The sequence below is a fragment of the Salmo trutta genome, chromosome 3, assembly GCF_901001165.1.
Source record: "Salmo trutta chromosome 3, fSalTru1.1, whole genome shotgun sequence".
Lineage (NCBI taxonomy): Eukaryota > Metazoa > Chordata > Actinopteri > Salmoniformes > Salmonidae > Salmo > Salmo trutta.
This window is the reverse complement of record NC_042959.1, coordinates 21432684-21502226: the sequence shown is the minus strand read 5'-3', so window position 1 is coordinate 21502226 and position 69543 is coordinate 21432684. Positions and strand designations below refer to the sequence as shown.

The window sequence follows — 69543 nt, the reverse complement described above, 5'->3', positions numbered from 1 at the left end:
AAGTCGGAGGTTTACATACACCTTAGCCAAATACATTTAAACTCAGTTTTTCACAATTCCTGACATTTAATCCTAGTAAAAAATCCCTGTCTTAGGTCAGTTAGGATCACCAGGTTATTTTAAGAATGTGAAATGTCCGAATAATAGTAGAGAGAATGATTTATTTCTGCTATAATTTCTTTCACATTCCCAGTGGGTCAGAAGCTTACATACACACAATTAGTATTTGGTAGCATTGCCTTTAAATTGTTTAACTTGGGTCAAGCATTTCGGGTCGCCTCCCACAAGCTTCCCACAATAAATTGGTTGAATTTTGTCCCATTTCTCCTGACAAAGCTGGTGTAACTGAGTCAGGTTTGTAGGCCTCCTTGCTCGCACACGCTTTTTCAGTTCTGCCCACAGATTTTCTATGGGATCGAGGTCAGGGCTTTGTGATGGCCACTCCAATAGCTTCACTTTGTTGTCCTTAAGCCATTTTGCCACAACTTTGGAAGTATGCTTGGGGTCATTGTCCATTTGCGACCAAGCTTTAACTTCCTGACTGATATCTTGAGATGTTGCTTCAATATATCCACATCATTTTCCTGCCTCATGATGCCATCAATTTTGTGAAGTGCACCAGTCCCTTCTGCAGCAAAGCACCCCCACAACATGGTGCTGCCACCCCTGTGCTTCACGGTTGGGATGATGTTCTTCGGCTTGCAAGCATCCCCCTTTTTCCTCCAAATATAACAATGGTCATTATGGCCAAACAGTTCTGTTTTTGTTTCATCAGACCAGAGGGCAATTCTCCAAAAAGTACGATCTTTGTCCCCATGTGCAGACGCAAACTGTAGTCAAGCTTTGTTATGGCAGTTTTGGAGCTGTGGCTTCTTCCTTGCTGAGCGGCCTTTCCGGTTACGTCGATATAGGACTCGTTTTACTGTGGATATAGATACTTTTGTACCGGTTTTCTCCAGCATCTTCACAAAGTCCTTTGCTGTTGTTCTGGGATTGATTTTCACTTTTCGCACCAAAGTACGTTCATCTCTAGGAGACAGAACGCGTCTTCTTCCTGAGCGGTATGACGGCTGCGTGGTCCCATGGTGTTTATACTTGCGTACTATTGCTTGTACATATGAATGTGGTACCTTCAGGAGTTTGGAAATTGCTCACAAGGATGAATCAGACTTGTGGAGGTCTATAATTTTTCTTCTGAGGTCTTGGCTGATTTCTTTGGATTTTCCCATGATGTCAAGCAAAGAGGCACTGAGTTTGAAGGTAGTCCTTGAAATACATCCACAGGTACACCTCCAATTGACTCAAATGATGTCAATTAGCCTATCAGAAGCTTCTAAAGCCATGACATCATTTTCTGGAATTTTCCAAGCTGTTTAAAGGCACAGTCAATTTAGTGTATGTAAACATCTGACCCACTTCAATTGTGATACAGTGAATTGGTGAAATAATCTGTCTGTAAACAATTGTTGGAAAAATTACTTGTGTCATGCACAAAGTAGATTTCCTAACCGACTTGCCAAAACTATAGTTTGTTAACAAGAAATTTGTGGAGTGGTTGAAAAACGAGTTTTAATGACTCCAACCTAAGTGTATGTAAACTTCCGACTTCAACTGTATATTCATATTGTAGTAAAGTAAATGCTCACTATATAGGACTGCAAATAACACACCTGCTCCTCCTCCCTGTACAGTCTCTCACGCTCTTTTTTCATTTGACACTTGACAACAACCATAACTGGCTCTTACAGTATGTAAGTTGAGCTGCTGTTTGTAATGCAATACTTGAGGCAGCGTTTCAGTAAATTTACATGTGCCAATAGGTTTCAGCATCACTTGTTCTAATTGGAAAAGGAGATTATATACAAAATATTTAAGCAAGAGACATACTCCAAGACACACAGTACTAAATAAACTGCCACATTACAATGCAGGGTGATCCATTCTGGTTGAATGTATACATGCTTTAATAATATTGAGGCATATTGGATATGATATAATATTGAGGTACAGTAAGAGGACTAGGGCAACATCCACTTTAAGCTCTCTTCCCAGGAATGATGGGTCCGTTCTTGAAGTCCTCACTTTCGAGGTAATAATGCAGATTGGGTCAGGCACACAACCTCCTCATGTACTTCTGGAAGGAGGGGAAGGCATGAAGGCAGGGGGGGGCTGAGGACTTGGTGGTGGATCAGCAGGAGCATGAGGGCGTAGTCGGCTAAGGACATCCTCAAGAAAGAGGAAGAGACCATGAGAACATGAGAAGTCCCAGTCCAAAACAACCCCTAGTCCCTCCCTACCCCCTACCACCATGTACAGTCGATGCCAGTTGACGTCTTTGATGATCATTTGATAACAGAAATACATGTATTTTGTTGTCAACCAGAAAGCTTCCTTTATTTCTGGACAGGGTTTTCTCAAAGGGCATGAGATCTGTTGGCAGTGTCTTAAGGTACCCCTCTTTACCGGAGTCCTAGGGAACCAAATATCATTTTAAATCATTTTGGGGCTCAATTCAATCAAATTTGCATTGTGATTACAGTAGGGAAGTAGCTATGTTTCCTATAGTCAATACTTTAGTCCTACTCTACTACTTCTGTACTACTACTTTAATTCACTATACGATGATACAGATATTGAGCAAGACATATTACACATAATGGGTGACTCAATAGGAATCTCATTATGTTGCAAGCAGGCTTTTATGTTATTCCTCCACCTACCAAGTTTCCGTGCGAGATGTCTCCTTACCACATTGATCTGGTACAGAGTGAGGCCACAGTGTTCAAATTTAGGGAGCTGACCAAAGAACTGTGAATGAAAATCAAACATAATTAAAGGTCCAGTGCAGTCAAAATTCTGTTTTCCTGTGTTTTGTATCATATTATACAACAGCTGATGAAACTAACACTTAAAGTGTGATAATTGTTTATATTGATGCTGGTTGAAAATGCAATCTACAACGGACTTTCTAATCAGCCTGTTTGCATGGGCGGGAGTTTCAGTTTGCCTGGTGACAACACCAGGTGGTAAATTGGTTATTAGACTAATAACAAAGAGAGTTCCAAACCTCTCTGCCAATAACAGATAGTTTTAAGTTTTCCCCTCCCCACACAGACCAGTCCCAGACAGTCCCAGCAAAATTCTCACTTGAGAAAGAGTTTTTTGCTATAAAGCTATTGATGGAAAACTATTACAGTAAGGTACTTTAAATGTTTCCCAGAAATGATTTGATATAAAAACAAAACGGCTGCATTGGGCACTTCTAATCCTAATTCAAAAATCTAAATTGTAATTAGTCACTTCCTCAATCACCTAGCATCTAAATGTCCTGATTCAAATTCATGATTCTGAGAACACCTTCTATGAATACATAAGTGCATTCACAACGCCTTATGTGCATGAGCTATGAGACAGTATTTATTGTAGCTGTATTTTGTATTGATATGTTTGTCAGGATCCGTTTGGCTGATCTTGCATCCATCATCTTCCCCCTATGGAGCTTGTTAAGGGCTCTCTCTGTCTCAGTAAGGCCCACATGGGTGTTGTTGCTTAGAAGCCCGGGATGCCAGTGTCATGTTTGCTAAGTTGCTATCTAAACTGCCTTGTTAGAAGAACATTGTCAAGGATGTTTCAGTAAACATTCAGCCAATGCCCGGATCAGGGCAAGTTGAACAAGCCCTCGGGGTATTGCAGCATTTTTGCAAGTAGCTTTGCATAATTCTGACAGTGAGTAGTGAACCCATAGTGCAAATAAAACTCACTGTCAAAATTACTGTTTCCCCCCCCCAAAAAAAATGTTTTATTATAAGCTGGTCCTAGAGACCTTGTGTAAACAGCAACATTAATTTCAATTGATTGATATTAAGAGCACACATCATCAGGATACACATTTATAAAATGCTTGAAGGTTAATCATTTTCGACAGTTACTCCCTTCCCAGATAAAACTGCATTAATGAAGACATTTTTGTTTGCATGTACTGTAAAAGTGAGGTGAAATGCAATAACATGACTTGACTAGGGTACACTTGTTACCTTGGTAGTAGTCAGAGACTCACACAGCTGGCTTTGAGAGTGCCCTCCATTCACATCTCCATAGTGACAATGTTCTTGTCAAACTCTGCCCCTTGGACTTTGAGCATCACTCGGATGACCTCAGCACAACCTGTTATAGCGCAGATCAACAATCTCTACCAAATGAAAACATAGTAGGGCCTACTTCCAGCACACCAGCATGTCTAGTTCTTACAACAAGGTTACAAACAGAGTTTAGGGCAAAATAAAATGTTCTGTTTACGCACATCAATAATTGTTTCTGTGTTGTTTCAAAGAAAAGGTTAAAAAGTTACTTCATTAGCCAAGTTTGACATGACACTTCCATAAGGAGTTGGCAAGAGAGCAGAAACAGACTGGCAACCAGGTTAAAGGTTGACTACAGTATTTTGGACTTCAATAGCTGTCCATTCTCAAAACTGAAAAGTTCATTCAATTATAGTGGAACGTTGATCAGGTCAACATACCTCGAACCGGAAAATATGTGAGCGTGAAAGACACTAAAAAGAAAACAAAACCCCCCAGTAATTATGAGGAAGAGAGAAAAGATTTTAAAAAGTCTCACCACACTGCATATTGTGGTCCACAGTGCAAAGTCTATTTTCTTTATTGTCAGTTGCCTACAGCATATCCAGCAGCAACTGCAGAAATCTATAGAATGTGTATGTTTTTTACCCTTTTTATACAAATCAACAATAATCCATAACTAAACAGTCAAGACCAGTAGATTAAGTGTTTCTGTGCATTCACTTACTCTCTGTTATCGGTTGTGGTTTGTAGAGTCAAGTATAGTTAGGGCGAGATTTTTAACTTGTTGGTTTGTCATTTTGACTTGCACGTTCAAATTGTAAAAATGCTGGAGAGTTGGTTATGTATTACAATAGACGGTGTAATTTTCCACAGTGCTATGTTCGCTTCATTTCATGGAGTGCTTTGCTTAGTGCCAGATCTGTTTGTGCTGTCTTGCCAAACTGGTTTGACAATGACCATAGGAGTTGGCTTTACAGCACAAACAGATCTGGGACCAGGCAAGGGAGTCATAATGACTCATGCTTTGCTGTCTGGGGAGTTGCACAAGCAAAAACATGACTGGTCCATGCATTGGATGCGCGTGCTGTTGAACTGGATCCTCTGGCCTACGCCTGCCAGAAAGCAACTGCAGTAATAGTAGTCAACTGTATTACTATTTTGGCTGAGTCATTCACAGGTCGGCTAGGGATATCTTGTATCTGATGATATACAGTACCAGTCAAAAGTTTGGACACACCTACTCATTCAAGGGTTTTTCTTTATTTTTACTATTTTCTATGTTGTATAATAATAGTGAAGACATCAAAACTATGAAATAACACATTTGGAATCATGTAGTAATCAAAAAAGTGTTAAACAAATCAAAATGTATTTTATATTTGAGATTCTTCAAAGTAGCCACTCTTTTCCTTGATGACAGCTTTGCTCACTCTTGGCATTCTCTCAACCAGCTTCACCTGGAATGCTTTTCTTACAGTCTTGAAGGAGTTTCCACATATGCTGAGAACTTGTTGGCTGCTTTTCCTTCACTCTGCGGTCCAACTTATCCCAAACCATCTCAATTTGGCTGAGGTTGGGTGAATGTGGAGGCCAGGTCATCTGATGCAGGACTCCATCACTCTCCTTCTTGGTCAAATAGCCCTTCCACATTCTGGAGGTGTGTTGGGTCACTGTCCTGTTGAAAAACAAATGATAGTCCCACTAAGCGCAATCCAGATGGGATGGCATCTTGCTGCATAATGCTGTGGTAGCCATGCTGGTTAAGTGTGCCTTGAATTCTAAATAAATCACACCCACACCATCACACCTCCTCCTCCATGCTTCACGATGGGAACCATACATGCGAAGATCCTCCGTTCACCTACTCTGCGTCTCACAGACACGGCAGTTGGAAGCAAACATCTCAAATTTGGACATCAGACAAAAGGACAGATTTCCACCTGTGTAATGCTCATTTTTCTTGGCCCAAGTATGTCTCTTCTTCTTATTGGTGTCCTTTAATAGTGGTTTCTTTGCATCAATTGACCATGAAGGCCTGATTCACGCAACCTCCTCTGAACAGTTGATGTTGAGATGTGTCTGTTACTTGAACTCTGTGAAGCATCTATTTGGGTTGCAATTTCTGAGGCTGCTATCTCTAATGAACTTATCTTCTGCGTCAGAGGTAACTCTGGGCCTTCCTTTCCTGTGGCAGTCCTCATGAGAGCCAGTTTCATCATAGCACTTGATGATTTTTGCGACTGCACTTGAAGAAACTTGAAAAGTTGTTGACATTTTATGGATTGACTGACCTTCATGTCTTAAAGTAATGATGGACTGTCGTTTGTCTTTGCTTATTTTAATTGTTCTTGCCATAATATGGACTTGGTCTTTTACCAAATAGGGCTATCTTCTGTCTACCACCCCTACCTTGTCACAGCACAACTGATTGGCTCAAACGCATTAAGAAGGAAAGAAATTCCACAAATGTACTTTTAACAAGGCACACCTGCTAATTGAAATGCATTAATTGAACGGCTACCTCATGAAGCTGGTTGAGTGAATGCCAAGAGTGTGCAAAGCTGTCATCAAGGCAAAGGGTGGCTACTTTGAAAAATCTCAAATATAAAATACATTTTGATTTGTTTAACACTTTTTTGCTTACTACATGATTCCATATTATGTGTTGTTTCACAGTTTATGTCTTCACTATTATTCTACAATGTAGAAAATAGTAAAAATAAAGACAAACCCTGGAATAAGTAGGTGTCCAAACTTTTGACTGGTACTGTATGTACAGGTATCTGATGATATTCTTGAATGCAAGTGACATTTACTGACATACAGCTTTTTCAATTACTTTGGTGAAAGGTCAGTAATACTTTGGTGAAAGGTCACAGTAATACTTTGAGTGAGCAATTATGTCAATTACATACAATAAGCGAGTGTTAGGCCACAATTCAATCAATTGCAAAAACTGCACTGATGTTTCATTCAAAATGTCTACACTTTAATTTCAGGAAAGGTGTGTTTTAGAGCTATCATCTTGCAGAATATGTATGCTGTATTGGACGTGTTAACCAAGTTAAACTCATGAAACTGTTTCACTTCTTCCTCTTCTTCCCTTGCAAACATTGTCTTTGGATATTGATGTGAAACTACAACCACAGAGTTTTTAAATCTTCACCACGTGTCTGCACCACGTACTCCCACTACTGGTGTCCCCCAGGGCTCGGTTCTAGGCCCTCTCCTCTTCTTTCTATACACCAAATCACTTGGCTCTGTCATATCCTCACATGGTCTCCCAGGTGGCGACATGCATCTCTGCATGCCTGGCAGATATCTCAGCTTGGATGTGGGCCCACCACCTCAAACTCATTCGACAAGACGGAGCTGCTCTTCCTCCCGGGGGAAGGCCTCCCTTTTCACAGACCTCTCCATCACAGTTGACAACTCCACGGTGTCCCCCTCCCAGAGTGCAAAGAACCTTGGCGTGACCCTTGACAATGCCCTGTCATTCTCTGCAAACATCAAAGCAGTGACTCGCTCCTGCAAATTCATGCTCTACAACATCTGTAGAGTACGACGCTACCTCACACAGGAAGCGGCGCAGTTCCTAATCCAGTCTGGACTACTGAAACTCGCTGTTAGCTGGGCTCCCCACCAAACCCCTGCAACTTATCCAGAACGCTTCAGCCCGCCTGGTTTTCAACCTTCCCAAGTTCTCCCATGTCACCCTGCCCCTCCACACACTCCATTGGCTTCGAGTCGAACCTCGCATCCACTACAAGACCATGGTGCTTACCTACGGAGCATCAAGAGAAACTGTCCTGCTCAAACAATACACACCACCCGAGCACTCCGTTCTGCCACCTCTGGTCTCTTGGCCCTTCCACCCCTATGGGAGGGCAACTCCCGGTCAGCCCAGTCCAAACGCTTCTCTGTCCTGGCACCCCAATGGTGGAACCAGATTCCCCCTGAAGCTAGGACAGCAGAGTCCCTGCAAATCTTCCGAAAACATCTGAAACCCTACCTCTTAAAAGACTATCTTAAATAATCCCAAAACGTCCCCCTTGCACTCCCTCCTCACCCCGATCAATTTATTTTGTTTCAAGATTTTGGTGAACAAATAATGTTTTGTAGTTGCATTTAACTGCTGAAAATGCTGTTATCGGGGTCATTTCCTAGGTGATGTCAGAGGTCAGCATGTGGGAGAAGTGGGTGCTCAGGATGAGGACAAGTTTCCCACTAGTAATTACCAATTGGAGGGCCGTTCAACTGGATTTTTCCCAGTCTTATGTGGTAATTTCCTACTTCCCACTTGCAGACAAATGCAGCGTAAGTGTCAGAAATCCTCATCTTCTATAGCGCACTACTGCCCTCTAGCTGAGAAAAACCAGCTGCTACTGGATCCGACTGGTTGCCAGGAACATACCATATGTACAGTAAGTGTCTTTACTTTTCCCCTCATGGTGATGCTGTACTACCAGGGATATACTCTATATAATGGCTTTGCTGCCTAATATCTTAGTATTACATTTACTCATGACAAAACATGATTGTAATACAACATGTATTATGTTGGATTTATATTACACAATGTTTATTTTCTCATAATAACTTGCATTATGTGCCCAAAGAAGGGGAGAGTGTATTTTCACTCCTAAGGTTGTCATTTTATATAGTGCTAATGTTCACGAGACTCTCTATGGATTACTTGTCTGGTCCCAAATCTGGGGTTTGCTACTTAATACCTTGGTCTTACATTTACTCAAAACATGATTGTTATACAACAAAATCAATCCAACTCTGCATTTTTCCAAAGGCATTTTATATAGAAAACAGGTTAAAAATATGCATCACCATATAGTTTCTAGATCATCTCATTGTACAATTATGTAATTATAGCCATCAAAATAAAATCATATATATGGGTATATGAAAATACATAGCTTAAATGTGAAGAATATCCTACTGTAACAAAAAATCATGATGTAAGCTTGTCCCCAAGAAATAGTTGGTGCATCTATCCAAAATTAGTGGCCAGGTCTCTGATAATATTACATATTGTGTTATGAGATATATTGTATGAGGTTTTCCATTGCTTATCTCAAGCCTTTTTTTATAACACAGCAGCTATCAATTTTTCATATGCATACAAACATTCGCTTTCAAATATTTCTGTTCTACTCAAAAATAGATAATTAAAAAGAGAAAATTCCACCATGACTGAAATATTACAGTTATTGAGCTAGAATACATTTTATTTACAGTGTCTAAGAACATCCTATGGAAAGACTTCCTATGAAATACAATATATAATCAAATGCATGTTTCTGTTCCCTAGTATAATTACAATATAGATATCAGACGAAAGGAATGGTATATCCTGCATAGATCATTAAGGAAATCTAAAGCTGTTTATTATACCAATAAATGCTTAAGTGTAAACCAAATCTGGTCCCGAAGAGGCAATTTTCCACTTTCTATCCACAATTTCACATCAGGGCTACACAGAGAAAATAGGTTTACCCACACAAGCACCTCTATCAATGAGTTGGCAATGTATTGGACATAGCCTTGTATGGTGCATTTGGCATAAACACAGTATGAGTCATTTAAAAGGAATGATGAGACCCACATAAAAGTATGTGTTATATCATAGAATATAAGAATGTGTTATATAGAATTCATCACATTTGACCTGAGAGGAATGCTCAACCAAGTCCCATCTAGGATGGAAAGACAACTACTGTATATCATAACTCTTTGATAACGTTACATGGCTGTTACATGATCTTTGATCATGCCAGATGGCTGTTACATGATCTTTGATAATGTTAGATTTACTTAGTTCTTAACAATCTATTACAAATGCTTACATTGAGTTCAGGTACATTGTTATACTTTTTTGAAAGGGTATGCTCTAATTACACACCTAAAACAGTACCTAGTAGGGATAGTACGCAATGGCAATACTGTGGTTGTTGCCATAAGCATTTCTGAATCTTAATGTACTGCTTATGATAGTGTTGCAGGCTTTATGTAATGTCCAATGCCTCCATCTTGGCACTCCCCCACCATTGTAACAAATATTTTGGAAGGTATAGAAATGCATTTATTAATGTCTACATTTTGTTTTTGCCACGTTTATTCTTAATGCATGCATTCAAATTATAATATGTGAGCTAAACATAAATATACAAATAAATATAATTTTTTGAAAGTTTTAAATGTTACTGTCCCCACTACAACAAAAAAATTATTAAATGTATGTAATTTTGTCCTTGAAACACTTATTTGAAATACTGTAGCATTCCATTCATTTCTATGGAGGACTGCTTCTACTGGGGAGTACCAATATGGCTGAACGGTGGCTTCAAAGTCTCTTATCATCAGCAATCCAGAGTTTATATACTGTGTATTCGGAAAGTTTTCAGACCTCTTGACTTTTTCCTAATTTTGTTACGTTACAGCCTTATTCTAAAATGGATGAAACTGTTTTTTTCCCCTCATCAATCTACACACAATAAGGACAAAGCAAAAACATGTTTTTAGAAATTTTTGCCAAAAAATATGAAATATAACATTTACATAAGTATTCAGATCCTTTACTCAGTACTATGTTGAAGCACCATCTCCAGAGATGTTCGATCGGGTTCAAGTCCGGGCTCTGGCTGGGCCACTCAAGGACATTCAGAGATCTGTCCCAAAGCTACTCCTGCGTTGTCTTGGCTGTGTGCTTAAGGTCATTGTCCTGTTGGAAGGTGTACCTTCGCCTCACTCTGAGATCCTGAGCACTCTGGAGCAGGTTTTCATCAAGGATCTCTCTGTACTTTGCTCCATTCATCTTTCCCTCGATCTTGACTGGTCTCCCAGTCCCTGCCGCTGAAAAACATCCCCACAGCATGATGCTGCCACCACCATGCTTCATCGTAGGGATGGTGCCAGGATTCCTCCAGACGTGACACTTGGCAGTCAGGCCAAAGTGCTCAATCTTGGTTTCATCAGGCCAGAGAATCTTGTTTCTCATGGTCTGAGAGTCTTTAGGTGCCTTTTGGCAAACACCAAGCAGGCTGTCATGTGCCTTTTACTGAGGAGTGGCTTCCGTCTGGCCACTCTACCATAAAGGCCTGATTGGTGGAGTGCTGCAGAAATGGCTGTCCTTCTGGAAGGTTCTCCCATCTCCACAGAGGAACCCATCGGGTTCTTGGTCACGTCCCTCACCAAGGCCCTTCTGATTACTCAGTTTGGCCCGGGAGCCAGCTCTAGGAAGAGCCTTAGTGGTTCCAAACTTCTTTACAGACTATTCCTTCTAACTTCAACCTTTTTGCTCTGATATGCACTGTCAACTGTGGGACCTTATATAGACAGGTGTGTGCCTTTCCAGATCATAACCAATCAATTGAATTTACCACAGGTGGACTCCAATCAAGTTGTAGAAACATACCATGAATGCTCAATGGAAACAGGATGCACCTGAGCTCAATGTCGAGTCTCATAGCAAAGGGTGTGAATACTTACAGTACCAGTCAAAAGTTTGGACACACCTACTCATTCCAGCGTTTTTATTTATTGTTACTATTTTCTACATTGTAGAATAATGGTGAAGACATCAAAACTATGAAATAACACATATGCAATCATGTAGGTACCAAGCAATTGTTAAACACATCTTTTATTCTTCAAAGTAGCCACCCTTTGCCTTGATGACAGCTTTGCACACTCTTGACATTCTCTCAACCAGCTTCATGATGTAGTCACCTGGAATGCATTTCAATTAACAGATGTACCTTGTAAAAAGTTAATTTGTGGAATTTCTTTGTTAATGCATTTGAGCCAATCAGTTGTGCTGTGACAAGATAGGGGTGGTATACAGAAGATAGCCCTATTTGGTAAAAGACCAAGTCCATATTATAGCAAGGACAACTTAAATAAGCAAAGAGAAATGACAGTCCATCATTACTTTAAGACATGAAGGTAAGTCAATGCGGAAACTTTAAAGAACTTTGAAAGTTTCTTCAAGTGCAGTCACAAAAACCATCAAGCACTATGATGAAACTGGCTCTCACGAGGATCGCCAGGAAAAGAAGACCCAGAGTTACCTCTGCTGCAGAGTACAGATTAATTAGAGTTAACTGCACCTCCGATTGCAGCCCAAATAAATGCTTCACAGAGTTCAAGTAACAGACACATCTCAACAGCTGGTTTGCGCTTAGTGGGACTATCATTTGTTTTTCAGCAGGACAATGACCCAACACACCTCCAGGCTGTGTAAGGGCTATTTGACCTACAAGGAGAGTGATGGAGTCCTGCATCAGATGACCTGGCCTCCACATTCAGCCGACCTCAACCCATTTGAGATGGTTTGGGATGAGTTGGACTGCAGAGTGAAGGAAAAGCAGCCAACAAGTGCTCAGCATATATGGGAACTCCTTCAAGACTGTTGGAAAAGCATTCCAGGTGAAGCTGGTTGAGAGAATGCCAAGAGTGTGCAAAACTGTCATCAAGGCAAAGGGTGGCTACTTTGAAGAATCTCAAATATAAAATATTTTGGTTACTACATGATTCCATATGTGTTATTTCATAGTTTTGATGTCTTCACGATTATTCTACAATGTAGAACATAGTCAAAATGAAGAAAAACCCTTGAATGAGCAGGTTTGTCCATACTTTTGACTGGTACTGTTTTTACTTTGTCATTGTGTGGTATTGTTTGTAGATTGATGAGGGGTTTTGTCTGAAAGCAATTGTCTGAAACGATTTCATCAATTTTAGAATAAGGCTGTAACGTAAGAAACGTGGAAAAAGTCAAAGGTGTCTGAATACATTCCAAATGTACTGTAGATCATTGGTTATCCCCCTGTACAGTTTACTCTATTCTGATGTACACTCTCCAGGACCACGGCTGGACACAACTTTAAAACACGCAATGTAAGAACCCCAAAATAGCCATAGCACTAGAGCAACAAGAACAGTGTTTACGTAGAAAATAAAAGGTGCTTTGCAACTAGGTGGATTTCAGGAACAAACATAATAATGACATTAATCAATGACTGATTATCTTATGAGAGAATTTGAGGAAATATTGTCAAATCATCCTGTTTGGTTATAAATCTATAACGAGAGAAAGAAACAGATAAAACCAGTACTAAACAACCATTGTCTAAAGTATGTCTTATGAAAGAGATTATGCCACAATTTTTTTACTTAAAAGATGTTAATAAGTAATGATATATAAATATCTATAACAGTAACACCATTTTTGTCTTAAGGTAAAATAGTGGCTCTGGGGTAAAGTTTCATTTGGGTACAGATCTAGGATCAGCTTCCCCTCTCGCAATCCTAATCTTAACCATTAGTGGGGAAACGCTTAACTAAATGCTTAACTGACCCAAGATCAGTCTAAAGGCAACTTCTCCCTACACCAAAATAGTGAGGCAACAATCCTTCTTGCTGTTGCCTTTCCTTGTGCTGTTCTTGTCTGTTTAAACTAACTTCATGCAAACCTGTTGGTTAAGGGCTTGTAAGTAAGCATTTCACTGAAAGGTTGTATTCAGCGCATGTGACAAATACACTTTGATTTGATTTGCAAAGAGAAGACTTTTACAAAACAACCTGGCCAGGGTGTGCTGTGGAGTACGTGGAGAAATGCTGGGATTTTGGCTGCTTGGTTGTACTGTGGGGTGGCGGTGGGGTCATTCGTAGAAGCGTGTTGTAGGGCCTAGCTTCAGTTTCTCAGTCAGTTTCTGGATAAGAAAGGACAGCTCCTCTGTAGCCCGAGACTTGTCTTCCAGGAGTTCGTACCGTAGACTGGAGATGTCCTGCTTGATTTCTTTCAGCTCACCTGCAAAGTAACATGTAGAGAAATAATGTAATTTCTGTTCAAGTGGTTTGTATTGAAGAATTCAGTTTAAGTGTTCTCAAATGCAATATTCACTGCATGACAATGTTGAACTGATCTACTCTCCATAATCTTTTTAAGTGCACAATGCAGTTAGCACGGTTTATTTTGCTTCAAACGCCAATGAGAACCCTGTGGAATTCGACCAGTTTGCAGACCTCTTCCTACCCCTGAGAATTGTTTATTATTAGCATTGTGTAACAACACTGCAACAGATTCTCAAAGACAATTTCAAACGAGGTACTTCAGAGTAAAAGTTAAGATGCAAGATTACCTTCATTGACCTCATCGTTTTCTTTGTCCACTTGTGCTTTCAACACGTAGCGTTTTATGAGTCTTTTCATGATTTGCTGAATCAAGAAAGGAAAATGTCAAAAATGTAGGCCTATATGCTATTATGTTAATGTGACATTTTGGCTAAACATGATATTTTAGACTGACGGAGAGGTCACCTTACCTGATAGCGAGTGGGTTGGTTCAGGATGCTGTTAAAACTGTGGGACTCTGCAATGCGCAGGTTGGACTGGGTGAAGAGATTGAGCTGCAAACACAGACATGCACAAACACACACACATTTGGATATTTTATTTGGATACTCAATCAACCGTTATGAAAATAATGACCAATGATTAACGTGTCTTTTTTTGTGTGATCAACTTTATATTTAGTTTTGTCAATTACATTTTTCAGATGGGGGGTTACAGGTACAAAAACAATAAAATAAATGCATATAAAGATGACCCATTCAAACCATTCCCCACTCAAACCCCATCCACCCCCATCCACCTGCCTGCAACCTCACTAGCTTTCTAGCCAGCCACCCAGATAGTTAAGTCCGGCAGGCCAGATACCTAGGTGCGGGCAGCCAGATAGCTAGGTCCAATATATTTGTCCAGGCCTCAATTGTTCCTTGACTAGCACCATTCAATCTCGCTGTTGATAAATCTACTGTTATAACTTATAATAGTAACTGTATCCACTGATTAAATGGGAGAGAGTGAGGTGATTGCCATCTTAGATTTTTTTTGCAGCAGTACCCGCAAAACACCAGTCTCAACGTCAACAGTGAAGAGGCGACTCTGGGATGCAGGACATCTAGGCAGAGTTCCTCTGTCCAGTGTCTGTGTTCTGTTGCTCATCTTAATCTTTTTATTGGCCAGTCTGAGATATGGCTTTTTCTTTGCAACTCTGCCTAGATGGCCAGCATCCCGGAGTTGCCTCTTCACTGTTGACGTTGAGACTGGTGTTTTGCGGGTGATATTTAATGAAGCTGCCAGTTGAGGACTTGTGAGGCATCTGTTTCTCAAACTAGACACTCTCATGTACTTGTCCTTTTGCTCAGTTGTGCACCGGGGCTTCCCACTCCTCTTTCTATTCTGGTTAGAGCCAGTTTGCGCTGTTTTGTGAAGGGAGTAGTACACAGCTTTGTATGAGATCTTCAGTTTCTTGGCAATTTCTCGCATGGAATAGCCTTCATTTCTCAGAACAGAATAGACTGATGAGGTTGAGAAGAAAGTTCTTTGTTTCTGGCCATTTTGAGCCTGTAATCGAACCCACAAATGCTGATGCTCCAGATACTCAACTAGTCTAAAGAAGGCCAGTTTTATTGCTTCTTTAATCAGAACAACAGTTTTCAGCGATGGTATCATTGCAAAAGGGTTTTCTAATGATCAATTAGCCTTTTAAAATGATAAACTTGGATTAGCTAACACAACGTGCCATTGGAACACAGGAGTGATGGTTGCTGAAAATGGGCCTCTGTACGCCTATGTAGATATTCAATTAAAAATCAGCCGTTTCCAGCTACAATAGTCAGTTATAACATTAACAATGTCTACACTGTATTAAACAATTTGCTTTTCTTTCAAAAACAAGGACATTTCTAAGTGACCCCAAACTTTTGAACGGTAGTGTATATACATTAGGTTGGAGTCATTAAAACTCGTTTTTCAACCACTCCACAAATTTCTTGTTAACAAACTATAGTTTTGGCAAGTCGGTTAGGACATCTACTTTGTGCATGACACAAGTCATTTTTCCAACAATTGTTTACAGACAGATTATTTCATTTATAATTCACTGTATCACAATTTCAGTGGGTGAGAAGTTTACATACACTAAATTGACTGTGCCTTTAAACAGCTTGGAAAATTCCAGAAAATGATGTCATGGCTTTAGAAGCTTCTGATAGGCTAATTGACATCATTTGAGTCAATTGGTGGAGTATATGTGTATGTATTTCAAGGCCTACCTTCAATCTCAGTGCCTCTTTGCTTGACATCATGGGAAAATGAAAAGAAATCAGCCAAAACCTCAGAAAAAACAATTGTAGACCTCCACAAGTCTGGTTCATTCTTGGGAACAATTTCCAAATGCCTGAAGGTACCACATTTATCTGTATAAACACCATGGGACCACGCAGCCGTCATACCGCTCAGGAAGGAGACGCGTTCTGTCTCCTAGAGATGAACGTACTTTGGTGCGAAAAGTGCAAATCAGTCCCAGAGCAACAGCAAAGGACCTTGTGAAGATGCTGGAGGAAACGGGTACAAAAGTATCTATATCCACAGTAAAACAAGTCCTATATCGACATAACCTGAAAGGCCGCTCAGCAAGGAAGAAGTCACTGCTCCAAAACCGCCATAACAAAGCTAGACTACGGTTTGCAACTGCGTATGGGGACAAAGATCGGCTTGCAAGCTGAAGAACACCATGCCAACCGTGAAGCACGGGGGTGGCAGCACCATGTTGTGGGGGTGCTTTGCTGCAGGAGGGACTAGTGCACTTCACAAAATTGATGGCATCATGAGGGAGGAAAATTATGTGGATATATTGAAGCAACATCTAAAGACATCAGTCAGGAAGTTAAAGCTTGGTCACAAATGGGTCTTCCAAATGGACAATGACCCCAAGTATACTTCCAAAGTTGTGGCAAAATGGCTTAAGGACAACAAAGTCAAGGTATTGGAGTGGCCATCACAAAGCCCTGACCATAATCCTGTAGAAAATTTGTGGGCAGATCTGAAAAAGCTTGTGCGAGCAAGGAGGCCTACAAACCTGACTCAGTTACACCAGCTCTGTCAGGAGGAATGGTCCAAAATTCCCCCAACTTATTGTGGGAAGCTTGTGGAAGGCGACCTGAAACGTTTGACCCAAGTTAAACAATTTAAAGGCAATGCTACCAAAATACTAATTGAGTGTATGTAAACTTCTGACCCACTGGGAATGTGATGAAAGAAATAAAAGCTGAAATAAATCATTCTCTCTACTATTATTCTGACATTTCACATTCTTAAAATAAAGTGGTGATCCTAACTGACCTAAGACAGGGATTTTTTACTAGGAGTAAATGCCAGGAATTGTGAAAAACTGAGTTTAAATGTATTTGGCTAAGGTGTATGTAAACTTCCGACTTCAACTGTATCAATGGATTGGCGACGGCACTAGAGCAGTCTGCAGGACCCGGCCTCACCCTACTAGAATCTGGAGTCAAATGTCTACTGTTGCTGATGATCTGGTGCTTCTGTCCCCAACCAAGCAGGGCCTACAGCAGCACCTAGATCTTCTGCACAGATTCTGTCAGAACTGGGCCCTGACAGTAAATCTCAGTCAAACAAAAATAATGGTGTTCCAAAAAAGGTCCAGTTGCCAGGACCACAAATACAAATTCCATATAGACACTGTTGCCCTAGAGCACACAAAAAAACGATATGCATCTCGGCCTAAACATCAGCGCCACAGGTAACTTCAACAAAGCTTGGAACGATCTGAGATACAAGGAAAGAAGGGCCTTCTACACCATCAAAAGGAACAAACTTTGACATACCAATTAGGATCTGGCAAAAAATACTTGAATCAGTTATAGAACCCATTGCCCTTTATGGTTGTGAGGTCTGGGGTCCGCTCACCAACCAAGAATTCACAAAATGCGATAAACACCAAATTGAGACTCTGCATGCAGAATTCTGCCAAAAAATAACCTCCTTGTACAATGTAAAACACCAAAGAATGCATACTGAGCAGAATTAAGCAAATACCCGCTAATTTCAAAATCCAGAAAAGAGACATTAAATTCTACAACCACCCAAAAGGAAGTGATTCCATAACAACCTTCCATAACAAAGCCATCACCTACAGAGGGATAAACCAGGAGAAGAGTCCCCAAAGCAAGCTGGTCCTGGGGCTCTGTTCAAAAACACAAACAGAGCCCCAGGACAGCAACACAATTAGACCCAACCAAATCATGAGAAAACAAAAAGTTCATTACTTGACACAAAATTAAGGAAAGCTTTGACTAAGTACAGACTCAGTGAGCATAGCCCTGCTATTGAGAGAGGCCACCGTAGGCTGACCTGGCTCTCAAGAGAAGACAGGCTATGTGCACACTGCCCACAAAATAAGGTGGAAACTGAGATGCACTTCCTAACCTCCTGCCAAATGTATGACCATATTAGAGATACATATTTCCCTCAGATTATAACCACAAAGAATTTAAAAACAAATCCAATTTTGATAAACTCCCATATCTATTGGGTGAAATACCACAGTGTGACATCACAACAGCAAAATTTGTGACCTGTTGTCACAAGATAAGGGCAACCAGTGAAGAACAAGCACCATATTTATGTTTATCTATTTTCCCTTTTGTACTTTAATTATTTGCACGCCCTTACAACACAGTTTACAGTATAGCCATAATATGACATTTGAAATGTCTCTATTCCTTTTTTTACCTTTGTGAGTGTAATGTTTACTGTTCATTTTGTTATTGTTTATTTCACTTTCATTTATGATCTATTTCACTTGCTTTGGCAATGTAAATATGTTTCCAGGCCAATAGAGCCAATGTGTGTGTGTGAGAGAGAGAGTGTGTGAGAGAGAGAGAGAGAGAGAGTGAGAGAGTGTGAGAGTGAGAGTGAGAGTGTGAGAGAGTGAGAGTGTGAGAGAGAGAGAGTGTGAGTGAGTGAGTGAGTGAGTGAGTGAGTGAGTGAGTGAGTGAGTGAGTGAGTGAGTGAGTGAGTGAGACCAGCCACATTTTGATACTATTATTGTGTGCCATGGGGGGGCCTGCTGATTGAACAGATGATATACTCCAATGATTATATTAGAGACAGGCATCAAACCTGTCTTAAAGGGGATTTCAACACGCCATACATATAAATTGGATGTTATTATCTTTTAAGTAGGGCTTGGATAATATTCCATGTTCTCTTACTAGACTAGTACTCCAGACTCCAATGCATACAAGAGCCTTCTCTTTAGGTGGATAGCATTCATATTTATTTGCAATTTAAATATGGCGAGCCACAGACATAATGCAAAAGCCATTGAGCCTCTCCAGGGTCATTAAGAGGTGAGTGCAAATTATGACCATCCAGAGTCAGTACTGAGAAATCATGCAAGAATATACATTACATAATGTACAAATCATAACCCCCATAAACAGAGATCTCCGCATAAAATACTGTCTCCAGCTGGAGCGAACTTATGTGTATTTTTAATAATCAAAACAATGCAGAGAGAGAAAGAGAGATTAATGAATGAATGAATTGACAAATTATTCAATAGATGATTTGATGAATGAATGAATCCATCCATCCATAAATACACCTATCTATCCATACCCTGGACTTCGAACTGTCCATTCCCAGCTCTACGTCCTTCTTCAGGCTTCGTCGTCGGCAATGCAGCATGCCAACTATCCACCTGATGAGGTGGTAGAAGGACTTGGGAGTTGGAACGATGCTGAAGGGAGGAGGCAGCGTCTTGCCATTGTCAAAGTAGGACAGCCACAGTTTGGAGCGCGCAAACTTCCACTCCACGTCCGCGTCATCCTGAGAGATAAGTAGAGTTATTTCATTCTCTGAGTAAACACCCCCTGGAAGTCGAGAGATTGACATAGTTAGACTAGCTCAGTAACTGTTACAAACACCATTATCCGAAACCTGTTTGAACTAATGATAACCTGTTCACTTCTGTCTCGCTCATGGGATGTTATGAATTTATTGTAATGTTTTTAAAATTGTATAACTGCCTTAATTTTGCCAGACCCCAGAAAGAGTAGCTGCTGGCTGGTGATCCATAATAAATACAAATACTTAATTTGCTGTTGGCCTAATCTATGAGAGACAACACTATTACCCTAATACTGCCATCAAAAGGTCACAAGCTATTGTTGTCTCTGATAGGAAATTACAGCAGAGGCCTCATGTCACTTCTTGTATCTTGTGTTGCGGATTACCAAAGGAAATTCCCACAGTACATAACATGGATCATCTCCAAATAATTGATTAAAGCAATAATACATGAGGGGGTGTGATTCATTGTGGCTTTAGCACGGCTGTACTGTGTCATATGAGGCAAGTAGGAAATAGCAAAAAATATTCCCTTAACACATAACAAGGATAATCTTGAAATGATTGATTTCAGAGCTATTCATAGCAGAGCCCCTGATGTTTCACAATTAGAGACAGCAGAGCATAGTTGCTTAGGGCATACTGTGCTACATTCAGCATTATATAAAAACCACAGCAACAACAAACAGATTACCCCAAAATACACTATGCCTATAATTATAACCAAATGAAATGGTGGGGTGTACAGATGCCCCTGATTCATCCCCAGGGTGAAGTTTTCCCCTAGGTATAGATCTAGGATCTGCTTCCTGTCCCCCAATCCTAACCATTATTGGGGAAACTGACCCAAGATCAGCGTCTAGGCTGGGGTAACTTCACCCTACACGATTAACTCACCTCGATCTCTTGATAGGAGCTGTTGATCATGGCGATCAGCATGTTGAGCAACACCACCACCATGGTCACGTTGTAGATTCCGTAGAGGACGTAGCCGATGTTCTCAATGAACTTGTGGTTGTACTTGAGCACTACGGAGGACACCTCTGACAGCCCAAATATAGACCAGAACAGAGTCTTGAAGCTCTCCTCCACCCTGTGGTGACAAGGAAGGAAGGGGATTGTCACAGGACAAGCTGATTAGTTCTAGGTGTTTCTAGTTTGTGGCTGTGCCCTAGTGAGACCACAAACTACATTTGGCTTAGGCCCAAAGTGACAGGCGATAACAAAGTGCTACTTTTAAAAAAGTGATGTGATTAAGAAGTCACTTCCTGTGTAGCCTAACTTCTAAGGGCAGACATGTAGCTATATGATGTATGGGGAATGAACCAAATATCTTAGCATGTCTTGCTTAATACTATCCTGGGATATAGTCTTCTGGTTGTCTGACTTTGAGGAAAATTAACAACAAGATTGAAGGATAGCTTCATGGGAATTGTTGCATTGAAATTAATATTTTTCTTTTCAGGTGATATCACTGTATTTGATATTTTGTGTTATATGAATTCCACAGATGTCCTTGGTAAGGGCAGAAATGACCATTGGGACTCTTGGCAATGTTACATGAGTGTGTGTGTGTTCCATTTGTAAGTGTGTGATCCATTTATGCCATGCCAGCTTGGCTAATAAAATACAATATGGACACCGAGACAATTGAGGAAAACAATAAACCATAACAATGGAAAGGATTTCATTTTCTCACTTTGGAAAGAGTAACCTTGGAGGGAATCCAGTCCAGTGTGAAATGAGTTATTTTTTCTGAGCTGCCACAATTCCGTTGTGAGGCACTCTTAGAAAGGGAGACCAAGGTGGGCCATTTTCTACTTCATACTGCACTACACTGACTGAGTCGATAGACTGAATGAGCTAGCGCTTCTTGATTGGACTCAAAAGAGGAAGAAAAGAGCTCTCTACATGAATGGAGAGCGCATTTGTCGATGTTTAAATGTTTTATGAAGGTTCATGGCAGTAGATAGGTTCTTACTTGATAAATGTGTATCAATCTTATTCTCTAGTCTCATATTTTAGGAGTGCATTCATTTCAGGGCCTTTGGGGACAAAACAGTAAAGTTGAATGTATACAAAGCCTCACTACTGACTGTGTACAAAGCAGTTCCTGTCACTGACTCCAGACCTCATCAATTAACGTTCTCTTACACCGAGACTGTCCCCATAAGTGTTTCCCCATACGTCTGTTCAATTAAGTGTCCTCATAAAGTGGTCAAAGTGTCTGCTATAATCACTCACGTGGTGAAGGCCGGGTTGACCTTGGCACCCAAGTAGTAAGAATAGAGGATAAACATGCCGATCATGAACGCCAGGAAGACCATGATGAACAGGACCATGAACTTGAAGATGTCTTTGACCGTGCGGCCCAGGGAGATCTGGAGCGGTCCGAAGCTCTCGTTAGCCGGCAGGATGTAAGCGATGCGTGTGAAGCTCAGCACCACGGCGATGGCGTATAGTCCTTCTGAGATCAGCTGGGGGTCTGACGGCAGCCATTTGTCCCTCGCTACATGGAGGAAGGGGTAACAGTCAGTTGTTTTCTTATCACTCATAGCAACATGTACAATGTGTTTAATGCATGGCGCAATAGGATTCTTCTACACAATGGTTGGGTTAGACTTTTACAGACTCACTAGGTCTTTGCAGGCATTGAAATAACACAGCAAATGGTAATTACATAATAGTGCATCAACACAAGCACCAATAAACCTCCTAATTTCTCAGTAAATATCAGGTCAAACTAAATGAAACAGGACTATAAATTAAAGTGCTTGTCACACCCTGATCTGTTTCACCTGTCTTGTGCTTGTCTCCACCCCACACCAGGTGTCTCCCAATCCTCTGTGTATTTCTACCTGCGTTTTCTGTTTCTCTGTTGCCAGTTCGTCTTGTCCCGTCAAGTTGTGCCAGCGTCTTTCTCCAGTTACAACCTGTTTTGCCTGTCCTGACCCTGAGCCTGCCTGCCGTGTACTTCTGCCAACTGCTACCAGGATTACGAACCCCTGCCTGTCCTCGACCTGCCTTTGCCTGCCACTGAGACTTGAACCATCTGCCTCACATATCTGCATCTGGGTCTCATCCTGAGTCATGATAGTACAAACTGGCCATGACTGACCCACCAGACTCGGACCAGCTCTGCAACACTGTTTCCTCACAAGGAGCCACCATTGGAAGACACAAGGAGTTACTACATAACCTTATGGAAGGATTCCACACCTTGGCGGAAAACCATGACCATGCCATCAGTGCATTGTTGGAACAATTCAGCGGTCTATCTATTAGGCAGCAAGCCACAACGAAAACCTCCCAGACTCTCAGTAACCCCGCTCACTGGGGTGCATCTCCCCTGCCTACCCTGGCTTCCCGAGAACCCCACTTACCTCCTCCAGAAAGCTACGCTGGGGATCCCGAAACCTGCTGGGCGTTTCTCTCCCAGTGCTCCCTCATTTTCGAGCTGCAGCCCTCTTTGTTTCCGTCGGACCGTTCAAAGATAGCGTATCTTATAACGCTGAGATAGCATTTGCTTTAGTCTGGAGGATTTCATGGCAGAAGTAAGGAAGGTGTTCGATTCTCTGTTGTCAGGTAGAGAGGCGGTGTAAAGACTCCCGTAGTGTGGCAGACTATGCGGTAGACTTTCGCACTTTAGCCGCCGAGAGTGCCTGGAACCCGGAATCCCTGTTCGACACGTTCCTTCATGGATTATCAGAGGGAATTAAGGATGAGCTCGCAGCCCGGGAGCTGCCCTTGGACCTCGACAATCTCATAGCCTTGACCATAAGGACATTACATATCCACCTGTCCAGTAAAAGGCCCAGGCTCATCAGTAGGTATGAGTACGCCGGTGGGCCATACAGGGAGTCTCCCATCTCCCATTACTCATACTCCTCTCCACGTTATCCTGTTGTGGGGTGACCGGTCTAAATCTCTCCGGGTGCTTGTGGACTCTGGGGCTGACAAAAGCTTTATGGACACTACCCTGGTGTCGGAGCTGGGTATCTCCACACAACTTCTCTCCATTCCCATGGACGCCAGAGCATTGGCCGGACGCTCTATTAGCAGTGTCACTCACAGTACGATTCCTATCAACCTGTGTCAGGGAATCACAGTGAGTCCATGCAGTTCCTGCTCATTGAATCTCCTCATGCACCCATGGTATTGGGATTGTCATGGCTCCAGAGGCACAACCCCCTGATCGACTGGGCTACAGGTTCAATCCTGGGTTGGAGCCCATTATGCCACGCTCATTGCCTCAAGGCTGCTGACCGGGTGTTTTTGGATTTCAAGCATCAGTTCACTACAGCCCCCATCTTAATCCATCCGGATCCGTCCCACCAGTTCGTGGTGGAGGTCGACGGCCCCACTTGGACGTTGGAGTGGGGCCGTCCTGTCCCAGTGTTCTGCCCAAGACCAAAAGCTGAATCCCTACGCTTTCCTTTCCCATCGCCTTAATCCCACGGAGAGCAACTATGACGTTGATCACCGGTCAAGATGGCACTGGAGGAATGGAACGGAGACACTCACTAGAAGGGGCAGAACATCCATTTCTAGTTTGGACTGACCATAAGAATCTGGAATTTCTCCGCACCGCCAAGCGCCTCACCTCAAGGCAGGTTCGTTGGGCTGTGTTGTTCACTCGTTTCAATTTCACCATCTCCTACCGCCCTGGGTCCAAGAATGTGAAGCCTGACGACCTCTCCTGCTTGCATAGCTCCACAGCTACACTGTCTGATCAAGAGACAATCCTCCCTATCTCCTGTCTAGCAGCAACACTCTTCTGGGGGGGGGGGGCGGTTAACCAGTTGTTAGTCCCGGATTCTGCCCGGTCCGGGTCCTGGAATGGGTTTCTTTCTCTAATCTAACCTGCTATCCCGGCTCCAGGTGGTGGGTTTGGCCGAGACTAGGCACCAAAGAGTCATCTCCAGGTCCTGATTGGCCTTCCTCCAACAACGTTTTTTGGTGGTCCACTATGGTTTCTGATGTCTCCGCATTTGTCGTCGTATGCATGTTGTGTGCTCAGAATAAGACTGTGGCAAGCTCCGGCCGGCCTCCTTCAACCACTCCCTGTTCGTCATCGCCCCTGGTCCCATATATCCCTGGACTTTATCACTGGTCTCCTATCCTTATGATGGTGGATAGGTTTTCCAAAGCCACCCATTTCATCCCCCTTTCCCAAGTTACCCTCAGCCAAGGAGACGGCCCAACTCATAGTACAGTACATCTTCCGAATTCATGGACTTCTGGTCAACATAGTCTCTGATCGTGGTCCTCGGTTCTCATCCTGATTCTGGAAAGCAATCAGCACCCTCATTGGGTCGTCGGCCAGCCTGTCCTCCGGGTTTCATCCTCAATCTAATGGCCATTTGGATTGTGCCAATCAGGACCTGGAGATGACTCTTTGGTGCCTAGTCTCGGCCAAACCCACCACCTGGAGCCAGCAACTAATGTGGGTGGAGTACGCCCGGAACACCCTTCCCTGCTCAGCCACTGGTCTCTTGTCCTTCGAGTGCTCCATGGGTTATCAGCCCCCGCTCTTTCCTGAGCAAGAGTAAGAGGTCAACACCCTCGGCCCAGATGTTCTGTCGGCTTGCCTGGAAGAGAGCACAGTTCCCCGTACCCCGGCTCCCCGTTATCGTCTCTGGCAGAGGATATTGCTGTCTACACGGGATCTGCCCCTCCGGATCGAGTCCCGCAAACTTTCCCCCTGTTTCATCGGCCCTTTCCCAATCTCTAAAATCCTTGGCACCTCTGTTGTTCATCTTCTGTTGCCCTGCACCCCCGTATCCATCCTAAATTTCATAAAAACCTGTGTCTCACTGTCCTTTGTCTTCTGTTTCTGTGTTTTTTCCTCATTCTGGTTTTTGTTCTAGTCTTCCCGGTTACAACCTGAGCCTGCCTGCCATCTACGTCTGCAGACTATTAACAGGATTACGAACCCCTGCCTGTCCTCAACCTGCCTTTTTCCTGCTCCTGTCTATTCAATAAATCTTTCAGACTTGCCTCACGTGTCTGCATATGGGTCTCATCTTGAGTCATGATAATGCTACTACTATTTGCATAGGCCGCTTATGCTCTCAATGTCAAATTAAAAACAGGCTTTTATGTGATTTTAAATGCCGGCCTTTTGTTGCCCTTTTGTTTGTTCTAACGAAATGTTAGAGTTTGTACAGTGTACCAGGTGGATAATGTTGCACTTAAAGTAATTCTGTACTGTACGTGTGTGTCACCATGCACCATTAGACAATTACAGCTTACTATGAATGGTGATAGTCCTGCGTTAATTCTCAAATGATTATTGAGATTAGTGTGCCTGCAGTGTTGCCTTAAGTGTAATCATCTATAACACCTAACATTATAACATTACCGTTTACATGTCTTGCAGGACATGTGGTAAGGTATTTTGAGTGTGTGGTGGTATTTGTAGATGTGTGAAAGATGCCTACTTGTCTTAACTGTATCATGGATGTATTCATTCTGCATCCTGACATGAGGAACAAAATTGATACAGAAGCTCTTCTCTCACCGTAGGTGAAGTATTTGACCTCTGGGGGTAGGGTCACTAGGGAGAGATCGGTAGCGTGGATCTTTTCGTTGACGTACTGCTGGGCTCTGGTGGCCTGGAGGAAGGCGAAGAACCGGGCAGTGAAAGCGGCGATGAAGATTGAGAGCATGCCGAAGTCCAGAACGTTCCACAGCTGCTGGATGTACTCCCTTGGCCCCTCAGTCCACAGTTCCTTACACTCAGACCACATCATCCCTGTGGAAGGCAACAAAGATGTGGATTGTGTTCATTAGGCACCAAACAGATTAAAATGTTCTGAAACTGAGCGAAACATCCCTGCAGAGGAAACAGCAACAAGAGGACATGGTTTGTGTTTGTTAGTTACGAAACTAAAGGCAAAGAGGGACTTGTCCAATAAGAAACACACATTTTTGTTTTCTGTTGCAAAACATTTTGCTATGTCGTGCCCTAATGAACATGACCATAGTGTCATTGAATCGGCTGGCAATAGTGAAACTGAAGTGTGTTGATTCAGTAACCATCTAATGTCTAACTAATTAAACCACCTTCAGGGCCTGAAAATTGGTTAGTTTGTTTATTAAATCAACTGTCTGAATCTAGCTGTACCTTTGAAGCCATTTATTGAATCACTACAGATTAAAACCTCTAACATAGCTTTTAAAAATTAATTCAGAAGATGGAACATAGTTATAGTCTCTGCATCGATTCGTTAACTCAATCTGTCAAAGAGGGAGAGAAAAAGGATGAAATGTTCCCTCCTGAGAGACCATTGATAGTGCATTTAGATGATTGGTGAATGAAGGTCAGAGGACCTCTTGGGTCATCGCTTCCTGGTTTCTGCCCTTTACGACCAAATGGGATGCATCTGCAATGGCGTCAAACTCGACCAGGCTCGATATGACGGTCATGTTCATTAGGGCACGCAACGGAAACTAATTTTAAAACATTTTGTAGCAGAAAACGTTGCTCTCTGTTTCAGTTTACTTTGTTCCATTTGATTCCAAGGTTGGGTTCATTTGATGCCAAATGATGCCAAATGAATGCCAAATGCACTCAACCCTGGAAACCTCCCCATCATGAGAACAGAATGGAGACTGCTGTGTAGAGGAGGGTAAGGAGAGGGTCCATTTGCAGATGTGTCAATGTAATTGGTATTTCAATCTTGCGGGAGCCGCAGCGGGACTGAAGACTGCTCCTCACCAAAATCTCATCTGATTTCCCCCTCCCCAGAGAGTTACCCTATTCTCTCTCTCGCAAGTACGCACTGTCAACTGCTCGTTCAAGTTTAGGTCAGTATGGCTGCTAAACATTAAGTAAAACTGACCAGGGAAGCTATGGAAGTGAACTTAAACCTTTCATTTTTAATTAAAAAAAATAATAATTACTGTCTGTAACTAGACAATATACTGCACATCAGTGTTTAAATGTGAAAAGCCCAAAATAGTTTCCTGACTATTGTGCCATACATCTGCTGTGTTTTAAATGCTAGGTTCTTCAGAGCACATTGAAAAGAGATTACTGTTCTAAATAGAGCACAATACACAAAACAATATATGTTTCATTTTATGTGAATCTAACCAGGATAGTCCACTCAGTGACACTTGAATTTAAGCAGGACAGTCCACTCAGTGGCACTTGAATCTAACCAGGATAGTCCACTCAGTGACACTTAAATCTAACCAGGATAGTCCACTCAGTGACACTTAAATCTAACCAGGATAGTCCACTCAGTGACACTTAAATCTAACCAGGATAGTCCACTCAGTGACACTTAAATCTAACCAGGATAGTCCACTCAGTGACACTTAAATCTAACCAGGATAGTCCACTCAGTGACACTTAAATCTAACCAGGATAGTCCACTCAGTGACACTTAAATCTAACCAGGATAGTCCACTCAGTGACACTTAAATCTAACCAGGATAGTCCACTCAGTGACACTTAAATCTAACCAGGATAGTCCACTCAGTGACACTTGAATTTAACCAGGACAGTCCACTCAGTGACACTTGAATTTAAGCAGGACAGTCCACTCAGTGACACTTGAATCTAACCAGGATAGTCCACTCAGTGACACTTGAATCTAACCAGGATAGTCCACTCAGTGACACTTAAATCTAACCAGGATAGTCCACTCAGTGACACTTAAATCTAACCAGGATAGTCCACTCAGTGACACTTAAATCTAACCAGGATAGTCCACTCAGTGACACTTAAATCTAACCAGGATAGTCCACTCAGTGACACTTAAATCTAACCAGGATAGTCCACTCAGTGACACTTAAATCTAACCAGGATAGTCCACTCAGTGACACTTAAATCTAACCAGGATAGTCCACTCAGTGACACTTGAATCTAACCAGGATAGTCCACTCAGTGACACTTGAATTTAAGCAGGACAGTCCACTCAGTGACACTTGAATCTAACCAGGATAGTCCACTCAGTGACACTTGAATCTAACCAGGATAGTCCACTCAGTGACACTTGAATCTAAGCAGGACATGAAACATGACTCTGATGTATGTCCTTGCCTCTGATGCATGTCCACACCTTTCCAAGCCCTTCTGGTGCCGTCAATCCTCCACAGTACCATAACATGTTAAACAAATAAATCCTCTCTCACCTGTGACCCAGACCATGATGAGGATCTCAGTCCAGCTGAATTCAGTGGTCTTGACCCGGTAGATCTGCATGGGGTGGTCAGTGACTGTCACGTTTGGCATGGTGCTGATGCCCTCGAAGCGGTCCGATGCGTTGAACAACAGCAGGCACAGGAAGATGATGAAGGAGGCAGCATGGGCCACAAACTTCATAAAGGGGCTGCGCAAAGCATTGCCCAGCTACAGAAAATAAGAAGGATCACATTTGCACCTCAGTCATTTAGCAGATGCTCTCATCCATAGTGACTTACAATCAGTGCATTCAACTTAGGTAGGTAAAACAACCACATCATAGCAAGTAAAACCTTCAGGTGAGATCGGTGGGATGCACAGGGGCATTCAGTCAATAAGAAGTCTCTGGAGTAACTATGCTGCAACCACCTCAACCTATACTACAAAGCAGGATAGTTAGCCAGCTAACTTGAAAGATAAGCTTGAAATGGGCTTGGTTTATATTTCTCAACTACAAAAAACATATATGTATGTTTAGCTTTCTTAATGAACCAGACAATCAACAGTTATTTCTGTTTGTTTATCAAAGTTATCTGGCTAACTCCTTGAACCTGCTTTGTAATATACCTGTCAGATGAAATTAGTTGGTTGTGAAGTACGGAGAAAACTATGCTACAGTCACCTCAACCTGCTTGAAATGAGTTTGTTGTGAAGTCTGGAGTAACTTCACAACAAACACAAATCAATTCAGGTTTGTAGGCCGCTGAACAACAGCGGCCTACAACAATTGGTCGTATCAATTGACTTAAACAATTGGTCGTATCAATTGACTTAAACTTTCTTTGGTTTCGTTCATGATCTATACAACTGAAAAGCTACTACTAGTCCTAATCCTAACCAATCAATTGGCCAAAGCATTTCTGAAAAACAAATCCAAGTGTTCTCAAGGTGCCACCTCTAAATAAACATGATGCCAGTAATAGTAATGATGCCAACAACCCAAACTGGCATCGTGCCCGCACCACTAAGCCATTACCATGCCCAGCTGTTGCTCTGCTTCTCTCCATTCCTCTTATAGCCCTCAATGATTAAAACACACATTGTTAGTCTTTATGAGATGGTAAACAACATCCCTAAAGATAGAAAATGGAACACTTACATTTAATTGGAGCGTTGCGAGAGACTCTTTATACTACTGAAACTTAAGACTTATCAATAAACCACCTGGGTAGGGCAGGGTAAAAGAATATAAACAAACAAGCATACTACACCCTATTTATTTACCCTCACACTTCAAGACTATTTATTTACCCTCACACTCCTAGACTTTTTATTTGCCCTCACACTCCTAGACTATTTATTTACCCTCACACTCCTAGACTATTTATTTACCCTCACACTCCTAGACTATTTATTTACCCTCACACTCCTAGACTATTTATTTACCCTCACACTCCTAGACTATTTATTTGCCCTCACACTCCTAGACTATTTATTTGCCCTCACACTCCTAGACTATTTATTTGCCCTCACACTCCTAGACTATTTATTTACCCTCACACTCCTAGACTATTTATTTGCCCTCACACTCCTAGACTATTTATTTGCCCTCACACTCCTAGACTATTTATTTACCCTCACACTCCTAGACTATTTATTTACCCTCACACTCCTAGACTATTTATTTACCCTCACACTCCTAGACTATTTATTTCCCCCGCACACTCCTAGACTATTTATTTACCCTCAAACTCCTAGACTATTTATTTACCCTCACACTCCTAGACTTTTTATTTACCATCACACCCCTAGACTACTTACCCTCACACTCCTAGATGTATTTACCTTCACACGCCTAGACTTATTTACCCTCACACACCTAGACTTATTTACTTTAATCACAGGTGGCTGTAAATGTCTGTTTTACTTTTCAATGGGAGGTTTGGGTAATGGGACCATATATATGTAATTCTATGGGCTAGAAGCAATACTCTTCATATACTCTGGTTTGAGTTGTGATAAATGAAGGGAACACAATTGGTGAATTTTGTCCCAACACAGCCTCTGTCTTTCACTTTGAACTCTACAGCCTGGTTATGCTCCAGTTGATCTACCTGAGAGGTTCTGAGTGGCAGGAATGATGGCGGTGGGTGGCCTTGCATGCCAGACTTCTATCTATACTCTCTTGGCAGACATTACATGTCACATTGCAAAACAATCATCAATCAATGAAATTAAATCAATCACATTTATTTTCTAAAGCCCTTTTTATATCAGTAGTTGTCACAAAGTGCAATACAGATTCCCAGCCTAAAACCCCAAAGAGCACTGTGCAGAGGCACAGTGGCTGTGAAAAACTTCCTAGAAAGGAATGAACCTAGGAAGAAACCTAGAGTGGAACCAGGCTCCGAGGGGTGGCCAGTCCTCTTCTGGCTGTGTTGGGTGGAGATTATAGCGGGGAAACTGCCAGGTCCGTTTGCGATATTTCAACAAAGACGTTACGTCAAACAACGAACACCTCTGACATCATTGTACATAATTTCACGCAAGATAGAACAGCAGAGTATGTACTGTGAGTTTTTTCTCCACGATGCTGGAGGCGCATTTTCTCAAAATAAAAACAATAACAAATGTGCCAGCTACAAGGCCAGATCGTTCTTCAAGACGTCCAAACGTTCATAGATGACCAGCAGGGTCAAATAATAACCAGAGTGGTTAAAGAGGGTGCAACAGTTCTACATCTCAGCGTGCACGTGCATAGTCAGCGGGTATGTCAGTGGACGTGGTACTCTTACCCGACTGCAAGGGGCGAACCAGTAACCCACAGCTAGCAGGGGCAGACCCAGGGCCACAGCCACCACCACCAGGCACTTCACAGCAATGGTCTGCTCCCTCAGGCCCGACAGGTTCTCATACCAGATCGTCAGCAGCTGCTGCTGGCAGTTCGGGTGGGCCACAAACTGTGGGGGAGGAGAGAGAAAACAGGAAATTAGATGTAATGTTTAAGTTAATGCAATCGGGAAGCAGCCTGGGGAAGCAAGGATGAGCTATATACTGCCTTTATAATAGAGCTAATAAAATGGGAAAGCAGTCTAGGGAAGCAAAGAGGCTGAGTGGCAGACCTGGTTCATCCTCTACACTGCCACTCCGTTTAGTCTGGACAATGAGGATGAAAACCCAGTTCTGAATCTATTCTGTAGGCACCAGGTGGACACCAGATAAAAGGGGACTGCTGAGTGGAGGCACCAGTCATTGGTTGGTCATTTGCATTTTAAGTGGGCCTATAGTGTGTGTCTATGTGTGTGTGTGTGTGTGTGTGTGTGTGTGTGTGTGTGTGTGTGTGTGTGTGTGTGTGTGTGTGTGGGGGGGAGAGAGAGAGAGAGAGAGAGAGAGAGTCTCATTTAATCACATTAACAGGCTTGATCAAATCTGGGGAAATACATTACACTCTCATCAGCGGTGGCTGCTGTGGGAAGATTTGGGTAGGTGGTGTTCCCCGTCTGAGTAATGGAAGTTTTCAATCAAACGCTACTGAGCCATTAATGAACTGAACAGTTCTCTCTGTGGGTTTTCTTGACACCGTCTGCCAGCCCAGTCAATCCATAAAGACCAAATACTACAAGATAAGAACATTAACCAGTATCAAGGGGATGTAAAACATTTGAGTTCCCATGTTCATTCTAATATGGGAACAAACAGACATGCAATTCCAATTGAAGAAAAAAAATAATGGACAGGAGTGGTGGCCATTTCCTGGGATTTAAATGGGATTGACCCTCAAACTGTTGCTCCCAGGTACTTCGAGAATAACTTTGAGATACAGACAAAATTAATTCTGGGCCAGAGAGAGGTGCATTGCCACCTGTAGCAAGAAACAAGCTCCATCCAATGCGTTCTGAATGGAACCCACTAGGTTAATGAATAACAAACCTCTGCCTTTGGGTTTTTAATGTCATGGTTGTGCTACATCGGCTCCCCCTTTTTGCTACAAGGCTAGCAATGACTGAATTGGAAAATATGGGCAATTAATTATGCTGTTGAATGAGGAATCGAGGCGAAGCCAGAACGGCTATGAATAAGGAGCAGTGAGTTTATTATTATCGATTCTTTGGAGAGGGAGAGCCGTGTGGCATTGGGATAATTTGTCAGTGTACAACAAATCCTGGGACAAGAACGAGATGCAGAAGAGTTGAGGTGAACATTAACCTGCCAGTAACAGGATAAGGACATTTTAAAACACTTCATGTGAGAAAACCTGGGCAAAATTCAATAGGTAGAAACTCAATGTCTGTCAGGGGTAGCAAGCTACAGTAGGTGTTCAAAAGCTCTAATGGTGGTTTGGGTCATCCTGAAAGATGTCACTCTGCCTTACAGTTTTTCAAAAGCTTTTAAAAGCTATTTATCATGATGGAACGGTATTTTCTACAATTTTATATGGTGCCAACTAAAGATTCAACTTGCTATGCAACTTCCTTATGATTTAATTCATTTTATGCATTATCTAACCTTTCGAATCCCATTTTACAAGCTAACTGTAATGGCATGTTTTTTGTTTCAGTTGTCTGAAGTACGAACTAAAGATTCAACTTGCTGTACAACTCCAATTTCAGTTAATCCTTTTATTTTTTATGATTCGTTTAACCTTGTGAGTCACACTGACATGCAAATCTGTTTTTCAAGGGTGCCCTGGGCAACAGGCAGCAACATAATCATACATACAAATAAACTATAATGACAATATAACAACCAGGGTTGGGGAGTAATGGATTACATGTAATCAGTTACATGTAAGGGATTACAACAAAAAAAAGGTAAATGTAATCCGTTACGTTACCAGCAAAAATATTGTAATCAGATTACAGATACTTTTGAAAAACTAGATGATTACTTAGAGGATTACTTTAAAATACAGAAAGGATGTTAAACACTTCTCTGTTTTCTCAATGACATTCAAATCAGCATTGAAAAAAGGCGCACGTTTAAGTTTGTTCCACCTGAGCGAGTCTGACCACAAGTCAGAGACCAGTATGATGACACACCAAATGTGTTTGATGGATCGTGTGAAAAGAGCAGGAATAGGCTTTTGTAGGCTACAGTCCAAGCTATGTCTTCCAATGTTGCAACTGCTGTCGGCATTCAAAGATGATCCAATTTGAATAAACGCTAAGGTTTAGGATGACAGCAGTGTCTACGGCGATACAGATATCACTTATTATTGATATCTACCAAAGCGCATTGATGTGAATCACACTGCTGCTCTCTCACTTAGCCATTTGCGCCTTACGGATTGTGGTTGTTGTGGATGGCTGTTCAGAAATCTTAATGTGTATTTGAACCCAATAATGGTTGAATTCAAAAAGTTTAAGCTGCCTATCATACATTGTTTCTGAAAACAGTGGACAGCCAGTGAAAAATGGGCTCCTGCAACATCTAACTGACACATGCTCAAACTCGCACACTTCTGATAGACTTACAAGGGGCTATCTGTAGGTGCCACCTCTACATTTCTGGATTTATAAATGATATATATTTATGTAAAGACATAATTTAACCGTATTATTATGTGTAGTAGAAAGCGATGGGTTAGAAGAAGCCTACATAACCAACCCATAAAGTAAAATGGAACATCCATATATGACCAGCTATGTAAACTTTAACATTGATTTAACCTGCAATGGATGTCATTCAATTGGTAACATACAATTTTGTCTTCTTCTAATGCCTTCTAATGGGGAAAGTAATCTAAAAGTAACTGAATGTAATCAGATTATGTTACTGAGTTTGGGTAATCCAAAAGTTACGTTATAGATTACAATTTTGGACAGGTAACTAGTAACTGTAATGGATTACATTTAGAAAGTAACATACCCAAGACTGACAACAACAAACATAAAAGTCACAGTGATGACACCAAACACTCAGCATCATTAACATAGCAAGTGCACACAGAGCCGGATGATATATTGACTTTAGTTAGCCATTTATATTAAACTATCTGAACTATTTGGAAAAGTTGCAATTAAAAAAAATTGGCACTGGTCTTTCCACTTTAACCAATTATATGTATTAACCCTAGATAACTATTTGTTTTGAAGCCTCCGCGCAGCCATCTTGGTACTCCTACTCCAGTGTAAAAAAAATATTTTGGACGATATAGAAATGCATTTATTAATGTCTACATTTGTTTTCCTTATATTCCTTAAAATATATAGATTTTTAGAGAGTAATAATGTTACTGTGATACATACAATTTTGTCCTTGAAAGATTATATTGAAAGACTGTAGAATTCCATTAATTCCTATGGAGGACTGCTCCTACTGGGGAGTACCAACATGCCTGCCTGTTGGCTTCAAAGCCTTTCACTGGCCATTACATAGCATAAGCAATCCAGGGTTTATACACATTGTTTGATTTTAAATGCGCCCACTAGAGGGCAATGCCGCCCCTATTTCGATGTAATTTTTGTTAAGGTTCCACCTCCGAAGAATGATGCAGGCTACATATACATATTCACGAATTGGGGGAGGGAAATAATGTTGTAATGACTTCCACCTCGAGTGATCGAGAAACATCAACAAACAGGCAATTGAGAGCTGTCAGTGTTGCTAGGTAGCATGCTAACCTTAGCTAGCCATCTTATTAACCTTATCTAGCTAGCTAACATTATCTGTTGTTGCTGTCTTTTTTCAAACTACACTGTATTCAAAAGATTAGCCAGCTGGCTAAGCAGGTTCTACTGGAGTTGTCATTAGCATAATAGGGAAAACTTCACCACAGATGGAAACCAGTATCTTTGACTTCACCACAGACGGAAAACAGTATCTTTGACTTCACCACAGACGGAAAACAGTATCTTTGACTTCACCATCTATTGTTATCTCCAAAGTTTTGGCATCTTCCATAACAGACATGTGTTTTTCTACATTATAATGGATATGGTGAAACTGGCAGGCTTCAGCTGTGGTACCAAGTCAGCCATGCTCATGGTTCTCACAGGGGAAGTGAAATGATAGGCTACAATTACTTCGCTCATGATGCATATCGCAAATGACATGTAACAACACCCTGAGTGCATCAGACACAAAACACCAATACAAATGTTACAACAGAACAGCAAAATAGATAAACAAGTTCCTTTAACGTTATTTTGCAGGTGCCTGTTCATTTAAGCAATAAGGCACGAGGGGGTGTGTTATATGGCCAATATACCACAGCTAAGAGGTGTTCGTATGCACAATGCAACGCGGAGTGCCTGGATAGAGCCCTTAGCCGTGGTATATTGGTTGTATATTGGTCATATACCACAAACCCCGAGGTGCCTTATTGCTATTTTGGTTATCAACGTAATTAGAGCAGTAAAAATAAATGTTTTGTCAAACCAGTGGTACACGGTCGGATATACCACGGCTGTCAGCCAATCAGCATTCAGGGCTCAAACTATCCAGTTTATAATATAGGATAGACGCTGGCTGCACCAATCAAAGCAATGAAGCATGTAGTGAAGCATTCATGTTGGGGCGACGGGGGAGCATGGATGCAAAGTGCAATCATGTCACGCAATTATACCATTTATGAAATGTATATATTTATATACATGTTATTTATTTATTTTAATACAGACTAGTTAAAAAAAGTAGGTTGAAATGTATAAATGATCCATGTTAAATTTCTGTTAAAAAAAGTAGAGGTGAAAAACATAGGTTTGCACCCCCTATTTTAATTTGCTCCACGTGTTGGTTACGGCGAAAAGCTGTTTGGTTCAGTTGAGACTCGCAAAGGGGAAGGACTTTGCAGGTGTTTCTGATGAATAAACAATGCCATGCTGGTGACTGGTAACATTAAAATAAAACCCAGCCCTGGAAAGAAACATAGACTGAAAAGTATTAGCCGTCATATCATTACATTTACGTCATTGAGCAGACGCTCTTATCCAGAGCGACTTACAAATTGGTGCATTCACCTTAAGATATCCAGTGGAACAACCACTTTACAATAGTACATCTATATCTTTTTTTGGGGGGGGGGGGTTAGAAGGATAACTATATCCTATCCCAGGTATTCCTTAAAGAGGTGGGGTTTCAGGTGTCTACTGAAGGTGGTGATTGACTCCGCTGTCCTGGCGTCGTGAGGGAGCTTGTTACACCATTGGGGTGCCAGAGCAGCGAACAGTTTTGACTGGGCTGAGTGGGAACTGTGCTTCCGCAGAGGTAGGGGGGCCAGCAGGCCAGAGGTGGATGAACGCAGTGCCCTTGTTTGGGTGTAGGGCCTGATCAGAGCCTGAAGGTACGGAGGTGCCGTTCCCCTCACAGCTCCGTAGGCAAGCACCATGGTCTTGTAGCAGATGCGAGCTTCAACTGTAAGCCAGTGGAGTGTGCGGAGGAGCGGGGTGACATGAGAGAACTTGGGAAGGTTGAACACCAGACGGGCTGTGGCGTTCTGGATGAGTTGTAGGGGTTTGATGGCACAGGCAGGGAGCCCCGCCAACAGGGAGTTGCAGTAATCCAGACGGGAGATGACAAGTGCCTGGATTAGGACGTGCGCCGCTTCCCGTGTAAGGCAGGGTCGTACTCTGCGAATGTTGTATAGCATGAACCTACAGGATCTGGTCACCGCCTTGATGTTAGCGGAGAACGACAGGGTGTTGTCCAGGGTCACGCCAAGGCTCTTAGCACTCTGGGAGGAGGACACAATGGAGTTGTCCACCGTGATGGTGAGATCATGGAAAGGGCAGTCCTTCCCCGGGAGGAAGAACAGCTCCGTCTTGCCGAGGTTCAGCTTGAGGTGGTGATCCGTCATCCACACTGATATGTCTGCCAGACATGCAGAGATGCGATTCGCCAACTGGTTATCAGAAGGGGGAAAGGAGAAGATTAATTGTGTGTCGTCTGCGTAGCAATGATAGCAGAGACCATGTGAGGATATATCATAAGGGAAACATACGGCATTGCCACAGAAAAAAGTCCCCACTTCGGATTTCCCACTTCAAGCCCAAATATATCATACTCAGTGGTGGAAAAAGTACCCAAATGTCATACTTCAGTAAAAGTAAAGATACCTTAATTGAAAATGACTGAAGTAAAAGTGAAAGTCACCAGTAAAATTCTACTTGAGTAAATGTAAAAAAAGATTAGGTTTTAAATATACTTAAGTATCAAAAGTAAATGTAATTGCTAAAATATACTTAAGTATCAAAAGTAAAAGTATAAATAATTTCACATTCCTGGCACGCCTACTCCCACTCCCTTTCTCCGGCTCTCGACGTCGCCGGTCTACTGCACCCTATTCAGTAGATGACTGCGCGAGGAGGTCCAGATGCAATTGGCGTGCTGGGACAACAACCTTTCCTTAGACGTGCTCACCGCGATGGCCATCCATCTGGACAACCTTCTTCAGGAGCGCCGGCACCGCACTCTCTCCTCGCCCTCCTCCTTTGTCCATTCTGAGGCAGATCCTGAACCCATGGAGGTAGGGGCCACTCACCTCTCCGTGGCAGAGCAGCGTCGCCGGAGACAGCTGGGGCTGTGTCCAGATTGCGGCCAGGAGGGGCACCAGCTTCAGCCATGTCTGGTGCCTTCCAACAGGGTGCGGCGAGGCCACCCCGTGATCACCCATCTCCCAAGGTAGGCATGAGTATTCCATCATCATCATTTTCTGCCAAACCCTTCCTAGGTTCCACGTCAGTTGAGAGTCTTGTAAGTGCCCTCCAACCTATCATTCTGTCCCCCAATATCATTGGCCCCGTGTTTTGGGACGTATATGTGGACATCCACCAGGCTCTGGAGAGGGAACCCTCGCCTGCTACCTGCCCTCTTGAGCACATCTACGCCCCCACAGGGGTAAGAGACTGACTGTTCACCTCGGCGCACAACTCCCTCACCGCTGGACACCCAGGTAACACCTGCACCATTAAATCCATCTCTGAAAAGTACTGATGGTCCACCTTCGCGCAGGACGTCGCCCGCTTTGTCAACTCCTGCTTCGTATGTGCCCAAACCAAATATCCTCGGCACGCTCCAGCAGGGAAACTCCTTCCCATGCCTCAGCGGCTTTGGTCCCATCTGTCCATAGATTTTTTGACTGATCTCCCTCCGTCTGATGGTTTCACCACTATTATGGTTGCTGTGGACAGATTCTCTAAATCCTACCATTTTATCCCTCTCTCTGGTCTCCCTACCACCCTCCAGGTTGCTTAGGCACTCTTCCAGCAGGTCTTCAGGCACTATGGCCTTCCAGTCTCCAACCGTGGCCCCCAATTCACGTCGCGATTATGAAGAGCTTTCTTGGAGAAGATGGGGGCCACGGCCAGCCTCACATCCGAGTACCGGCCTCAGTCCAACAGGCAGGTGGAGAGGACCAACCAGAGGAAGGGGAGGTTCCTTAGGAGTCACTGCCAGGACAGGCAAGGGGTGTGGGGCTGGTTCTTTCCCTGGGCTGGGTACGCCCAGAACTCACTTTGTCACTCCTCCAGTGGGCAGACTCCCTTCTAGTGTGTCCTGGGATATCAGCCGGCCCTGGTCCCGTGGACCCTGAGCCAGACCGAAGCCCCTGTGGTGGACGAGTGGTTCTGGCGCGCAGAGGAAGTTTGGAACGCTGCCCACGTGAGGCTAAAGCATGCCGTCCGCCGCCAGAAGGAGCATGCAGACCACCACCGAAGTGAGGCTCCAGTGTTCCATCATGGTGATCGCGTCTGGCTCTGGGAAAATGAATGGAGTAAAAATAACATTATTTTCTTTAGGAATGTAGTGGAGTAAAAGTAAGAGTTGTCAAAAATATAAATAGTAAAGTAAAGTACAGATACCCCCACCTCCCTGACCAAGACCCTTCTCCCCCGATTGTCCAGGTGGCCAGCTCTAGGAAGAGTCTTGGTGTTTCCAAACTTCTTCCATTTAAGAATGATGGAGGCCACTGTGTTCTTGGGGACCTTCAATGCTGTAGAAATGTTTTGGTAACCTTCCCCAGATCTGTGCCTCGATGCAATCCTGTCTCGGAGCTCTACGGACAATTCCTTCAACATCATGGCTTGGTTTTTGCTCTGACATGCACTATCAATTGTGGGACCTTATATAGACAGGTTTGTGCTTTTCCAAATCTTGTCCAATCAATTGAATTTACCAGAGGTGGACTCCAATTAAGTTGTAGAAACATCAAGGGTGATCAATGGAAACAGGGTGCACCTGAGCTTAATTTCGTGTCTCATAGCAAAAGGTCTGAATACTTATATAAATGTACGTTTTTTATTTTCAATAAATCTGCAAAAATTTCTAAAAATGTGTTTTTGCTTTGTCTTTATGGGGTCTTGTGTGTAGACTGCTCAGGATTTAGATTTTTTTATCCATTTTAGAATAAGGCTGTAACAAAATGTGGAAAAAGTCAACATTCTTAATACTTCCCGAAGGCACTTTAAATACTATACACCACTGATCATACTTTGACTAAAACAATAACTTATTGACTTTAATTGTTGTGCACCATCATGGGTAAGCTCTGTGCATCGTCTAAAAATTGCAAAACAGTGAATTTCCGCTTATGGGCTTTTAACATATGGAGCAAATGGTCATTTGGTAAATAAATATACTGACTAGTCAAAAAACAGCTTCACCTTAACATCAGTAAGGAGCTGATTGTGGACTATAGGAGAAAGAGAGGAGAGCAAGCCCCCATCCACATTGACAGGGAAGTTGTGGAGCGGGTCGAGAGCTTCAAGTTAATTTGCGTCTACATCACTAAGGACTTAACATGGTCCACACACACCCGCACAGTCGTAAAGAAAGCAGTGTCCCTTCCCTCTTAAGAGGCTGAAAAATTTGTCATGGCCCCTTGGAACCTCAAAAAGTTCTACAGCAGCTCCATCGAGAGCATCTCGACTGGCTGCATCACTGCTTGCTATGGCAATTGCACCACCCTCAACCGCAAAGCGCTACAGAGGGGGGTGCGGACGGCCCAGAACATCACTAGGACCGAGCTCCCTGCCATCCAGGACCTCTACATTAGGCGTCAGAGGAAGGCCCAATAAATTGGCAAAGACTTCACCATCCAAGCAATAGACTGTTCACTTTGCTACTGTCCAGCAAACGGTACTGCATCGGCTCTCGGACCAACAGGCTCAGAGATAGCTTCTACCTCCAAGCCATAAGACAGCTAAATAGTTAAATAAATGGTTACCCGGACTATCTGCATTGACACTATGTTACACTGACTATGCACACTCACAAGACTGTATATACAGTGACGGAAAAAAGTATTTGATCCCCTGCATATTTTGTACGTTTGCCCACTGACAAAGAAATGATCAGTCTATAATTTTAATGGTAGGTTTATTTGAACAGTGAGAGACAGAATAACAACAACAAAATCCTGAAAAACACATGTAAAAAAAATTATAAATTGATGTGCATTTTAATGAGGGAAATAAGTATTTGATCCCTCTGCAAAACATGACTTAGTATTTGGTGGCAAAACCCTTGTTGGCAATCACAGAGGTCAGACGTTTCTTGTAGTTGGCCACCAGGTTTGCACACATCTCAGGAGGGATTTTGTCCCACTCCTCTTTGCAGATCTTCTCCAAGTCATTAAGGTTTCGAGGCTTACGTTTGGCAACTCGAGCCTTCAGCTCCCTCCACAGATTTTCTATGGGATTAAGGTCTGGAGACTGGCTAGGCCACTCCAGGACCTTAATGTGCTTCTTCTTGAGCCACTCCTTTGTTGCCTTGGCCGTGTGTTTTGGGTCATTGTCATGCTGGAATACCCATCCACAACCCATTTTCAATGCCCTGGCTGAGGGAAGGAGGTTCTCACCCAAGATTTGACGGTTCATGGCCCCGTCCATCGTCCCTTTCATGCGGTGAAGTTGTCCTGTCCCCTTAGCAGAAAAATACCCCCAAAGCATAATGTTTCCACCTCCATGTTTGACGGTGGGGATGGTGTTCATGGGGTCATAGGCAGCATTCATCCTCCTCCAAACACAGCGAGTTGAGTTGATGCCAAAGAGCTCCATTTTGGTCTCATCGGACCACAACACTTTCACCAGTTGTCCTCTGAATCATTCAGATGTTCATTGGCAAACTTCAGACGGACATGTATATGTGCTTTCTTGAGCAGAGTGACCTTGCGGGCGTTGCAGGATTTCAGTCCTTCACGGCATAGTGTGTTACCAATTGTTTTCTTGGTGACTATGGTCCCAGCTGCCTTAAGATCATTGACAAGATCCTCATATGTAGTTCTGGGCTGATTCCTTACCGTTCTCATGATCATTGCAACTCCACGAGGTGAGATCTTGCATGGAGCCCCAGGCCAAGGGAGATTGACAGTTCTTTTGTGTTTCTTCCATTTGCGAATAATCGCACCAACTGTTGTAACCTTCTCACCAAGCTGCTTGGCGATGGTCTTGTAGCCCATTCCAGCCTTGTGTAGGTCTATAATCTTGTCCCTGACATCCTTGGAGAGCTCTTTGGTCTTGGCCATGGTGGAGAGTTTAGAATCTGATTGATTGATTGCTTCTGTGGACAGGTGTCTTTTATACAGGTAACAAGCTGAGATTAGGAGCACTCCCTTTAAGAGTGTGCTCCTAATCTCAGCTCGTTACCTGTATAAAAGACACCTGGGGGCCAGAAATCTTTCTGATTGAGAGGGGGTCAAATATTTATTTCCCTCATTAAAATGCTAATAAATTTATAACATTTTTGACATGCGTTTTTCTGGATTTTTGTTGTTATTCTATCTCTCACTGTTCAAATAAACCTACCATTAAAATGATAGACTGATCATTTCTTTGTCAGTGGGCAAACGTACAAAATCAGCAGGGGATCAAATACTTTTTTCCCTCACTGTACACTCACTCACACACACTACACTGACACAAAAGATTGTTGTAGAACTGTTGTATTCGGTGTGACAAATACGTGACAAATACAAATACAATTTCATTTGATTAAGCCCAAAATCACAGTGGCGGTGCAAAGGCATCTGTCACAGAGATTAGTAATACATCATCTGTTGTCTGCAACAACATTTTGCTGGATAAAATAGATCTTAATGTGTTCATTCAATCAGGGCATTCTATCTGTGTTCATGGCACAGCTAGGTCACATCTTGGGTAGGTCAATCATGGCATTCTATCTGTGATCCTGGCACAGCTAGGTCACATCAGGGGAGGTCAATCATGGTATTCTACCTATGGTCATGACACAGCTAGGTCAGATCTTGGGTAGGTCAATCATGGCATTCTATCTGTGATCCTGGCACAGCTAGGTCACATCCTGGGGAGGTCAACCATGGTATTCTACCTATGGTCATGGCACAGCTAGGTCACATCCCAGGGAGGTCAATCATGGCATTCAATCTGTGGTCATGGCACAGCTAAATCACATCCTGGGGAGGTCAATCATGGTATTCTATCTGTGGTCATGGCACAGCTAAGTCACATTCTGGGGAGCTGGATCCAGATGACTCAATGTTCCTGAGGGGAAACGTGGCACACACAATCAGGATTCCCCTCCATGTGTTACCCCTTAGAGTGTGAAGAGCGCCAGCTCCAGTTTGCATCTTTGCTGCAGATTAGGAAAATGTCATTTGGGGGCTTGCGAAATAGCAAAGCGCTCCCTCAGGCTGGATCCATTGACAATAGGGAGAGAGGATGTTGCTTGCAAATGTATTTCTCAAGTGGTAGCCTGAGGCTGAGATACACTGTAAATGCACTACACTGCTTATGGGATTTGGCACTACCTCAAATGCCTCCTTATCATTCTGATGTGGTGTTAAGAATTCCACCTGGTTGCTTAAAGAGATTCTCTGGTACTTTTGTATGCTTTTTAGCCAGTAGTTCTTAAAGTAGCATACTATGTCACATACACTATATACACAAAAGTATGTGGACACCTCTTCAAATTGGTGGATTCGGCTATTTCAGCCACACCCGTTGCTGTCTTGTGTATAAAATCGAGCACACAGCCATCCAATCTCCACAGACAAACATTGGCAGTAGAATGGCCTAACTGAAGAGCTCAATAACTTTTAATGTGGCACCGTCATAGGTTGCCACCATTCCAACAAGTCAGTTCATCAAATTCATGCACTGCTAGAGCTGCCCCGGTCAACTGTAAATGCTGTTATTGTGAAGTGGAAACATCTAGGAGCAACAACGGCTCAGTCGCGAAGTTGTAGGCCACACAAACTCACAGAATGGGACCCATCGAGTGCTGATGTGTGTGCCCCATAAAAATCCTCTGTCCTCAGTTGAAACACTCACTACCAAGTTCCAACCTGCCTCTGGAAGCAACGTCAACACAAAAAGTGTGCGTCGGGAGCTTCATGAAATGGGTTTCCATTGCAGAGCAGCTGCACACAAGTCTAGGACCAACATGCGCAATGCCAAGGATCGGCTGGAGTGGTGTAAAGCTCACCACCATTGGACTCTAGAGCAGTGGAAACGCATTCTCTAGAGTGATGCTTCACCAACAAGCAGTCCAACGGACAAATCTGGGTTTGGCGGATCCCGGGAGAACCCTACCTGCCCCAATGCATAGTGCCTGTAAAGTTAATGTTAAAGTTAAGTTAACTGTAAAGTTAATGGTCTGGGGCTGTTTTTCATGGTTCGGGATAGGCCCCTTAGTCCCAGTAAAGACAAATATTAACGCTCCAGCATAGAATGACATTTTAGACGATTCTGTGCTTCCAACTTTGTGGCAACAGTTGGGAAAGGCCCTTTCCTGTTTCAGCATGACAATGACCCTTGCACAAAGCGAGGTCCATACAGAAATGGTTTGTTGAGATCGGTGTGGAAGAACTTGACTGGCCTGCAGAGAGCCCTGACCTCAACCCCATCTCAACCCCCATGGGATGAATTGGAACGCCGACTGCAAGCCAGGCCTAGTCACCCAACATCAGTGCTCGACCTCGCTAATGCTGGTGGCTGAATAGATGCAAGTTCCCACAGCAATGTTCCAACATCTAGTGGAAAGCCTTCCCAGAAGAGTGGAGGCTGTTCTAGCAGCAAAGGGGGGACCACCTCCATAGTAATGTCCATGATTTTGGAATTAGATGTTCGACGAGCAGGTGTCTACATTCTTTTGGTCATGTAGAGTATGTGCAGATATGTGCACCACGTGATTGTGCTCACTCGCTCAGCTGTGTGTGCATCTTGCTAGCTGTCACTCAAATGGCAAGGAGCTGAAGCTCATTGGCTAGAACTCAAATTGCTACGGGGCTGGCCCACGTGGGGGAAAATGTAGGGAAAATGGCTTAGCACAGCTTCCAGAAAAAGAGTCACTTTTAAACTAGGGATTTTGTGGCTAATTTAGGGAAGACATTAATTCTGCTCATATATTATGCATGTATGAACTACACACTGACACATCCAGCTCAAAGTGTGAGGTTTAAAAATACTTAGTAGTTGCCAAAGTTCTGGAGCAAGTCTTTAATAAATGGTGCTTTCTTGGCCAGGGCCCTTATGTACCAAGCCTTTAAGAGTAGGAGTGCTGATTCACGGTCAGTTTTGAATAAGATTACATGATACGATGACGCTGTGAGTCGAGAAGCAGGTGGAACGTTTAATAAATCAACAAACATGAAACAAGACAGCGTAACAGTGGCGATATAGCATAAGCACAGGTACGATACCGACTGAGGAATAAACGTAAGGGAGAGACAGATAAAGGGGAGGTAATGATGAAGGTAATGGAGTACAGGTGTGAATCATAATGATCTGCAAGTAATGATGGATGCCAGGTGTGCGTAATGATGAATCCCAGGACCGGTGGTTAGTACTCCGGCAATGTCTATGCCGGAGGGGAGGAGCAGGAGTAGACGTGACACATGGACAGGGGGGCCTGATCCTAGATCAGCACTCTTACTGTGAGACACTTGAACCATATGGCCCTAGGTTTACTTGAAAAGTAAATGTCAATCTCAATGGGACTTCCCCGGTTTAATAAAGGATACAAAACAATAATATAAAAAATCCCTCAACCGTATTAATGTGTTATTATCCTTTTCTTCTTCTTAAAACAACAGTACAGGGCCAAATCAGATTGAGGCCTCCTCTGAGTTTCATACCATGACATCTGAACCATCACCCGGTGGCAAGGAGACAACATCCTTTACCATGGTGGAGGAGGAGAGAACGTCCTTTACCATGGTGGAGGAGGAGACAACGCCCTTTACCAAGGTGGAGGAGGAGAGAACGTCCTTTACCATGGTGGAGGAGGAGAGAACGTCCTTTACCATGGTGGAGGAGGAGACAACATCCTTTACCATGGTGGAGGAGGAGACAACGCCCTTTACCATGGTGGAGGAAGAGACAACGTCCTTTACCATGGTGGAGGAAGAGACAACGTCCTTTACCATGGTGGAGGAGCAGACAACGTCCTTTACCATGGTGGAGGAGGAGACAACGCCCTTTACCAAGGTGGAGGAGGAGACAACGCCCTTTACCAAGGTGGAGGAGGAGACAACGCCCTTTACCAAGGTGGAGGAGGAGACAACGTCCTTTACCATGGTGGAAGAGGAAACAACACCCTTTACCATGGTGGAGGAGGAGACATCACCCTTTACCATGGTGGAGGAGGAGACAACACCCTTTACCAAGGTGGAGGAGGAGACCGTCCTTTACCAAGGTGGAGGAGGAGACAACGCCCTTTACCAAGGTGGAGGAGGAGACAACGTCCTTTACCATGGTGGAAGAGGAAACAACACCCTTTACCATGGTGGAGGAGGAGACATCACCCTTTACCATGGTGGAGGAGGAGACAACACCCTTTACCAAGGTGGAGGAGGAGACCGTCCTTTACCATGGTGGAGGAGGAGACAACACCCTTTACCATGGTGGAGGAGGAGAGAACACCCTTTACCATGGTGGAGCAGGAGACAACGTCCTTTACCATGGTGGAGGAGGAGACAACGTCCTTTACCATGGTGGAGGAGGAGACAACATCCTTTACCATGGTGGAGGAGGAGAGAACACCCTTTACCATGGTGGAGCAGGAGACAACGTCCTTTACCATGGTGGAGGAGGAGACATCACCCTTTACCATGGTGGAGGAGGAGACAACGTCCTTTACCATGGTGGAGGAGGAGACAACGTCCTTTACCATGGTGGAGGAGGAGACAACGCCCTTTAGCATGGTGGAGGAGGAGACAACGTCCTTTAGCATGGTGGAGGAGGAGACAACGTCCTTTACCATGGTGGAGGAGGAGACAACATCCTTTAGCATGGTGGAGGAGGAGACAACGCCCTTTAGCATGGTGGAGGAGGAGACAACGCCCTTTAGCATGGTGGAGGAGGAGACAACGTCCTTTAGCATGGTGGAGGAGGAGACAACGTCCTTTAGCATGGTGGAGGAGGAGACAACGTCCTTTACCATGGTGGAGGAGGAGACAACGCCCTTTACCATGGTGGAGGAGACGACAACGCCCTTTACCATGGTGGAGGAGACGACAACGCCCTTTACCATGGTGGAGGAGACAACGTCCTTTATCATGGTCAAGGAGACAACGTCCTTTACCATGGTGGAGGAGACAACATCCTTTACCATGGTGGAGGAGGAGACAACGTCCTTTACCATGGTGGAGGAGACAACATCCTTTACCATGGTGGAGGAGACAACATCCTTTACCATGGTGGAGGAGACAACATCCTTTACCATGGTGGAGGAGACAACATCCTTTACCATGGTGGAGTAGGAGACAACATCTTTACCATGGTGGAGGAGACAACATCCTTTACCATGGTGGAGGAGGAGACAACGTCCTTTAGCATGGTGGAGGAGGAGACAACGTCCTTACCATGGTGGAGGAGGAGACAACATCTTTACCATGGTGGAGGAGACAACGTCCTTTATCATGCTGGAGGAGACAACGTCCTTTATCATGGTCAAGGAGACAACATCCTTTACCATGGTGGAGGAGGAGACAACATCCTTTACCATGGTGGAGGAGACAACGTCCTTTACCATGGTGGAGGAGGAGACAACATCCTTTACCATGGTGGAGGAGGAGACAACATACTTTACCATGGTGGAGGAGGAGACAACATCCTTTACCATGGTGGAGGAGACAACGTCCTTTACCATGGTGGAGGAGGAGACAACATCCTTTACCATGGTGGAGGAGGAGACAACGTCCTTTACCAAGGTGGAAGAGGAGACAATGTCCTTTACCATGGTGGAGGAGACAACGTCCTTTACCATGGTCGAGGAGGAGACAACACCCTTTACCACTGTGGCCACGGCTGCCAATTAATCAATCACGTTAATGTCGGTTTCAATTCCATCATGCATTTATACGTCAATGAACCTCACACATTATGGCAAGAAGAAGGCCTTAGTGAGGTATTAGTTAGTTATTGTCAAAATCTAATCTTTTAAAATTGCAGTGTATGATGGCCCCTTTATGCAGGGAGTGCAGCACTTTTATCCATGCCATTTAACTGTTAGCTTGATTAACATCACATCACAGGACGACCTTGAGCGCAGGAAATCCCACAGAGTAGGCAAAGCTCACCCAGTCCTATGATTAATAATACTGTACTAAGAAGTTTGCTGGCTGGCTGGCAGCATACATTTGCCTGGCTGCCCCCATTTCAGGGTAATTTTGCTGCACTAAAAAGCTGACTGACTGACTGGCTGGCTGGCACATAACATACATGTGACTGGCTCAGCTGGCTGGCACATAATCTACACGTGATTGGCTGGCTGGCTGACTGGCACGTAACATACATGTGACTGGATTGGCTGGCTGGCTGGTTGGCACATAATATACATGTGATTGGCTGGCTGGCTTACTGGCACATACCATACATGTGACTGGCTGACTGGCATATAACATACATGTGACTGGCTGGCTGATTGACTGGCACATAACACACATGTGATTGGCTGGCTGTCTGTCTGACTGGCACATAACACACATGTGATTGGCTGGCTGTCTGTCTGACTGGCACATAACACACATGTGATTGGCAGCACAGTGGTTTCCACTACAACATAAAGTCGTTTGGCAAAAAAAACTAAAGCAAGCAGCATTGAAGCAATAAAATGTCTGACTGTTGCAAAAAGTGTAGTGCCAAAATGTTGATGCTAAATGGATGGATACTGTAGATAGTGTCACAAAAGAAGCCCTGTTGAGTTGGAAGGGGTGATCACAGGTGAATATTGTAGGCAGGGCCAGTGAAGAGGGGTAGAAGAGGTATGGATGCAGGTCTGGTTTTTGTTTGCTTCACTTCTACAGGACACCCTGGACATGTTCAGCATTCAACCAATAAGAGATCACCAGTCAGAGAGAGTTTACATGGGAACAGTTAATGCCTGTTGAAGTATTGAGAAGTCAACTACAGGTCTAGGCCTGAGGATAGATAAAGGAAACTGTTAGCTACTTACCTTTTTCACCTCGTACTTGATGGCCAGTTTGACCCTGCTCAGGAGAGAGCGAAGGCCTTGCCCCGACTCCTTCTCAGCAGTAACATCTCCATTCAAAATGGCTTCCACTTCCTCTGTGTCCCGACAGAGGTCCAGCACTCCCACTACAAAGTCCTTACACTGCATAGACAGCTTGCGATAGTCATTCTGGACAGAGAGAAAAACAGGTTAGAGTCAAGTCAGCTACTGGAGACAGGGAAAGGCAAACTCGTTAGCGTAAATCTCAATTACAAAGGTAACGTGACACGAACAGAATATAAACTTAGTGATGTTTTTTCAGCAAACATTATGTTATAGAAGATATACAGTAATAGTGAGAAAAAAAGACTTATGTTTCTCTGAAAACACTTTTAGCATTTCTGAATAAGTAATGGCTCCAATAGTGGTGACCCAATGGGGATATCTGTGTGTAATGATCTCGACATTAGTGGTGACCCAATGGGGATATCTGTGTGTAATGATCTCGACATTAGTGGTGACCCAATGGGGATATCTGTGTGTAATGATCTCGACATTAGTGGTGACCCAATGGGGATATCTGTGTGTAATGATCTCGACATTAGTGGTGACCCAATGGGGATATCTGTGTGTAATGATCTCGACATTAGTGGTGACCCAATGGGGACGTCTGTGTGTAATGATCTCGACATTAGCTGAACTCAAGAAAGGGTTGTATATCCACATGACATACAATTGTATTATTAAGTAGGGAAATCTGAAATAAATTTACATCTTAATACTGTGCAGGATAATAAAATGAATAAGGATTACAATAGCTCGGAAATGAATCTCCAAAAAATAAAACGTTCATAGAAATGTGGTGTTAATGCTACAATGTGAAATGTATTTTAACCCAGCCCTATTTTCACAGGATTACTGTCACTATAGGAGGAGGTAAGGTAATGGAATTGTTATCTGAGTGCATCCGTAATTTTATTCTCATGGAAGCAGTTACATTAGTAATTTCAGGATTCCTTAAATAGGCCTACATAATACTAGTCTAGTCCTTTGCGAAAAGACATCTCAGTGTTTTGATAAAATGACCGTGCTTGCCAGGTGACAAGATTGACTGTATTCAGCACAGTATTATAAAAGTATTTAATATCATTTTCTCCCTATTTATAGAAAGTATACATTTGATATTTACGATACTGGCCTCAGTATTATTTAAGCTGTTAATTGAACTTATGGTCAACCATCCCTAGCTCAGATCACTCTACTTGTTGGAAAGCAATCCAACATGAATGTAATATATTATTTGTCTACAAGGGATGAAGAGGCCATGCATGTTTCATTGGTATAATTCAAATATCAAGAAGAAGCAGTTTTGCAAATTAGGGGACCCAAATTATATGTTTACACAAATGATACATAAACAGTTATACATATTGACAATGCATTTGAAATGCATGCAGTCACATGATGAAACAGTAGTCTGAAATTCTTTTGGCACAGCTGACTTTGTCCTTATAGCACACTGCCAAGCTGAAGCCTGTCCCTTTTACCTATGGTCATACTTACATATTGAATAACTCCAGTCACCACGTTTACTCACATTGTTGTTTCAACCTTGCTCTAAGAACACAATTAAAGACGCATTAAGTGAAAGGCTTATCTTTTGCTTTTAAATGTGTTGTTTATCCTTATACTGAGAGTATTTAGTCTGGATTTAATTTCCAAGGAACACCTAGACTTTGCTCAGCATGCATCTGTCACTTTGTTCATGTCTAGTGCTTTATTATTTCTAATTGTGATGGATTGTCATAAACCATCTGTTCAAAGATGCTTTTAAATACTGTGTTTGACAAGCCCAAACCCTACATTTTCAGTCACTCATAACTGAACATTGTGATCCAACTCTCAAGTGAAGCATTGCACCGTGTGAGCAATTTACTGCCTTTCATTCACTAGAACATGTTCCGATATACTTCTATCATCTCACTGCATCTCTCACAGAAGGAGGCAAAAGGACAACTCAGAGAACAGATTGAAGAAAACAAGTATAAGGACAAAACATAATAAGCCCTGTATGAGGGCCCATATTGAGAGCTATGTGATGTGTTCTCTACGGAAATAGCTTTTCAGTTTCTTCTGTGTTAAGTGTTTTGTATCAGACAAACCTGAAAATCCCAGCAGGAGAAAGTTTTGATTTATGAGACAGGGTCAAACAAGCGTCCTCTTCTAAAATGTTCATTTACAAACACATTCAGTGTAGCTTGTTGCATCATACCAAGCTCGAAATGGTTGTTAATGTGTCATAGGTTTAACAGCATGAAACACTCTAGTAAATGTGGGTAACTTAATAACAAGCTTTTGTGGCAATATAGTTCAGTGAACTCATTTTTACAATCAATTCAAATGAGACAAATTCAAAAATCTATTAAAGGAGAGGGCAGGTTTGTTTTTTGAAACCCCACTGGTTTCCCTCTCTCCCATTAACAGCTCTGGAATTCACATCTGTCACAATGTTTATCTGCAGGCTGTGGCTAAACTGCAACTGTTGTCCCAAGTGGCGCAGCGGTCTAAGGCACTGCATCTCAGCGCAAGAGCTGTCACTACAGTCCCTGGTTTGAATCCAGGCTGTATAACAGCCGGCTGTGATTGGGAGTCCCATAGGGAGGTGCACAATTGGCCCAGCGTCGTCCGGGTTTGACCGAGGTAGGCCACCTATGTAAATAAGAATTTGTTCTTAACTGACTTGCCTGGTTAAATAAAAAATATATAATAATGCACAATCTGACAGTCAGCCAGATATGCTAAAAGACAGATGACCCTTTAAGTAACAGCAAGTCATTAGCAGGTATCTCAATGAATTTATGTAGTTAAACATATTTACCAGGGAGAAGCAATTGTGCTGCGTGGTCTCTTTTTTATGGCTCTTTTTATCCTGGTGGCGACAGCAGCATAACACACATACAGGTTGAAGATTCATTACATTACACAACATCGGTTTTAAATAAAAACATGAGGCTGAAATTAATGGAGTTGTTAATTAAGCAGAATCAACAGATTGCTATTGTACACGACTTTACCTGATAACAATCCTCAATTTAGTTAGTACTATTCCATGTCAGAATTCCAAAGCATTCAAAACGATCAAACATTACACCTTCAAACTAAATGCAGAAAAACAAACAGGGTTACGGCTTCAAGCTAAATAAAGAAAAACAAACATGGTTACGCCTTAAAACTAAATGCAGAAAAAAACAACAGTCAGCAAGCAGTTAGCTTCTGAGTAGGAGAAGGTTAGCAAAATTCTGTGAAATTTCCCCAAATTCATAGGATTTCTGAAAACCTAAGAATTCAGAAATAGATTTCTGAAAAACTTGCGCATTTGGGAAAGTTTCAGAAAGTTTGCAGCCCTGAGTGCAGTATTGTCCTACCTTGAACTCCTTCTCGATGTTGGCCAACTTGGTCAGTTCGTTACTGAGCTCCAACGCGGTGAGCACTGGATCCTCGCTAGACAGTGACAGGTAAGCCGGGCTGGCCAGGCCCCGGTAGGCATTGATGCGTGAGCGTGAGTGGCTGAAAGCGTCTTTGCCCTGTTTCTCAGCACATTCTACACACTTGCAGAAGTAGTCGTGCGGCCGCTCGATGCGCGCGCCCTTCAGCAGCAGCATGTGCACCACCTCGTACTTCTGGCAGTGCGCAGATAGAATGATGGGGGTGATGTCGGGCGAGAAGCGCGTGCCATCCTCATCGTACGAGTAGAAGTCGTCGTCCTGCAGCTCGCACGGACTCCGTGTCAGTCGCTCGCTGGCCTGGAAGGATGGATGGGCCAAGATGGTTTCCACTATCCTGACGTAGCCTTTGGAGATAGCCAGGAGCAGGGCATCACCGATGCGCGCCAGGTTATCCCTCCTCAGGAGCAGTTCCGTCACCTCCAGGTGCTCGTTGCCCACCGCCAGCTGCAATGCGTTCTGGCCCATGTAGTCCACGCAGTTGACATTGAGCGTGGTGGAGTCCTCCAGCATCTTGCGGACCACAGGGATGTTGCCGTACTCTGCCGCGTCCAAAAAGCGCTCTTCCTCGGCGGTCATGCTGGTGGTGCGGTTGTTGAACATGAAGGCCGGCCCGCGCATCTGCGGTCGACGACCCTTCTCCCGCGCTGCCGTCATCCGCCGGTGGGCGGGGAGCTCGAGTTCCGCCGCCGCTTTCCTTGCGGAGATGGAGAAAACGACATCATGGTTACTTCCTCTGTGAAGAGCTCTGACTTTTGCAAACATACTTACCACCAAGTTGTATTGACTACCAGCTATAAAGAACATTACCCATCCAGGACAATAAAGATTACCTACTCTACCAGTCAAAACCAGTCAACTATAAATGAACTCAACTTCAGTTGTAGGCCTGTTTTACAAAGTCTACAAAACCACCCTTCACCAATCAAAGAGACCAGTGCTATAAGCGCAGAGATTGCAAGGCATGCTTGCATTTTGAATAATGTTGCGTTCTGGCATAAGGGCTTATCTAGGGCATCATGTTTGGTGTCTGCACAGTTTGTTGTTCCTTGACCCATAGCCACGTCATCCCACCACCCCATGCCATCCCTACGTTCACAACAGAGTGGAGAGTGGCAGCAGTGTATTCATTAGAGCCCAGCACCAAGCCACCCCAGCAGTCTCAGTGAAAAGTGCAGTGACAGAGTGCCCCACAGACTGTGGAAGAAATCCTTCTGGCGTTAATAGCATTTTAATGAAACACAACAGATGCCTGGGTGATACAACTACAGGTTGCACTAACATATCATGGGTTTCTGTGCCAGGTTTCAAACCGAGCAACTGCTCCTGCCAGAGATGAGAGCCATAGCCATAAAGCACATGTTGGAATACTTGTTTTTGATAGTGGATTAATAATACCCAGGGTATTTGGGAAGTATTTGACAAGAATTGGTAATTGAGTAATAGTAGTTGGTGTAATGCGTCTGTGTGTAGCTGGTGAGATGAGTCAGGCGCAGGACAGCAGATATGAGTAATGAAAGCAATTTACTCAATAAATTCACAATACACGTAGTATAAATACAAGGCCACACAATACGGACCACAATACAATAAACAATTACTCACAAACAAACATGGGGGAACAGAGGGTTAAATAATGAACAAGTAATTGGGGAATTGAAACCAGGTGTGTAAGACAAAGACAAAACAAATGGAAATGAAAGGTGGAGCGGCGATGGCTAGAAGGCCGGTGACGTCGACCGCCGCCCGAACAAGAAGAGGGAGCGACTTCGGCAGAAGTCATGACAGTTGGTCCATAAAATTGGAATGAACTTCACATTTATTATTTAACCAGCCCACCTCAATTGACCAAATAATGCTTGATATGAAAATACACATGTATCAAATGAAATTAGTAGACAATTAATAGACAATTCCACTAATTCAATTCGGTTCCATTCCCTCTCCCTTCATAGCCGACCAATTCAACTCAAGTCCAGTTTTGATTAAAAACATCAAACCCAATTTCAAGTCAATTACAGCTGCTATTACTACTTCGCTATAGATAAGAGCACTGTCATTCCACTGTCCTTGGTTGACAGATGGGTAATGCTAGTCAGTTTGGCACACAAGGTAGGCTCCCTATCTCCCCTTCTCCATACCTCTTCTGAAGGAATAGTACTGAAACTCATTTCCACCATTTCTCCTCTAAACACAGAAAGGAAATGTCAAACATTGTATAAACTATTTCATCTTCATCAGAATCCTCCTCAAGCAGGGCATCTTATTTGAGCGTGGTCTCAACAAGAGACCTGTTACACTTTTATTTTATTTTCCTTGAAGAAGTGTGTCACCTGAAGGTAAAGTATGTCACCTTAAAGTTAGTGTGTCACCTTAATTAAGGTAAAGTATGTCATCTTAAAGTTAGTGTGCCACCTTAAGTTAAAGTATGTCACCTTAAAGTTAGTGTTTCTCCTTAATTAAGGTAAAGTATGTCACCTTAAAGTTAGTGTGTCACCTTAAGGTAAAGTCTGTAATCTTAATGTTGATTAACGTGCAATGAGATATGACATATACCGGCATTATTCAGTGGTCTGTTATGAATGTTCTAAGGAAGGAAGTAGAAGGAAATAAAAACAATACACTGACCAGGTGAAAGCTATGATTCCTTATCGATGACACTTGTTAAATACACTTCAATCAGTGTAGATGAAGGGGAGGAGACAGGTTAAATAAGGATTTTTAAGCCTTGAGACAATTGAGACATGGATTGTGTGTGTGTGCCATTCAAAGGGTGAATGGGCAAAACAAAATATTTTTGTGCCTTTGAACGGGGTACGGTAGTAGGTGTCAGGCGCACCGGTTTGTGTCAAGAACTGCACAGCTGCTGGGTTTTTCACGCTCAACAGTTTCCCGTGTGTATCAAGAATGGTCCACCACCCAAAGGATATCCAGCCAAATTGATACAACTGTGGGAAGCATTGGAGTCAACATGGGCCAGCATCCCTGTGGAACGCTTTCGGCACCTAGGAGAGTCCATGCCCTGACGACTTTTCTGAGGGTAAAGGGGGGTAGGAGTGGGGGGGTGCTACTTTGCAGTATGCTACGTTTAGTCCCTCAACACCCATTGGTTTGCTGACACGCAGGATCTATAGCTTGTCCGGCTTGATAATTATCCATGAAAGGAAGTTCATTTGTAATTTGGATGACTATCCGTTATAATCAAACCGGCATCAAATTAAGTTAGACAAAAAAACAAATGAAGTGCCAGCATACTGTACAATACATGGGAAAACAAAGCGTAAATCAATAGAGAGAAACAAGTGATGGGAATTCAATTAACCCTGCATTGGTGACCTTTGTCAATAGCCATGAAAAAGCAATCAATGTAATGCCTCGCTTCCCATATCAAACCACACAGGCTCATTTGTTCATATTTGTTTGATGAGTAATGCCAGGCAAGGAAAATTCATCAAAGGAGAAAAAAATTTATTTGAATAAATTAAAGAGAAAAGTGAACTCAGCTTGTGAAATAGGCTACCAATGAGAATGTACTGTGAACAAAAATGTATTCCTTGGTTAACTATTCTATTCAAAAATAAAATAAAAAGGTTTAATTAAATAACATCACTTAGGGACGTCACTCGGAGCAACATTTCTCCTCCCATAATGGTCCTTGAGATTTGCCCTTGAGCAGGAAATTTATTTTACAGGCATGAACAGCTGAAGACCCTTAGGACTTGCTACCCCAATGACTTGCTGGCAGGCTTGAGGGGACACTGCATCCTCCATATATAGCCAAATGCTTCAGACACCCAGGGGATCACCTAGAATTAAAATGACTATTTCCCCTTTGCCTCGATAGAACAACGGCTGCCAGAAATTGATTGGGTTAATAGGCTAACTTAGCATCTTAATTAGAGTAAGAATAGGGTTAGATTTCCACTCTGACATTAGTTTTCTTCCACATTGGAGAATATTGGAGGATCATGCATTCAAATAATGCCCTGCGATAGACAAGCAGCGTATCCAGGGGTTGTACTTGGGTGGCAGGTAGTCTAGCGGTTAGAGTGTTGGGTCAGTAACCAGAAGGTTGCTAGTTTGAATCCCAGAAGAATCTGTCACTTCTGCCCTTGAGCAAGGCACTTAACCCTAATTGCTCTGAGTCACTGTCAATAACGTCTGATCACCTGGCTGTTACCCCACTCTCCACGGGTGTCTCCTGGGAAGTGGGATATGCAAAAAACACATTTCCATTTCACACCTCACACTTGTACAGATTACCCACTTGTACATGCAGTGAAACAGGACAAATATAGGTACCCCTATTTGTCTTGTACATCAAGCTGCCTCACGATACAGAAACAGGAGATAGCCAGAACGGCTCATAGGGCAGAAGCCTAGGACAAGGCTTACTTACGCTTTCAAATATTATAATACAATTATTTACTCCAAAGGGACATCTCTTACATTTGAATACATTTCCGGAGAATACAACATTAAGGAGAATTGTGTTAAAATTTTACACATAATTACCCTTATGGCTAACTCTTATAAGCATTACCCTTATGGATAATGCTTATAGACATTACCCTTATGGCTAATTCTTATAGACATTACCCTTATGGCTAATTCTTATAAACATTACCCTTATGACTAACTACATTTACATTTACGTCATTTAGCAGATGCTCTTATCCAGAGCGACTTACAGTAGTGAATGCATACATTTCAATTCATTTCATAAATTTTTATTTTTTATTTTTTTCCCATACTGGCCCCCCGTGGGAATCGAACCCACAACCCTGGCTTTGCAAACACCATGCTCTACCAACTGAGCCACACTCTTATAGACATTAGCGGTATGGCTAATGCTTGTAGACATTACCCTTATGGCTAATTCTTATAAGCATTACCCTTATGGCTAATGCTTATAGACATTACCCTTATGGCTAATTCTTATAAGCATTACCCTTATGGCTAATTCTTATAAGCATTACCCTTATGGCTAATGCTTATAGACATTACCCTTATGGCTAATTCTTATAGACATTAGCGTTATGGCTAATGCTTATAGACATTGCCCGTATGGGTAATTCTTATAAACATTACCCTTATGGCTAATGCTTATAGACATTACCCTTATGGCTAATTCTTATAAGCATTACCCTTATGGCTAGTGCTTATAGACATTACCCTTATGACTAATTCTTATAGACATTACCCTTATGACTAATTCTTATAGACATTCCCCTTATGACTAATTCTTATGGACATTCCCCTTATGGCTAATGCTTATAGACATTACCTTTATGGCCAACTCTTATAGGCATTACCTTTATGGCTAACTCTTATAGATATTCCCCTTATGGCTCATTCTTATAGACATTACCCTAGCAATGTACTGTAATCATGTAGCTCACCAGACTTTAGGTTAACAAAATAGAGGAGGAGAAGAATCTAGTAATAGACAGGACATAATAGTGTGGAATGCATTCCCAGTGCATCCATTTGAGGCAGAGGCTAAGTGGCAGCAAAAATTGACTTGAGGGTGTAAGTCGAAAAGTCCTATGCGAATAGGGTCCATACTGGTGGTTATTGGTCCATTAGCAATAATGGTGGTGTAATAGTAGACATATATTCACAACCCTTGACCCAAAATTTGGCAGGCATGCAAGGGGTAAGGCAGACAGTAGCTCAACCAAGAGGTATATGCCAGTTTGGTCTGATGGTAGTGCTATAATGCAAGCAAACACATTCTCCTTTATCTTACTCCAAGCTGTAGTGTGGGTTTGGGGAAGTACTGACCAGTTCTATTCATCACAAGCTAGCGAGTAGCCAGTCAGATGCTATCTAAATGAAATCCATTTTCTCAACACAAAGACTCCTGGCCTGGCTGGTTAGCTGCACAAAATATAGTTTCCAAAATGAATTTCAAGCCCAAACTGGAAAAAACAATGCTTAAAAAGCCCAATTCAGCCATTTTTATTCAATATCAAATCCTTTCTGGGTAATAATGAAGTACCTTACTGTAATAGTTCCATTAAAACTGAATTTGGACTGCAATGGGCCTTAAATAAAATGTCTAATTATCAATAGCCCCTGAGCACCAGTCAATACTGTTCACTCCTCATTTAGCTAGTTACTGAGAACTGCTCAATGTTTAATGTCCTCAGAAAGGAAAGAAGCTAGACACTGAAGCTCTTATCCGATTCACTACTTCAAAACATGCCACCGTCTCCATAGAAAGTATCGATTGGACAACGTTACAATCAAATGTGCTGGAACCTACGCACTTTATCTTCTCAGATACACATGCTAGATTAGAGGCCACACAAAACAGCCATGAACTGACAGGAACCCATTTTATCCTGGTTGAATCAATAGACTCTCCAAATGTGGAATTGGAACCTCAGTCTAATGATGGATGATACTTCTAAACTCTGTCCAACCAAAGCCTCTTCCTCCCAAACTCTCCGCCCACTCATCCCAGGACAACACTTTCCCATTCAGCAGGTTAATGACAGGCTATATAAAACAACCACATCTGTGGGCTGTGACTGTGAGTAACCTAACAGCACTGTGGGGATAATACACTGCTCAAAAAAATAAAGGGAACACTAAAATAACACATCCTAGATCTGAATGAATGAAATAATCTTATTAAATACTTTTTTCTTTACATAGTTGAATGTGCTGACAATAAAATCACACAAAAATAATCAACGGAAATCCAATTTATCAACCCATGGAGGTCTGGATTTGGAGTCACACTCAAAATTAAAGTGGAAAACCACACTACAGGCTGATCCAACTTTGATGTAATGTCCTTAAAACAAGTCAAAATGAGGCTCTGTAGTGTGTGTGGCCTCCACGTGCCTGTATGACCTCCCTACAACACCTGGGCATGCTCCTGATGAGGTGGCGGATGGTCTCCTGAGGGATCTCCTCCCAGACCTGGACTAAAGCATCCGCCAACTCCTGGACAGTCTGTGGTGCAACGTGGTGTTGGTGGATGGAGCGAGACATGATGTCCCAGATGTGCTCAATTGGATTCAGGTCTGGGGAACGGGCGGGCCAGTCCATAGCATCAATGCCTTCCTCTTGCAGGAACTGCTGACACACTCCAGCCACATGAGGGCTAGCATTGTCTTGCATTAGGAGGAACCCAGGGCCAACCGCACCAGCATATGGTCTCACAAGGGGTCTGAGGATCTCATCTCGGTACCTAATGGCAGTCAGGCTACCTCTGGCAAGCACATGGAGGGCTGTGCGGCCCCCCAAAGAAATGCCACCCCACACCATGACTGACCCACCGCCAAACCGGTCATGCTGGAGGATGTGGCAGGCAGCAGAACATTCTCCACGGCGTCTCCAGACTCTGTCACGTCTGTCACATGTGCTCAGTGTGAACCTGCTTTCATCTGTGAAGAGCACAGGGCGCCAGTGGCGAATTTGCCAATCTTGGTGTTCTCTGGCAAATGCCAAACGTCCTGCACGGTGTTGGGCTGTAAGCACAACCCCCACCTGTGGACGTCGGGCCCTCATACCACCCTCATGGAGTCTGTTTCTGACCGTTTGAGCAGACACATGCACATTTGTGGCCTGCTGGAGGTCATTTTGCAGGGCTCTGGCAGTGCTCCTCCTGCTCCTCCTTGCACAAAGGCGGAGGTAGCGGTCCTGCTGCTGGGTTGTTGCCCTCCTACGGCCTCCTCCACGTCTCCTGATGTACTGGCCTGTCTCCTGGTAGCGCCTCCATGCTCTGGACACTATGCTGACAGACACAGCAAACCTTCTTGCCACAGCTCGCATTGATGTGCCATCCTGGATGTGCTGCACTACCTGAGCCACTTGTGTGGGTTGTAGACTCCGTCTCATGCTACCACTAGAGTGAAAGCACCGCCAGCAGTCAAAAGTGACCAAAACATCAGCCAGGAAGCATAGGAACTGAGAAGTGGTCTGTGGTCACCACCTGCAGAACCACTCCTTTATTGGGGTTGTCTTGCTAATTGCCTATTATTTCCACCTGTTGTCTATTCCATTTGCACAACAGCATGAGAAATGTATTGTCAATCAGTGTTGCTTCCTAAGTGGACAGTTTGATTTCACAGAAGTGTGATTGACTTGGAGTTGCATTGTGTTGTTTAAGTGTTCCCTTTATTTTTTTGAGCAGTATACAAATACTTCTTCTCCTTCTCATAACAATTCTATACTATAGATGGGCCTGTACACACAAAGAGTCTCAGAGTAGGTGTGCTGATCTACTGTAGGATCAGTGTTGCCATTTAGATCTTAATGAATAAGATGATATGGATGGACAGGGAGGACTTCATCCTAGATACAGCACTCATACTCTGAGATGCGTTGTGAATACAGGCCTTGATCTTTATAAGCCATGCATACTCCTCAGCAATATTTATCCTTCTTGCCCTTCCCCGAGCTGACAAGGTAAAAATCTGTCATTCTGCCCCTGAGCAAGGCAGTTAACCCACTGTTCCCCAGGCGCCGAAGACGTAGATGTTGATTAAGGGAGCCTCCCGCACCTCTCTGATTCAGAGGGGTTGGGTTAAATGCAGAAGACACATTTCAATTGAAGGCATTCTCCCCCTTTCCCTTTCCCTTTCTAACTCGCACTCCTCCTTTGTCTCCTTTCTCCCCTTCACTTTCCTATCTGATTAATAAAACCACAAAAAATACCAAATTCACACTTATATTAATAGAAACACCATTATTTACCATAGCTGATCTTCACAAGCTTTTCATCCACCACCACACATCATCCTCCTCATCCACCACCACACATCCTCCTCCTCATCCACCATCATACATCATCCTCCTCCTCATCCACCACCATACATCATCCTCATCCACCACCATACATCATCCTCCTCCTCATCCACCACCATACATCATCCTCATCCACCACCATACATCATCCTCATCCACCACCATACATCATCCTCATCCACCACCATACATCATCCTCCTCCTCATCCACCACCATACATCATCCTCCTCATCCACCACCATGCATCCTCCTCCTCATCCACCACCATACATCATCCTCCTCCTCATCCACCACCATACATCATCCTCATCCACCACCATACATCATCCTCATCCACCACCATACATCATCCTCCTCCTCATCCACCACCATACATCATCCTCCTCATCCACCACCATGCATCCTCCTCCTCATCCACCACCATACATCATCCTCATCCACCACCATACATCATCCTCCTCCTCATCCACCACCATACATCATCCTCATCCACCATCATACATCATCCTCCTCCTCCACCTTAGCCCTAATTGTGGCAGCAGACATTTTTCATGACTTTCTGGAGTTCCCCCACACTCGGTTACAGGCTGCACTCCAGGTGAACAGTTGTTTACCATCAAATCAGAATCAAACTGCCAAAGCAGTCAGTCACACAGTCAAAAGGTAAAAGTCAGGATTCTACCCATTCCGCTTCTGATACTGCCAAGACGACAGGATGGCGGGCCATTTCAACTGATCCAGGACAGCAAGAGAAAGCACCATCCAACAACATGAAAATGTCCTGGCTCCTGCTGGTACAGTAGCCCACACAGAACAAGAGATCTAGTACATTTGAACCCGAGCCATACACTGACATGAAAGAGGAAGAGCATCAAGTTAGGGATTTGGCCACAGCCGGTGAGGACACTGACTGGGCAGAGCCGGACACACTGCCTTAGAAAGTGCCTGGACCCGAAAAAAGTCATTGAGTCACAGCTTCAGCCCCTGCTAATTATACAATACAAAGGCTTCAATTACTAGGAAGTACTGTTGTCCAAGCCAGAATGGCCCATAGAGCAGGAGCCTGCCTCCTGATTCTGTAGCGTGAGGCAGCTTAATGTACAAGACATGTACACCCCCTGGACAGGACAAAAGTCTATTGCAGGGCTTTATTATTGTACTGATTACTATTGTATGCCTGCCATACACTATTTCCATGCCACTCCAGAGGATGTTAGTACAGGTAAAACAGGTACAAGTGTCATAATAACAATTAACAGAGCAGAGGATATTGTGATAATCTGCAATTGGACTTCCAGTGACATTCGGTCACATGTTCAGGACTCAAGGAACTCATTTCGCTCACGTCTGTTAATTACATTCATTAGCAAATCACTGATGCTGTAGCTTGTCTGACATGTCTTCAAAAGAAAGAGTATGACAGGTCAGAATTTTGACAATTTTGTCAGGAAAGGGCACTGGAAAAAACTACCAAAATAATTTGGTTTGACAATACAGTTGCTTTGCACTGTAATTAGAACCCCAATCCAATGTGTAAAAACATTTGCAGTAGGACATGGTCTTCAGGTTTTGTTTATGTCTTTCTTAAAGAACATACGATAAAGGTAGCTCTTGGAAGGGCAATAGGAAGAATCAGAGGACGAATTTCACTGCCTGGAGGAATTCATGACCTTTACTTCCTGGGTGGTCAAGGTGGAACAAGACTTTCTTATGCTCTGTCAGTGGGAATCTTTTGCTGAAAATACTGTGCCTCTCCAACTATTCTACACATGCAAGGCACTATTGAGTTGCCATAATGGGTGGACCACTAAAACGATCCCATGGACTGAAGAAATATATATCTATTCTACTCATTCGAATTCTATGGAGTCTCCATAGCCTGAGTGCCAGTCTGTTTGTGCTATCATGCACATTCCTTGTCACTCATCATACAAACATGTTTGCTTTGACAATGAGCAATGGAGTTGGTAAGAGCACAAACAGATCTGGGACCAGTCTAGGGTCTCGACACCTAGGGAGAAAATAACATGTTGGCAAGGCATACCATTGGCAAGGCATAAAATGGCATTGGTATTTTAAATGCAAGATATCCACTTTCTCATATTCACAAACTCAACATACACCTAAGGGATATCTAAGTAAATATTCAAATGGCATCACAGCAGACCTGAGCTATTACTTTACCCAACACAGCAGACCTGAGCTATTACTTTACCCAACACAGCAGACCTGAGCTATTACTTTACCCAACACAGCAGACCTGAGCTATTACTTTACCCAACACAGCAGACCTGAGCTATTACTTTACCCAACACAGCAGACCTGAGCTATTACTTTACCCAACACAGCAGGGACGTGGGACTGTCTACTGTTTGACAGGTTCATTTTAAAGTACTTCGACTGACTTTTCAAATGTTAAATATACATCTCAGCTTCGTCTGTTAGGATGATGTTAAACACTGCACTACTTACCATAAGCTCTGTGCTACATTTCATGTATTAGCCCAAAGCAAGTACCACCAGGATAAGATAGTTTAATGCAGAGCAATCACTCATATTAGCCCACTTTACGTCACCATGTGTGACACATGATAACATGTTAATTAATGGGTAAGATATGGAGAACTTCTGAAGACTGGAGTGGATTTATACACACATGCACATAACAGAGTGTATTAGATTGACCTACTCCTGTCTAGATGATCACTTGTGATGTATGGCCATAACAAAATAGAGTAGAGAGCTAGTGCCTGCAAATGAGCGAAACATTGATATCATCAGTGTTGACAATAGATAGATGAGGCTTAAGAAATCATGCTGTCTCAGAGTCATTGTACCTTCTCAAATGTGATCTGTGTGTGTGGAATGGAAAGTAAATGGGTATTCTTAAGTAAATGGGATTTGAGAACAGGAAAGGCACATAATACAACCTGAATCATGCGAGTTATGTAGTAGCCTGCATATGAACATGAGATTAATTAGAACGTCTGCTGTTTCAGCATTTTTACATCGCTGAGTGAGTCTCAACATGATACAAAAAGTAGGAGAAATGTAGGATACCTGTAGGTTTATGCATTATCCAACCAAAAAGAGTGAAAAGCAGCATCATGATCTCTTGTCTGTACTCTCTCTCTCTCTCTATGACCACGGACTGAATTATCCACAAGGTGGCGCAAGTATTGTCACAAACACTGCTAATGTCCAAAGATGCAGCTACATTTTATATGAATAAAATTCAAATTTTGGTATGGCCCAAAACAACATCATTGCACTAGGCTACCAGTTGAAGGCTTCGTATTGGATGACTGTATATGCCATATCAGTGCAACAGATATGAATAAACTTGATTTTCAAAAAATACATGAGAAATTAGGATTTTTAATCGGACCAAAGGCAGAAAGAAAACAGTCCCTTTAAAGTAGCATGTGTCTTAAAATAATGATTCATTCAATATCAACAGTTTTATGGAAAGTTTTTAACCCACACAAATATTCAGAAGCATATCTAAATTCACCTGCCCACTTTGTTTAGCCTCCAATGAGTTCTACAGCCTAAGGGGCGCCGATAATAGGTTTGTCTACTCACATATTATAAGCATAATATCCAGACGAATCCCGTATTGTTTGGACGGGTTTTAGGTAATGTACATCCACACAGCCGTTTTCCTCTTTCCAACACTGTTCATCCTCCTCTTCGGAGAACGATACTCTCTCGTGATACTTTCTGCCCTTCGTTGACATATGGCCAGTAGTCACTCTTTCTGCAAACTCTTTCTGCTGTCTCCTTTTTTGCGGCAAAGCTTCGAAGTCAGCACGTCCGTTTGGGTTTAGGAATGGAGCCGGACGCACGCTTGCGTTCTCCGCAGGTAGCCTACCGTTGGCTATTTCCCCGGGCCGGTGTACAACAGTGGGCTAGTTTGCATAAGTGAACTGGAAGGGACGTTGTAGTGGCCCGCCCATTCCTGTCAAATGAAAGCTCATCAAGAACTGTCTTCATAATTACCACTGCCACCACCACCACTAGACTACATAAGAGGGGAAGTGCTTGCCTTGAGGAAATCACCCAAACCTTGGAACTGAAAGATGTTTGCTTGCTTCCATTATTGCTTTATTTGGATTATAAATCACAGAGCCAGGTGAGTGAACACTAGTGCAGCACTCTTACAGCAATCTTATCTGCTTGAATAACTTCTAGAGTGGTTTGAATTGCTTATGAAAGTATGAATGCATTTAAACCTATTAGGCTAACGCTAGCTACATACTGTATAATGGCCAATATGTGCTACAACACATCAAAATGTCCATGCAGTTGTGAATACACAATTCCCAAAAATGAGGTGACACCGTATATCCCCCTAGGTACCATTACATGAATTAACCATTTGACATACTGTACATGAAATATGCACAAAGTAAACACTAGATGTAAGACCCAATTACTGGCCACTTTTGTATCTCTCTCTCAACCAGACCCCAACCTGTACTCACATTGATGTCAAGTGTGTGTGTGTGTATGTGTGCTTGTGCGTGTATAGGAGAGGTTTTTATGTGAATATCAGACCATAACTTTACACCAACGGTATACATTGACTGTACAAAACATTAGAAACACACAGAAACTGTTGAGCGTGAAAAACCCAGCAGCGTTGCAGTTCTTGACTCAAACCGGTGTGCCTGGCACCTACTACCATACCCCATTCAAATGCACTTAAATCTTTTGTCTTGCCCATTCACCCTCTGAATGGCACACATACACAATCCAAGTCTCAATTGTCTCAAGGCCTAAAAATCCTTCTTTAACTAGTCTCCTCCCCTTCATCTACACTGATTGAAGTGGATTTAACAAGTGACGTCAATAAGGGATCATATCTTTCACCTGGATTCACCTGGTCAGTCTATGTCATGGAAAGAGCAGGTGTTTCTAATGTTATTTACACCCAGTGTATATTTTCTGAGAAAAAAAGTAAGGGTGAAAGAAAAGTCTTTATATGGCACTGTAAAACTGAACATGACAGGGATGTGGGAAATAATTGGGTTAAATGACAGTGCCGGTCTGTTCAGATCCGGGGACAGACCCAATCCATTTCAGCACCATGGACAGCACTGTTCACCACATTCGACCATTTCAGAACCCTGGACAGCTTCACTCACCACATTTGATCATTTCAGAACCCTGGACCTCTCCCCACGTTGGTCATTTCAGAACCCTGGACAACTCCGCTCACCTTATTGAGACATTTCAGAACCCTGGACAACTCCACTCACCTTATTGAGACATGTCAGAACCCTGGACAACTCCGCTCACCTTATTGAGACATTTCAGAACCCTGGACATCTTCGTTCACCACATTTCAGTACATTCTGCCCACCACAGCAGCATGCTCACCAAGGACAGCACTGCAGCATTGATCACTCAGCACACCTGTACACCTGAGCAGCATTTGTCTGCCCATTCAGACCATATGGTACAAAGAGACCATAGCTATTTATTTTACTCCAATTGAACCCCAAGGGGCAACAAGTGTCTGTCTTTGGAAACATCAACTTTTCCAGTTTTACAGCATAGTGCAGATGGTACCACTGCTAAAAGATTTTGGGGATTCAAATCAATGTACTGGGTTGATATAATATGCAACCGCATGCCCCATTGATATACCAATGCCAGGGAATCAGTTGGAGAGCTCCAACTCCCAGATCAACCTCTATGTTGTGTCTTCTGATGAGGACAAAGAACTCAACAGGGCACCGGAGGAATCCAGGGAGTTGCAGGGCAGGAATAGGAAGATCAACATCCTGTCCTCACTGGCAGAGAGGATTTTTATTTCTTTCTTTTATTTCACCTTTATTTAATCAGGTAGGCCAGTTGAGAACAAGTTCTCATTTACAACTGCGACCTGGCCAAGATAAAGCAAAGCAGTGTGACAAAACCAACAACAGAGTTACACATGATTTAGGCTATTCCTGGCATCTCGTACATCAGCACAAGCAGAGGACTCACTGTGGGCACACATTTGGCACAATGCCAAGTTGGCATTCTCATTCAAATCTTTCAACCCATGCTGCCAACTGGATGGAAGTTTGTGGACAATATGAATGGACGTATCAGATGGTGCTTTGGGTTCCGGAAGACTGGAGACTAGCTATAGGTTCAGACAGATGATGTTGTAGGGCATCACTTAGCTCACTGCAGTTTGTGGAAAGCATTTCCTGTCTACCCTCAGCTTTCATTTCCTGTGGGGCGGCTGGTAAAAATGCACCAGCAATAATTATCTATCAATCATATGAGCAATAGTAGCCTAAATCAAAATATCACTTCTCACATGTACGGTCATATATGCTCCTTAGGTCCCCAGTGTGTGTGATAACTCAAGGTTTGTCCAGACCATGTGAACACTAGAAAACTGATGTTGCCAACCAACCAATTAGCAGGCTGTCCTTTGGGTTTTAGTTACCATTAACATGATTAGCACATGTCCCTCTGTGCTCACTCTAGCAATAGGGGCTGTAAGCCAATAAACAGAGAGACCGCCTGCAGCATAACCAGACCTCTATTGAGTGATGACCCGAGGCAATTGAATGGTACAGCTACTCTATCAATACCCATCATTGTGTGTGCCCCACATGGCACAAGAAGCTCTGTGCATCTGTCCTTGAAGTGCGGAAGATGTCTCGGTCAGAAAGAACAATCTGTATTTGGGCTCCACAACGTGGTGGGAGTGCTTGGTCTTCAACCATTGAAGACTCGTGCTCGATATGACAGAGCTGGTGGAGTTTTGATGGCCTCAAAATAAGTTCTCATGGAGAACAGGTGAACTGTAGAGACTGGTGCAAAGCAGGAGCCAAATTTGTAGCAGAAAGTTCAAAGGTGGCGAGTGATATCAAAATGAGCTTGAATGAGACTGACAAATCCTAAATCAAGTGTCAACTCCATCCGTTCAGATGAGTCAACGCAGTGCCAATTTCACCATTGGCTGGAATTGCTTGATGAGAGTTTATACTGCCAGTGTGACGCATCGGGTTTCTAACCCTGGTCTCCTTTATACCGCAAGACTATGTTAGCCTGCTGAGCTAAAGCCTAAACATTAGTTTGGTTAGCTAATGCAAGTCTTCAGGTCTCAAGCAAGGTCAATCATCAAACAAGCCTGGTTCACTAAAGAAGAAGAAAAACAAGAATAAGAAGAATACTGTCAATTATCTTGCAGAGAAAGCTAATTTGTATTTTTGCTCACAACCACCTCTGTTACACAAACAGGCGATGCGATTGGTCGATACAACTTGATCATTTCCAAATCATTATCCACTCTGTGGCATGGCCCAGGCAGATTCACGAAAGCCATCAGCTTTCACCTGGCAGCTTCAAACAGGTTAGGAAAGCTCTTAATAAGGTCTTCCTAATGGTTTATTGAAAGGACTAAAGGTCTTAAGAAGTTTTAGGCATAACTTTTATTCTTACCCATAAAAGTAGGAATACATTTTCTCAGCGCTCAGCACTTTCCTACTCTGAGATGTGTTACACATACGGCACAGGAGAGAGTGAGGCGTGACCTGACTCTGTAGCTGGAATTAGATTTCTCCAGTTGTCTTGTAGCTAGCTGAGTCTTTTTTTAAATTGCCAATTGGTGAAAACCTATTGGCTGCATGTGGTGCTGACCTCCAGATAACTTCTAGGTACACGTATTTGTAATTCTGTTTGGGAGATGGAGACAGGTAATTGGATTATTCATCTGAAAAGCTGTTATGATATACACTACTGTTCAAAAGTTTGGGGTCACTTAGAAATGTCCTTGTTTTTGAAAGAAAAGCATGTGCTTTTCTTTCAAAAGCATGTGCTTTTCTTTCAAAAACAAGGACATTTCTAAGTGACCCCAAACTTTTGAATGGTAGTGTATGTTCCAAATTAGTACATTTGGAAATGTGTTGCATGCCAAGTATTGTACCGTTTGGGCTACAA

General features: G+C 43.0%; 1 protein-coding gene and 1 long non-coding RNA gene across 4 annotated transcripts; both read right to left on the bottom strand.

Moving 5' to 3' along the window:
• Positions 1 to 1926: 1926 nt before the first annotated feature.
• Positions 1927 to 4944, bottom strand: LOC115170180 (uncharacterized). 3 transcript variants are annotated; one of them, XR_003870978.1, is made up of 4 exons: positions 4807 to 4944; positions 4035 to 4164; positions 2721 to 2808; positions 1927 to 2470 (listed from the first exon to the last, which is right to left on the bottom strand). It is a non-coding gene; the product is annotated as an uncharacterized LOC115170180 (long non-coding RNA). The 3 variants fall into 3 exon arrangements; XR_003870979.1 differs by having other exon boundaries at positions 1927 to 2215; XR_003870977.1 differs by having other exon boundaries at positions 1927 to 2808.
• Positions 4945 to 13312: 8368 nt separating this feature from the next.
• Positions 13313 to 65381, bottom strand: LOC115170166 (short transient receptor potential channel 3). Its single transcript, XM_029726522.1, has 13 exons — positions 65179 to 65381; positions 52749 to 53523; positions 52202 to 52252; positions 49327 to 49512; positions 31752 to 31916; positions 28968 to 29184; positions 26344 to 26577; positions 22065 to 22329; positions 20718 to 20913; positions 19590 to 19799; positions 14423 to 14506; positions 14240 to 14315; positions 13313 to 13908 (listed from the first exon to the last, which is right to left on the bottom strand). Exons 1-13 carry the CDS (start codon positions 65331 to 65333, stop codon positions 13760 to 13762), a joined length of 2763 nt encoding a protein of 920 aa, XP_029582382.1. The 5' UTR covers positions 65334 to 65381; the 3' UTR covers positions 13313 to 13759.
• Between the last annotated feature and the right edge of the window lie 4162 nt (positions 65382 to 69543).

What these genes read in the sequence shown, in the direction of transcription:
- LOC115170166 (XM_029726522.1), bottom strand. Translation starts at nt 65,333, where the DNA reads ATGTCAACGAAGGGCAGAAAGTATCACGAGAGAGTATCGTTCTCCGAA. An exon ending in CATCATGGTCTGGGTCACAG is followed by an intron (nt 26,578 to 28,967) that starts GTGAGAGAGGAT and finishes TGCCTTCCACAG; the next exon opens with GGATGATGTGGTCTGAGTGT. An exon ending in TGGACAGTTCGAAGTCCAGG is followed by an intron (nt 14,507 to 19,589) that starts GTATGGATAGAT and finishes CTGTGTTTGCAG; the next exon opens with CTCAATCTCTTCACCCAGTC.